General features: G+C 40.4%; 2 protein-coding genes and 1 pseudogene across 4 annotated transcripts; 2 read left to right on the forward strand and 1 right to left on the reverse strand.

Moving 5' to 3' along the window:
- Window positions 1-4212: 4212 nt before the first annotated feature.
- On the reverse strand, window positions 4213-37609 carry VWA5A (von Willebrand factor A domain containing 5A). Of its 3 annotated transcripts, XM_055415983.2 has the most exons (19): window positions 37564-37609; window positions 36525-36569; window positions 34260-34317; window positions 33954-34156; window positions 33140-33362; window positions 32842-33017; window positions 32450-32564; window positions 24217-24386; window positions 23874-23962; window positions 23064-23208; window positions 22324-22403; window positions 17508-17622; window positions 16378-16542; window positions 16000-16100; window positions 15485-15750; window positions 12636-12764; window positions 9437-9567; window positions 6050-6176; window positions 4213-5527 (listed from the first exon to the last, which is right to left on the reverse strand). In XM_055415983.2, the coding sequence occupies exons 3-19, from the start codon at window positions 34300-34302 to the stop codon at window positions 5448-5450; spliced, it is 2358 nt and encodes a 785-aa protein (XP_055271958.2). In that variant the 5' UTR covers window positions 34303-34317; window positions 36525-36569; window positions 37564-37609; the 3' UTR covers window positions 4213-5447. The 3 variants fall into 3 exon arrangements, with proteins under 3 accessions (XP_055271958.2, XP_055271960.2, XP_055271961.2); XM_055415985.2 differs by lacking the exon at window positions 36525-36569 and having other exon boundaries at window positions 37564-37606; XM_055415986.2 differs by lacking the exons at window positions 36525-36569; window positions 37564-37609 and adding an exon at window positions 35322-35341.
- Window positions 37610-48657: 11048 nt separating this feature from the next.
- On the forward strand, window positions 48658-49602 carry LOC129548535 (olfactory receptor 8B3-like). Its single transcript, XM_088832467.1, has one exon. The coding sequence runs from the start codon at window positions 48673-48675 to the stop codon at window positions 49600-49602; it is 930 nt and encodes a 309-aa protein (XP_088688593.1). The 5' UTR covers window positions 48658-48672.
- Window positions 49603-56474: 6872 nt separating this feature from the next.
- LOC129548536 (olfactory receptor 8B3-like) lies at window positions 56475-57406 on the forward strand (annotated as a pseudogene).
- Window positions 57407-68207: the final 10801 nt, after the last annotated feature.

Consider the following 68207-nt stretch of genomic DNA (forward strand, 5'->3'; position numbering starts at 1 on the left):
AGAAAGAACAAAACTTTTAGTAACAACAGCTATCCTGAAAGATACAGTGCAGCACCCTTACAAAAGAAAAAAAAAATGTATAGAGAGATGCATCTTTGTGTCACATATATTTATATATGTGTGTGTGTAACTATATATATTCAGGGTTCAATTGCTAAGCTTTTTATGTTTATATTCATTCCCATTTTGTTCTCATTCATTCTAACAATATTAAATCCTGTCTTCACTCACAAAATTATATTTCTAGCCCAGATTTCCGCCCCCCCCCCCTGAATTCTAGACTTGTTACTCAATATCTCCATATAGGGGTCTGGATGTTAGACATCTCAAACTCACTGTAACCAAAGAGGCACTCTTTTTCTTCCATTCCAAGCTTCTCCCACAGCTATCTCTAACTTAGTAAATAAAACGCTACAAAAAATAAAAACAGAAAATCTTGAAAAAAGTCAGAGTCAAGCAAAACACTTTATCCACTAAGGAAAAAGGATAAGAATTACAACACATTTCTTGCCAAAATTTATACAACCAAGGAAAAAGTGGAGTGAAATGTTTAAAGTGCTGAAATAGTCAAGCACAGCATATTGAATTCTATAGCCAATAAAATTATCCTGATTCATGTTGATGTATTGGAAAACCAATACAATATTGTAAAGTAAGTAAATAAATAAAACTGAAAAAAAAGTGAAGGAGAAATAAATACTCTCAGACAAACAAAATCTGAGGAAATCTATTTCCAGGAGAACTATTCTGCAAGAAATGTTGAAAGGAATTCTTCAGAAAGAAGGAAAATAATATAGGTCAGAAACTCAAATCTACATGAAGAGTGTCAGAGAAGGAATAAATAAAAGTGAACTAAATCGTTTATTTTTCTTAATCTAAAGGATAACTTTTTAAAGTAATACTAATACATTGGATAATTATAATATATGGATGAAAGAAATGAACAACAATGTCACAATGAATGGGATGAAGGAATTATGAAAACTCTCTAACTCATCAAAATATCTGAACTACATGTAAAGTAAGATAGTGTTATTTGACGGTGGACCTGATTCATTTTAAATATATATTGCAAATTCTAGGGAAACAACTAAAAAATACATATAAAGAAATATAATTGATATGTTGAGAGTGGAGATAAAATGAAATCACATATAATGCTTAATTAAAACCAAAAGAAGAGGGAAAATGTTTAAAAACAGATGTAAGAAATAGAAAGCAATCTTAGTAAATATTAAGCCAATTATATCACTGATTACAAAATGTGCTAACTAAAACTCAAAGATGGTCAGAATAGCTAAAAACACAAGTGAAGTGAAGTTACTCAGTCTTGTTGACTCTTTGCGACCCCATGGACTGTAGCCTACCAGGCTCCTCCGTCCATGGGATTTTCCAGGCAAGAATGCTGGAGTGGGTTACCAGTGGTTAAGACTCCATGCTCCTAATGCCGAGGGCACAGGTTCAATCCCTAGTTGGGATACTAAGATCCTGCATGCCATACAGTGTGGCCAAAAAAAAGTGTGCGTGTGTGTGTGTGTGTGTGTGTACCACTAGAAACCCAATTTAATTATAAAGACTTATGTTAAAAGTAAAGGAATAGAGAAAGTTATATATCAGGCTAACACTAGTCAAAAGAAAGCTGGACTAACTATATTCATTTTAGACAAAGCAGATTTCAGAAAAAGGAAAATAATCAGAGATAAAGGTGATATTACAACATAATCATTATGTATCATTATGTACATAATGTACATCATTACATAATGATAAAGGGTGCATATTACATCATGATAAAATCCAAAATGTGCCTGTGCCTAAGAAGAGAACATCAAAATGCATGAGGTAAAAACTGATAGAACTGAAAGGAAAAACAATATATGGGGCATTGCATGGAGCTTTTCTTCTTGTCAACCAGGTACTTCAAGCAGATGGACTGATTTTAAGGGAGCAATGGCTGAGTTGGGAGAGAAACAGCAGATGCTAAATAATCTCCAACATGTCTGTATTAGGCTTGAGGAAAACATGCCACATGCTAAGTCACTTCAGTCATGTCCAGCTCCTTGTGAACCCATGAACTGCAGCCCACCAGGCTCCTCTGTCCATGGGATTTTCCAGGGAAGAATACTGGAGTGGATTGCCATTTCCTTCTCCAAGAGGATCTTCCCAACTCAGGGATCCATCCCAGGTCTCCTGCATTGGCAGGAGGATTCTTTACCATCTGAGCCACCAGGGAAGCCCTTGGTGAAAATAGCAATGGGTTTACTAATAAGTCTCTGTAGAACAGCGTACCCTGCCCTGAAGGCACTGGGCTCAGTCTGAGTGGGAGAAACTTGAGGCCTTGTTATCTGCCTTCCTTCTGGCCAAGTCTGCTGCAGCCAGGAAGCAACCACAGGAACAGGGCAAGGAAAACCAATATGAGAGCAGCTTCCTTCCCGGGCTCCTTGCCCAGATCATCGGTTCCTGACAGCACAGATGGTGCTTGATATTTTTCTAAAACATGAAGCACCAGCCTTGAAAGTGGGCTTCAGTGCAGGTGATAAAAATATCTTTGTTGGTTCTGAAGACAGACACTTGTTTAGATCTGAGGAATTTATAGTTGGTACAACATTCTACAACACAAGAGCACAACTAGAAAAATAAAAGCGTGGGAGTTTATAGTTTATACTTTAAAATGGGAGTTGATTCTTCAATTTAAAGAAGACATAAGTAAGATTGTCCTTTGTTTTTTGTTTTTTGCTTAGCTGCTCAGTCCTGGCTGACTCTTTGCAACCCCATGGACTATAGTCCACCAGGCTCCTCTATCCATGGGATCTTTCAGACAAGAATACTGGAGTGGGTTGCTATTTCCATCTCCTGGTTTTTTTTGTTTGTTTGTTTTAGAAGTTCTTAAGTCTCAAATCTGGAAGCTGAGGTTGAGCAAAGGAGAGATGAACAATGAATGGAATAGCCAACGTCCTGCACGATAAATGTAAAGGACTGTCATTTTGTGGAAGAGGGTAATTGTGCAAGTGTCATGGTCCTTAAGAACCTGTCTTTTCTGTCATTACATTGATAGGGACTATCTAGATCCGGAGTCTCCAGCTTCTGGGATCTAATGCTTGATGATCTGAGGTAGAGCTGATATAATAATAATAGAAATAAAGTGCACAATAAATGTACTTGAATTATCCTGAAACCAACTATCCCTGTCCCCATCACCCCAGGTCCATGGAAATTCTTCCACAAAACTGGTCCCTGGTGCCCAAAAGTTGGGGGACCTCTGATCTAGATGACAAACTTGAATGCAAGCCTATTTTATGAAAGACTAAGCCCTCATTTCTCTAAGTTCAATGTGTGTACAAATCACCTGGTGAGCTTGTGAAAATGCAGATTTTGATACTGTAGTTTCTGGGGTTGCCTAAAATTCTGCATCCCTAGTAAGCTTCTCGGTGATGTCAGGGCCATATTGCATGGGTTGCACTCAGCTGTAGTAAACTGGGAAGAAAGTCCTGGGAGGTGAGTCACCACTGTGCAAGTCGGGCAAATCTTCCCAATGCCAGTTCATGCAAGAACCAAACAGGACTCAGCTCTGGGCCATTCTCCACCTAAGTGAACAGATATTGTGGTCTTGCTCAGAATGCCTGAATATTCAAGATGAAAGTAATAATAGAATTCTAGTTTAATCCCTTAGTTGTAGGATGGGAATTCTAAGATCCTGAAGGTAAAATCATTTATCTCTCCTCACATGAGTAATTAAATGTATGGTCAGGATTCCAACAGTGGTTTTCTGGCCAGTGCTCTTTACTGGCTTCATATAAGATAGGAAGCCAGGGACTTCCCTGGTGGTCCAGTGGTTAGGAATCCACTTGTGGTGCAGGGGATGCAGGTTCAGTCCCTGGTCAGAGAACTAAGATCCCATATGCCTCAAGGCAACTGAGCCCACATACAACTAGAAAGTCCATGTGCTGCAACAAAGATTACACATGACACAGTAAAGACCTGCATACCACAACTAAGACCCAATGCAACCAAAAACAAAAAAATAAATATATATATATACATATATCTCATTTAAAAAATGACAGGAAACCAGCCTACAACAGAAGATAGGAGGAAAGAACACACCATGAACAGTAGAGGCACCAGAAAAGCTGGCTGGAAAAAACAAGGGATAATAAAAACTGATGCAGGTTCAGTGAGTAACGATAAATAAAAACCAAATACAACAAAGTGCAGTGTAGAGATGGCCATTTTAATATTGGTATGATAGCATTTTAGGAGGCAGCACATCAAAAAGGGTCTTTTCCACCAGTATAGAATATATGGGAAATAAGTTTCAGAAACACGAGGAGCTTCTTTCTTCCTCATGGGGTGAGTGGTCTAGATTGAGGTTTCAGGGGAAATTGCCCTTCAACTTGTCTTTTCCTATATTATATGAGGTCAGATGTGGACTTAGAAGCCTCATGAGTTCAGACTAGGATAGTGCTTTCTTACTAAGATGTTTAAGGATTAAGGAAAAACAGGTCTCTATCAGACATAACTCAACCCAAGTCACCAAGGCAGTAGGAGGAAAGGCATGTAGCAGAGGCAAGCAAAGCCCAAGCAGGATCAATCAAGAAAGCCCCCAAGAAATAAAGGGTGGGATGAACTGGGATAGTGTTGAAACATACATATTACAATATGTGAAACCAATAGCTAGTGGGAAGTTGCTGTATAATGCACGCAGCTCACCCCAGTACTCTGGGATAAGCTAGAGGGGTGGATGGGGTGGAGGGTGGAAGGGAGGTTCAAGAAGGAGGGGCCATATGTATACTTATGGCTGATTCACGTTGTTGTATGGCAAAAACCAACACACCACTGTAAAGCAATTATCCTTCAAATAAAAAAAAAAATTTTAAAGAAAGAAGCTCCCCAACTGCAAGACCTCACAGTGGACCCCTGAGTCTCCCTCTTTGTGATCTTAAGCTTATATTCATCCCAGTGTTGGCTTTCTACCTCCCCTCCAACTCTTCTTCCTGTCTAAAAATAGAAAACTGCATAGTTCACCAATCTGGTCCTGATAAGTACCTAAGAACAAAAATAAACAGAAAAAATGTGCAGAGAATTCTCTAATTCAAGCATTCCCTGAACATCAATGCTACAATCTTTAGTCTGGAGTCCACATCACCTGTGTTCCATGTGGTCATTCTGGAAAATTGAGGAGGAAAATTATAGCCTGGGAAGCCTTTGAATTCCTCCAAGAAAGGGAACAGATTCTGGGACCCGTGACAGCGGAGAGTACGAGCTGGGGAAGGAAAAGCACATTCGAAGAGAACCTGGCACTGAGAGGCAAGAGGGTGTGGGCGCCCACTGCTCGTATGATAAGAAGCTGACAGGATAGGTGTAAACTCCAGAAACATCAGCGCAGAAGGGAGGGTGAAGGCAGGACTGTAGCATAGCAGAGGCACTTGTTCTTCTGGACGGTCTCTTCAGGGGCCAAAGATGGCAGGATCCACAGAAGATTTAATGAAAGCAATTGCAGCTTTCACAAGCTCATGCCTGACGGACCCTGGTAGAAGGAGGAAACAAAAATGAAGTCTGAGGGACAGCGATGAAAGGACAGGCTCTCCTCCCAGGCTCCCCTAAACTCTTCAGCATCTTCCCTGAGGCCTACTTAGCTGTCTTCAATACCCCTGACTTTTTTCTCCCTACTGCCCAGGCGCCCTTTAATCTTCTCCAGCCCCAGAAACATTCAGCAGCAGTGAAACGATACATACCCAAGGAATAAGGGCTCCACATCCAGTCCTACACTCAGAACAGCACATTTTCACTTCACGTCCTTCTCACAGCTCACACTCCCCACCCATGTCCCCTTCCCTCTACAGCCACCTCCTCCACGCCTCCAATTTCAGATCGCACCCTCATCCAACCAGCTGGGGCATCAGGAAAGGTCGGAACCAGGATGGGCAGGAAGGGAAATATGGGGACCCTATCTTGGTAACCCTCTATCAGGCTTGGAGGCTCAATGCCTGGGATGATGGCTAGCTTCCTAAACACGGGGGAAGATGGGGTCTTAGGACTGGGTTCCTACCTGCGTGGATGTGAATCCAGGCCACTGCCTTCCTTTCCAGAAGCTCCCACTCACAATCCATGTCCTTAGCATTGTCATGCAGCCAGAGCACTGCCAGGACTGTGGCCCAGCTTGAAGAATTCGCATCCTGTACCACAGAGAGAGATTTCCCTGAAGTCCCCAGGTTAAGTTCAGGGACTCCCCTCGTGGCCTAGTGGTTAAGCATCTGCCTGCCAATGCAGGGGTTTTGGGTTCGATTCCTGGTCAGGGAACTAACATCCCACGAGCTGTGGGCAACTAAGCCCGTGTGCACTGCAACTAGAGTCTGTGCACTACAACGAAAGATCCCTCACAATGCAACTAAGACCTGACACAGTCAAATATAAATATTTTTTTTTAAAATTCAGATTCCTTATTGAAGGACTCTTCATTCCCCTGATTTATTGATCCAGTTACCATGAGAAGGAAAGAAATGTTAGTCGGACATGTCTTGTTCTCAATAAAACCAAGTTAGAAATTCATGATTCTCATATCTTCTTCCATTTATTTGTAAATTATCCCTTTAATTATTTGTCTTAGAATAATTATTTCAAGAGAAATATAATGCTAGACACATATATAACTTTAAACGCCCTAGCAGCCACATGTAAAAATATAGAAGTACAATTATTTAATATATTGCATTTAACTTAATATATTCAAAATATTATTTTAACATGTAATCAATTTAAAAATAATTATCAAGAATGGTTTACATTTTTATGTCTTCTGTGAAATCAGTTTCTCTTTCACAACTGTAGCACATTTCAATTCAATGGAAAATTTCTCACTTGCATTTGTTATATTTCGAGCTCTTAGAGGTCACATGTGACTCAGTTCAGTTCAGTTCAGTTCAGTCACTCAGTCGTGTCCGACTCTCTGCGACCCCATGAATCACAGCACACCAAGTCTCCCTGTCCATCACCAACTCCCGGAGCTCACTCAAACTCATGTCCACAGAGTCAGTGATGCCATCCAGCCATCTCATTCTCTGTCGTCCCCTTCTCCTCCCGCCCCCAACCTTTCCTAGCATCAGAGTCTTTTCCAGTGAGTCAACTCGTCGCATGAGGTGGCCAAAGTATTGCAGTTTCAGCTTTAGCATCAGTCCATCCAATGAACACCCAGGATTGATCTCCCTTAGAATGGACTGGTTGGATCTCCTTGCAGTACAAGGGACTCTCAAGAGTCTTCTCCAACACCACAGTTCAAAAGCATCAATTCTTCAACGATCAGCTTTCTTCACAGTCCAACTCTCACATCCATACATGACCACGGGAAAAACCATAGCCTTGACTAGACGGACCTTTGTTGGCAAAGTAATGTCTCTGCTTTTTAATATACTGTCAAGTTTGGTCATAACTTTACTTCCAAGGAGTAAGCGTCTTTTAATTTCATGGCTGCAATAAGCATCTGCAGTGATTTTGGAGCCCCCCAAAAATAAAGTCTGACACTGTTTCCACTGTTTTTCCATCTATTTCCCATGAAGTGATGGGACCGGATGCCATGATCTTTGTTTTCTGAATGTTGAGCTTCATGCCAACCTTTTCACTCTCCTCTTTCACTTTCATCAAGAGGCTTTTGAGTTCCTCTTCACTTTCTGCCATAAGGGTAGTGTCATCTGCATATCTGAGGTTATTGATATTTCTCCCGGCAATCTTGATTCCAGCTTGTGCTTCTTCCAGCCCAGCGTTCCTTGTGATGTACTCTGCATATAAGTTAAATAAGCAAGGTGACAATATACAGCCTTGACGTACTCCTTTTCCTATTTGGAACCAGTCTGTTGTTCCACGTCCAGTTCTGACTGTTGCTTCCTGACCTGCATACAGGTTTCTCAAGAGGTAGGTCAGGTGGTCTGGTATTCCCATCTCTTTCAGAATCTTCCACAGTTTATTGTGATCCACACAGTCAAAGGCTTTGGCATAGTCAATGAAGCAGAAATAGATGTTTTTCTGGAACTCTCTTGCTTTCTCCATGATCCAGCGGATGTTGGCAATTTGATCTCTGGTGCCTCTGCCTTTTCTAAAACCTGCTTGACATCTGGGAGTTCACGGTTCACATATTGCTGAAGCCTGGCTTGGAGAATTTTGAGCATGACTTTACTAGCGTGTGAGATGAGTGCAATTGTGTGGTAGTTTGAGCATTCTTTGGCATTCCCTTTGTTTGGGACTGGAGTGAAGACTGACCTTTTCCAGTCCTGTGGCCACTGCTGAGTTTTCCAAATTTGCTGGCATATTGAGTGCAGCACTTTCACAGCATCATCTTTCAAGATTTGAAATAGCTCAACTGGAATTCCGTTACCTCCACTAGCTTTGTTTGTAGTGATGCTTTCTAAGGCCCACTTGACTTCATATTCCAAGATGTCTGGTTCTAGGTCAGTGATCACGTTATCGTGACTATCTTGGTCGTGAAGATCTTTTTTGTACAGATCTTCTGTGTATTCTTGCCACCTCTTCTTAATATCTTCTGCTTCTGTTAGGTCCATACCATTTCTGTCCTTCATCGAGCCCATCTTTGCATGAAATGTTCCCTTGGAATGTGACTAGTGAATACTATATTAGATGAGGTGATTATAGCATATTTAAAATTTATTTAATCACCTTCCACGTTTTGAAAATTCAGAATGATGGGTGTCCTTCAAGAACTGGCATTTGTCTCATATGTCTCATTCGGCGTATATCTCAATATTCAACAATTTCTCAATTAGAAGATTCAGTAAGTTACCTTGAAATTCTTGAACGGAATTTGTCCTCATCAGCATACGTGAACACATTTGAAATAAGTTGCCCCTATTGATACTTCACCTCTCCTAACTTTGGTGAAATTCTGTTAATTTCTGGACCACCCTGTTTAGGAGAAAGAACATGGATTCTGAAGACAGATAGTCCTAGATTGAATCCAGCTCTGCCACTGACTAGCTGAGTACACCCAAAGATATTATGATACTTCTTTGAACCCTGGTTTATTCATTTATTAAGTACAGCATGAGTAGGATTTACCATATTTAATTGATTGATGAATAAACAAGGTCATGAAGGGAAGTGCAATGCATAGTGGCTGGCATAGAGTAATTGCTCAAAAAATATAATTATAACTAAGATGACTGGCAGAAAATGTAGTTAAAGAGGATTTTTGCTTTCCCTCTGTCATCCATCAACTCTAAACCATCAACTTCTACTAGCAGACTAATTCCTCGTTCTTTCTGCTCCAACACAGCCAGAAAAGTATTCAACTTCTAATTATCAGAAGTTAATTTAGTCTATGACCTCTTGTATTCTCGTTTCTCAGGTGAGTCATGATTCACCCCAATTCTCATTACTCACCTCAACCTCACAAAAATATACACACTCTCTTTTCTTCTCTGAATCTCACCTTGTCAGGAAGTGCAGCCTGTATGTCTTCCAACTTCATACCCAGGACCAAGGCCAGACCTTCATTCAGATCCCAGGAACCATCTGCCTTTTGAAGGGAAATCAACTGTACAAGACGATTATCTTCAACGACTGTGGGGGAGAAGAAAAGAGAGGATGGGAAATTATGGTGCTAATGGCCCCTGAGCATCCTGAGAGACAGGTCTGAATTCAGAGACAGGATGCAGTGAGAGCCCAGCACTAAACAGATACCACAAGATCCTCATTTCAGTCTTGTCCCCTAGGACACATTCTCTCTCTCTCTGTGACAATGCGGGTCACTCAGGTGACATACTGAGTGCACTGATACATTCAGTAACAAGGGAAAGATACAGGCCACCGAAGAACCCGCATGATGGTGCCGTTTAGGTCTTACCCAGTCCTGCTTATTTTATTTTTATTTTTTAATTAATTTTTATTATCATGTAGTTGCTTTACAATGTCATGTTAGTTTCTACTCTACAGCAAAATAAACAGGACTGGGTAAGACTTAAACAGCACCATCATGTGGGGTCTTTAATGACCTGTATCTTTCCCTTGTTGAATTTTGAATTTCCTTCCCATTTAGGTCACTACAGAGCATTGAGTAGAGTTCCCTGGACTATACATTCGGTTCTCACTAGTTATCTGTTTATACACAGCATCAGACATGTTTAAATGGGTCTTAAAACTTTAGGTATATTAAAAAAACTCTAGACAAATATAGCTTGGGTTTCAATTATCAAAATTTCCAAAGAAAGAACATATAATGGAAGCTGTCAACAGTCTATCTCAAAAAAATAGTGTAGTATCCAATCCTGGTGGTATGAAAATTGCTTAAAGGCCACAAAATTTTCACAGAAAGTATCTCACACCTGGCTATCAATCCCATGAGATGATGTACTTACAGCAACTTAGAAAATTAGTAGGTAAGAAAAACTGTAACCAGAGAAACAGTTCCACTCCAATGGAAAAAGAAAAAATACCTAAGGCTCTGATTTCGAAAGTCTTAGTTTGAAACTCAGCACTCTTAAACACTCAAAATGTAACAGTTGTTTAACAGGAATCTCAGCCTTTCTGTAAATTCAAGACAATAGAGCCTAACACACGACAAAGAATGTAAAGTACTTGGAAGGCCACTAATTAGCTCTCTACAAATAGTAATTGCTAATTAATTCATAAAAACAAGCAGCTTATTCTCCTGGGTAATTTTTCTTTCTACTTTGGTAAAAGGATTCATAAATGAGAAAGCTCAGAGTGGGGATATTCTGAGTTACTGAAATAGTAGGACACTATGGACAACCAACACAAACTATTGGTTTGTCCAAAAAGTTTTCCATAATAGCTTATGGAAAAACCCGAATGAACTTTTTGGACAACCCACGAAGGTTCTTGTGACAACCCAAGGTGGTGAGGAGCTGTGCAGATGAGCAAGCTAAGGCGCTAATAAGTGAACTAATTTGCCTAAAATGCCACAACTGGGAGTACAGAGCTCTGAATCCACCTTAGACCCTGAAGCAGTGATAATCTAATGAGAATGAGTGCCAAATAAGATTTTAAACAATGAAATAATTGTACAGCACAAACTCTGGCTACAAAACTGGAGAGACTAGAAATAAATGTCCTGTAAACTGGAAGAAGCACAAGCTGGAATCAAGATTGCCGGGAGAAATATCAATAACCTCAGATATGCAGATGACACCACCCTTATGGCAGAAAGTGAAGAGGAACTCAAAAGCCTCTTGATGAAAGTGAAAGAGGAGAGTGAAAAGGTTGGCTTGAAGCTCAACATTCAGAAAACAAAGATCATGGCATCCGGTCCCATCACTTCATGGGAAATAGATGGGGAAAGAGTAGAAACAGTGTCAGACTTTATTTTTGGGGGGTTCCAAAATCACTGTGGATGCTGATTGCAGCCATGAAATTAAAAGACGCTTACTCCTTGGAAGGAAAGTTATGACCAACCTAGATAGTATATTAAAAAGCAGAGACATCACTAAGGTCCGTCTAGTCTATGGTTTTTCCCGTTGTCATGTATGGATGTGAGAGTTGGACTGTGAAGAAAGCTGATCGCCGAAGAATTGATGCTTTTGAACCGTGGTGCTGGAGAAGACTCTTGAGAGTCCCTTATACTGCAAGGAGATCCAACCAGTCCATTCTAAAGGAGATCAATCCTGGGTGTTCATTGGAAGGACTGATGCTAAAGCTGAAACTGCAATACTTTGGCCACCTCATGCGACGAGTTGACTCACTGGAAAAGACTCTGATGCTGGGAAGGACTGGGGGCGGGAGGAAAAGGGGACGACAGAGAATGAGATGGCTGAATGGCATCACCGACTCTGTGGACATGAGTTTGAGTGAACTCCGGGAGTTGGTGATGGACAGGGAGGCCTGGTGTGCTGTGATTCATGTGGTCGCGGAGAGTCGGACACGACTGAGCGACTGAACTGAACTGAACTGAAACCTATTTTAATAGAAAAGACATCCCTTCATGGTGAAATGTACTTAGATTCCATTTGTTATGTACATGAAAAGCCAGCTACTTGAAACAAAAGGCAGTGACCAGGGAACACTCTTTGGTGACAGACAATTATCAGACAGTATCAGGAAGACCCATTTGTAAAACCCAGCCTGTATAAGAATGGCAGTGCAGCAGGGGCCCACACATGGTGAGTTGTGCAGGAGGAGGGCCCCAGCCCATAGGCAAGGAGTGTGAGCTGAGATGGCACTGTAGTTTATTTATCTAGGGCTCAACTCAGACTCTACTGGGTAGGTTTCAGGGTCATAAGCTGTAGGGACTGACCCTGGCAAATATAGGGACTGGACAAATCTTACCCTCTGCCTGCTGCTTTTCAAATAGGTAACTTCCTGGGTAGGGAAGTCACAGGGCTCCCCTGGTGGCTCAGGTGTAAAGAATCCACCTGCCAATACAGGCAAGACAGATTCGATCCCTGGGTTGGGAAGATTCCCTGGAAAAGGAAACGGCAACCCGCTCTAGAATTCTTGTCTGAGAAATCCCATGGACAGAGGAGCCTGGCAGGGTATCATGCAAGGGATCACAAAGAGTCAGACACAACTAAGCGACTAAATAGCAAAACAAAGAAAGCCACAAGATAGCAGAGAATTGAAGATCTGTTCTTCAGTACCCATAGAGAAGAGGATAAGGCTGAGGCCCATCTCACCTGGACCGTGAGTTTCCACATTGGTCTTTTTGGCAGAAGCACGAGGCTTTGGCTTCTCAAGACAGGCCTCTGATAAGGATGTGCATTTCTTCTGTTGTCTGTGACCAAGACTCCGGCGTGCTCTTCGTCCTATACAGGTGGTAGACAAACACTGGTCAGAAAAAGTCCCTGGAAAGATGCTCACGTAGAGAGAACAGGCTCTGTTTAATCACAGGCTTAAAAGGATCAGGATCACGACTATTCTGCTGGTGGGACACCCCTCAGTAATGGCCGAGAAGGAGGATGGATAAGGCCTCTGAATGAGCTGAAAAGCACCAGTGTAGACATAGAGACCAAGGCGCCCTCTATGCTCGGGTGTAGCCAAAGGCCCTGGATAACTTGAGACCCTCCTATCCAGATCAGTTCAGCCACTGTCTCTATTGTCCATTTTTTTCTTCTATGATGAGCCCATTTCCTGCACACAACATCACCCTCTGAGCGCTTTGTACTTTGTCTTCTGGAACTCTTGACACAGGACAAAGACCTCTTCTGCATCTTGAGTTTCATCACAAGAGGCTTCTTCTATTTATCTTAACTTAAAGCTGTTAAAACCTGTTCTTGCCCTACCCCTTCAAATTGCTCGAGGTGCCATATCCCAAGTCCCCAGGTTTGGGAGGTGTGGGTGGAAACCACTTCAGTCCCAGTTGCTGCAGCCAGGTCCCCAGTCTGCCAATCTCACCTGGGTTACCCTCCTCATATCCTTGCTGCTGTCAACCTCCAACCTCTCTGTCACTTCCCATCAGCCACTGGAGTGTCTGAAAGATCACAGACTTGCACTTCATTGCAGGCTGCATCACCTTGAGAGATGGCAACACCTATGCAGATAACCTGTCCAACACCCTAATTTAAAATTTCTTGACTTCTTCAATCAAATGGGTTCAGCCTCCCCTCTACTTCACCACTCCCTCCCAAGTCAGAATCTTATTATCAAGCAAATTGTTCCACTTATACAGAATAAACTTTAAAAATATTCTACTTTTAAAATACAGGATCCACTTCTTCCCGTTTCTTTTCTTTTTTATTATGGGTTTTTTTTTGGTAATTAATTTATTTTTTATTGGAGGCAAATTATTTTACAATATTATATTGGTTGGTTTTGCCATACATTGACATGAATTCGCCCCAGGTTTACGTAAGTTCCCCCTCCTGAACCCCCTCCCACCTCCCTCCTCCCTTTATCCTCCCTCTGGGTCATCCCCGCATGCCAGCCCTGAGCATCCTATAACATGCATCGACCCTGAACTAATGATTCGTTTCACATACGACAACATACGTGTTTCAATGCCATTCTCCCAAATCATCCCATCCTCACCCTCTCCTACAGAGTCCCAAAGACTGTTCTATACATCTGTGTCTCTTTTGCTGTCTCGTATACAGGGTTATCATTTGCATCTTTCTAAATTCCATATATAATTGGGGAATAATTGCTTTAGAATGTTGTATTGGTTCCTGCTGTACAACAATTCAATTCAGTTGTAACAGTGTGTGTCTATGTGTATATCTCCTACATCTGGAGCCTCCTTCACCCACTGTCGCACCCCTCTGGGTCATCACAGAGCACCAGGCTGGGTTCCCTGTGCTATGCCGCAGCTAGCTATTTTACACACAGTAGTGTATATGTGGCAATGCTACTCTCTCAATTCGATCCACACTCTCCTTCCCTTCCTGTGGCCACATGTCCGTTCTCTAGGTCTGCATCTCTATTCCTGCCCTGCAAATAGGTCCATCAGTATCATTTTTCTAGATTCTACATATATGCACTAACATAGTGATATTTGTTTTTTTCTTTCTGACTTATTCCACTCTGTATAACAGGCTCTATGTCTTTGACCTCATCTGGATTCTAAGTCTGTTTCCTCTATTTTTTTTTCCTATGTAACAACTTCCTTCTATCTTTACTTTCTTCCCTATTTAGCCTAAATCTCAGGTCCAACACTATACTACTCTCTTATCAATATCAACTCTATGTCCCTAATTTCTTTTTCATCACACCCATCTGACAAAACCCCAACCTCAGTATTAAGCCAACACTCTACCTGCTTCATTCTTATACCAAAGCTCCTGATTCCTTTTAGTAGTTCGGTGCCACTAAAAAAGTCAAGGAATCAAAACTAAGCTGGACTTTCAACACCATGTTGGGTCTTCAGTGCTGTGTGTAGGTTTTCTCAAGTTGCAGCAAGCAGGCTTCTCATTGTGGATTCCAGGATGAACAGGCTTAAGTAGCTGCAGCACATGGGCTCAGGAGTTGTGGCTCCTGAGTTCTAGAGCACAGGTTCAGTGGTTGCGGCTCATAGGCTTGGTTGCTTCACAGCATGTGTGATCTTCCTGGACCAGGGATCAAACCTGGGTCTCCTACACTGGCAGGTAGATTCCTAACCACTGAGTCATCAGAGGAGCTTCACTTATACCCTCTGTCATCCTGTAATATGGACTGTTTCCTGTCCAAGCCAATAAAACTGTTCTTCATTAGATTGGCAAGGGCTTCTCTGATATTTATCCAGTAGCTCTTTTTCAGCTTTCACCTTGACTTTTCTGCAGTATCTAACATTTTGATGCCATCTGAATATTCTTTGTTTTGAATACACATTCATTTAATCATCTTCCCACTTCATTTCTTCTTAATTTCATTTGGAAAATCCTCTGCCATCTATCCCTAGATACTTGGGATACCTAGTCCATGGGATCGCAAAGAATTGGGCATGTCTCAGAGACTGAACAACAAGGACCTTTCACAAACTTTTTCTTTAAATGCTGTGTTCAGATGTCCAGAGGCCCTCCTTTTGCATGAGTTTGAATGGGGTAAAACTTACCAGTTGCACACTTCTGTGGTGACACGGATGGCATCAGTGGGGCAGTACCCGGCAGCATTGGCCTTGGAACATCCCGAGGAGTCAGTGGCCCCTGAATTGGCATGTTGAGATCCTTGTTGACAGCAATGAAAGCTGTGTGGGAGCTTATGACTCCACACTCCATGCTGACTTTCAACACATCTTTTTTATCACCTGCTGGAGTCTCCCTGAGGCCCATGTCCTTGGTCTGGAGGAAGGATTTGGCTGCAAGTCGGTGAATGGTGAGGCTAAAAGGAAAAAAATCCTGTGATTTAGGGACAAGCACACAAAAGTCAGTTACATAGGACCCTCAAAAGTTAAGGATGAAAAGGAGGGGAAAACCAGATTAGGGGAAGAAAAAGAGATAAATGGGTTAGGAAGGAGAAGTGATGGAGGGCTACTACTGAACCCAAAATAAGAGAAGGAAATCAACCCTGAAGGATGGCAGAGACCAAACAAGAAAGAAAGAAAATAGCAAAGGGACACTGAATTCTCACTTGGCATCGAGCTTGGGTTGCAGGGAAAATGACACTTTATTCTCCAGACTCTCTCCTTGGAGTGTGTACTTGAGGCAAACTTCTCCTGTTGCCTCTGCTGGCTACAAATTAGACAAGGGTAAAAATGACAGAGGAAGAGATTACCAAAAGAAAGGATAGAAATGGGGCAGCTCCCCAATCCAACCCATTAAATTTCTGATGGGGAACCAGGCAACTCAAGAAATCAGAGACTTGAAATAATAGAGAAGGGCCAGGCTGACTCTACCTGGCAAGGGAAATCTCTTGATGAGACTCTACCAGCTTTCATGGAATTGCCCAGAGCAGAGGTTAGGACAATAGCTACTCTGACTAGAGGAACAGACAAGAATGAGAACTCACCGGCATTGTCCCAGTCAACTGGGCATAGAGGATTAATCTCTGACCCCTAAAGAGGACAGTCTGTTCTGGGGAAAGCATTTTAGCAGACAGACCATCAGGCAAATTCCAGCTCAGAGAAATATCATCTACCATGGGCTGCAGAGAACGTTTCAGGGCTCTAAGTGCCTGGAGAAGGAAAAAGACCAGAATAAGCACAAAACATAGCAACAGCAACAATACTACTACTAACGGAATATCGCATACCAAGTGTTCCATTCCGTTCCATCGCTCAGTCGTGTCCGACTCTTTGCGACCCCATGGACTGTAGCCTACCAGGCTTCTCCGTCCATGGGATTCTCCAGGCAAGAATACTGGAGTGGGTTACCGTTTCCTTCTCCAGGGGATCTTCCCGACCCAGGGATCGAACCCGGGTCTCCCGCATTGGAGGCAGACGCTTTAACCTCTGAGCCACCAGGGAAGCCCAATGCAATGCAATACATGATACACCTATTCCTTAATACTATCTACACCAGGACATGGGCATTGTTACTCTTACTTTACAAATGAGGAAACTAACATGGAGAGACTGAATAGCATAATTATGAAGGAAGGAAGGAAATGTCTGGGAAAGGAGACCCAGGAAAGGTAGGGATTAGATAAGAGATCTGGGAAAGAGGAATTTAGAAATATAACCAGAGGTGGAAGATGCTTCCCTCGTGTATATGGAGCAAATGGACTATCAATCCACCACCTCTTCCAATTTACCAGATCTATTACTGCTGTTCCTTCATCTTTACTTAGCAGTATTTGCACAGAGGATGGGGTACAATACCAAAAGAGGCCCTAAAGCAAACACCTAGAATCGCAATCATGACATTCAAAATTCAGTTTCTCTGTTTCGGGTCTTAAACCCAAAGCCCTAACCTATTCCAGCATATTGGCTCTGGGCTTCCAACTACTAGAACCAGACGCCATTTCTCCCCAAACTATATACTGGGCTCCTTCTGCGTAAGGCTGAAAGCAGTCACATTAAGCATATAGCCCAAGTCCTTAGGGATATAAGAAAACGAATGCTGGCAGTGAGTTGTTGCCCCGCTGTGCTCCACAATCTCCTTATATTGACACCTCTAGACACAAGGCCTATCCCTCACCTTGGCCTGCATTCTCTCCTTGCCTGTGATAAATTCTGAAGTGCCCCGTGACACCCGGGCAATGCCTTTTACTAGGCTGGTGGAGACTCCTTCACCAATACCAAATGAAAAACATCTGGAATTATAAAAGAAGATGTTAGAGACAGGCACTAAAAAGTGAATTTATAAAATTAACACAAAATGATGAAAAATACATAAAAAGATAGTTTTCTTCCTTGACCAAAAGTATAAGCTACCATTTATTGACCATATTTCAGGGGACCAGATGCCTTAAATTAATGATGCACTTTAACACAAGGTTCCGAAGAGATAGGTGAACATTTCATTTTCACAGGTAAGGAGCTAAGGCCCAAAGAACTTAAAAAATATGTCCAAGATCACATATCTATGAAAAAGCAGAAATTGCATTGAGCACTAGTCTGATCATAAGATGCCCCTGGCAAACCATTATATATTACACTGATTCTAGAAGCAGAAAAAAACAAATAGAACTGCATCTTCATCAATTATTTTAATAATCAACCCAAAGAATTAATCAGAAATCAGAAGTTAGGAAAAACAGACACTGCCATCAGTGTTTGACTAACACTGTACCGAAATCACATCTGCCCTCAAAAGGCTAGTCTTACAAAAAGTGAAAGTGTCAGTTGTTTAGTCATGTCCGACTCTTGGCAACCCCATGGACCATAGCCTGCCAGGCTCCTCTGTCCATAGAATTGTCTGGCAAGAATACTGGAGTGGGTTGCCATTCCCTTCTCCAGGAGAACCTCCTGATTCAGGGATCAAATCCTGGTCTCCAACATTGCAGGCAGATTCTTTACCATCTGAGCCACCAGAAAAAAAGTGTCTCCTGCTCTTCTAACTGGAGGGTCCTCTCCCCACCCTTGTCAATGTGTGCCAAATAGCTTTTAAACCACAGATTCCCAAATAAGACTGTCTATAAACAGAGATACTACAAAAACAAGCATTTTTTAAAGGCATGACAAAAACAGTTTTAATTATCTGAAATTAATATACTGTAATTTTGGCCTATATATCCATCTCTTTTTTATTGGGTTAATGTGAGTCGTCATCCCCATATCTAGTGATATCAGCCTCAGGATTAATGCTCTAGACATGGAGAGCTAAGAACCCGACATCCAACTGCAGGAACCTAACTGTGATCAAGCCCTCCGGAGACCACAGCCTGCCAGCATACTGGTATTATCTTCTTCAAATTCACAACATGATCTCTAATTTTTTTTTTCTGTAAGAAAGAACATATTCATAAACCAGAGACGTGAGAAAAGACACAGGAGCAATTTAAAAGGGTTTCCACTGACCAAACCTAGAAATTCTGAGACTTTAAATAGATAATGAGAGCAATGAATCTGTGGGAGAGGGTGAGGGTGGGATGATTTGGAGAATGGCATTGAAACATGTAAGTTGTCATATGTGAAACGAATCACCAGTTCAGGGTCGATGCATGTTACAGGATGCTCGGGGCTGGTGTGCGGGGAAGACCCAGAGGGAGGATAAGGGGAGGAGGGAGGTGGGAGGGGGATTCAGGAGGGGGAATTCATGTACACCCTGGGAGGATTCATGTCAATTTATGACAAAACCAACCAATATAATATTGTAAAATAATTAGCTTCCAGTAAAAAAAATAATAAATTTTAAAAAAAGAAAAAGAAAAAAAAATGAAAAATAATAGAAGAATCGAAAAGTACACATTGATACAACAACAACAAAAAAAGGTGGGGGAGGAGGCACGGAGGTAGTCAGGAAGAGAAAATTCCTCTTTACAGTAGGATGCCAAGTAACAAACAAGGAAAAGTTGAAAGAATTGAAAAAATCACCATTTTGTAACCACTAACAGCAATCTGGGCAATAATCATCAGTGAATGCCAAAACTTCTGGGTAAACATTGGCTGAAAACAAGAAGTTTACAAAAATGTCAAAGTTATATGTCAGATACCACCTTTAACTAAGTGACAAAATCCACAGCCAGGCCCAAATTCACTTTGGAATATTTTTTACAAAAATATTTAATATTAATCTAAACATAAACTTAAATAGTCAAACAAACATAATTGAAATTTTACAAAAATAACTAGCTAGTACTCTTTTAAAATGTCAGTGTCATTAAAGATAACCAAAAACCAAGAAACTACTCTAGAGGAAGAGAGATTAAAGAGGCATAATAACTAAATAAAATACTTATTATTGGATTTCCTCCTGAACAAAAATTTAAAAAAAAAATTCTTTATGACATTATTAAAATATTGGCAAAATGACCTATATTTTAAAAATGTATTATGTAAAAATTAAATATCCTGAATTGAGTAGTTGATTTTTTTATTTACTTATTTATTTTTGGCTGTGCTAAGTCTTGTTGCTGTGTGTACTTTCCTCCAGTTGCAGTGAGACGGGGCTACTCTCCAGCTGGCTTCTCTTGCTGCGGAGCGTAGGCTCTAGGGCCCACGGGCTTCAGGAGTTGCGGCACGTGGGCTCAGGAGTTGTAGCTCCCAGGCTCTAGAGCACAGGCTCAGTAGCTGTGGGTCATGGGCTTAGTTGCTCTGTGGCATGTGGGATCTTCCTGGATCAGGGATTGAACCCATGTCTCCTGCATTGGCAGGTGTATTCTTCACCTCTGAGCCACCAAGGAAGCCCAAGTAGTTTTATTCTGGCTATTTGTCAGATACTCTTAGTTATACATATGAAAGGTCATGGCATCTGTGGCTTGCTTTCAACTATTTCAGACCAAAAAAATTAAGTGAAATCAATATGTTAAAACACCGATAACTGGTGGACATGGGTGAATGGTTCATGAACATCTATCGCTTTATTCTTGCAACTATTTGCTAGGTTTGGTAAATCTTTCAAAACAATATATAGGAAACACACATTTAGAAAAAATGAAGAAAGACCCAAATGAAAGGAAGGACATATCATGTAGATAGATTGAAATGTTTGATACAGCAAATACTAAAGTTCTCCCAAAACTGACATAAAGAGAATACAATTCTAGTCAATATCCAAACATGTTTCCTCTTTTGGTAAAAACTGATAAGCTAATTATAAAATACTAAAAGTCCAAGAATGACTAAGTCTTGAAAAAAGAACAAAGCTGAGGATTTACTCTACTGGAAATGAAAATTTATCAGAAAGTAACATTAATTTATACAGTGTATTGCTGGCACATGTCCAGAAAAACAGACCAACAGAATGCAACAGAGGATCCAGAAATAAGCCACACATGTATAGATGCTTATTTGTGACCAAATGGCTCTGTACATCACTGAGGAAAGGATGAACTTTTAAATAAAAGATGATCAACATGATATCAACATGATATCCACCTGAAAAAAAGAGAGAGAGAGAGAGAGAAAAGAAACCTGACCCCTAACTCATACAATTCACAAAAATAAATTTCAGATCAATTGTGATTCTAACTGTGAAAGAAAATACAATAAAATCTTCTAGAAAATGACAAAGGCAAATAGCTTCAAGACTTTGGATAACGGAAGACTTTTTAACAGAATACAAAAAAATACTAACCATAAAGCAAATGACTAAAAGAGAAAACTGTATCAAATTAAGAACAATTATTAATCAAAAGATACCATCTTGAGGGTGAAAAGGAAAGCCATAGAACAGAAAATTATATTTCTAGAACATATCAAAAAGTGTTTATACCTAGACCATAGAATGAACTACAGATCAGTTTAAAAAAAAGAAAATCTAATAGAAAAAAATTGGAAGGAGACTTGAAGATCACAAAAGGACATCCAAGTGGTCAATAAATATGAAAATGTGCTCAACTTCATTAATTAGGAAAATGTAAATTAAAACCATGATGAGATAGTACTACGCACACCCACAAAATTAGTTACAGTTTTTACAGACAAATAATGCCAAATTTTGGATAAGGAAAGCGGCAACTGGAACCCTGATACAATGCTGGTATTAGCACAATAACTTGGAAAACTATTTGTTATACCCCCAAAATGTCACAACTATGTCAGTGTGTTTGAATTCTATATTATATGAGCATAGATATGTATGTATGTATTCATATATATGTATACACATGTTCATGTCCAAAAAATGCTTGTACAAGAATGCAAGAATGTTCACAGAAGTATAATTTTTAGCAACTAAACCAAAGACTATCAGCAGTAGAATCAATAAATAAATTATGGTATAATCACCCTGTGGAATACTATATACCAATGAAAATTATGGCTCCATGCAAAATATGCATGAATCTCAACATACAGCTGAGGGAACAAAGCCAGATACGCAGAAACAAAAACATACTGCATAACTCATTTATTTTCATTCAAAAACATGCAAAAATAATCCACAGTGTTATTTTATTTCCTCTTTGGAAAAAAATGAGTAGAGATTAAAATTGGGATGTGACAGAAATGGATAGAGATGAAGAAGTCGGAATCATTCTGGTTCTAGACTTGTGTGGTGGTTACACGTGTGTCACTCTGATAATTCATCCAGCTGTATATTTAAAGTTGTGTAGTTTTCTGTATTATTTTGATTGCAATGTTTATAGTAAAGAAAAAATCTTATTGTTCAGTTTTTGTTTCCATTGTGGTTTAGAGACACCACAGGATAATGATTTCATTGTGTTGTTAATATTATTTAGAAAATTACTTTTTTCTTTTAGTAGGAAGTAGAGATTATATAGTAAAATATTTTCAGTATTAAAACTAAAATACTTGAATCATTCTGTTGTCTGAAAGGAATATGAATACTGTTATCAGGTGGCACTAGATTGCATGTGACATTATGTGGGTCCAGGCACATTAACTCATACCTGTGCCTTAGACGGTGGCTCTTAACTTCTCGAAGGACAGTAAATGTATCAGTAACTTCTCCGTCTGTGAAGACAAAAACCTGTAGAAAGAAAACAACCATCAAGTCTCTGAAGTATATATAAAGACACCAGAACTTGCCCTTGAAACACCCCAACTATTTCATTCCAGAGACTCATGTCGCTTCAGACAGGCATGAGCTTTCTAATGTTCACATCTCTCACATGGTCTGATCAGAACCCTGAGAATATTCAGCATCTCCTCTGCTAGTTTCATGCAAAGCTTTGGTCGCACTTCCCAAAAGAGCTTCCTTCATCCCTTGTCCATAGGATGGAACTAAGGGAGAGGTTCCATCAAATGCCTCTTGTCTTAGGCTCTTTATTATAGGACATAAAGCTAAATTTGTTGTTGTTGTTTAGTCTTTTAAGTCGTGTCCAACTCTTTTGCGACCCCAAGGATTATAGCCAGCCAGACTCCTCTGTCTACAGGATTTCTCAAGCAAGGATACCAGAGTGGGTTGCTAATTCCATCTCCAGGGCATCTTCCTGACCCAGAGATTGAACCCGAGTCTCCTGCATTAGCAGGTGGATTCTATACTGCTGAGGCTATACCACTTAACCTGGGAAGCCCACAGCTAAATTACTACCACATTTCAACAATCCTGTGATGAAGCCCAGAGCTATGGATTCTTGAACAGGGAATCCATTCCGTCCCTTTTTTGAGCTCTTTTCCAATTTCTTACCTGCAGAGGGTGGCCTGGGACAGAAGGCTGCTTATAAATGTGTTGGAGTGGTGTCAAGATTTCCGTACCCCTGAGGTTAGCCCTCATAAGCTTAACTCTCCGCAGTGCCTCCTCCACGGTACTCTGAGCATACTTCACACTATTCCTGAGAAAAACAAACACTCCCCAGTGAAATGAAAGCTGCTGGATATAGCCCAGTATTAAGTCCCTGAGTTGTAAAAACTTTAACTTGAAATCTCCAATGCCAAAGTCAGTTCTGCAGCAACCCCTTTAACAATCTAGTCCTTTCTTTAAAGTAGCCTTTTAATAGTTTTTATTTTATTTTTTAATTGATGGAAAATTGCGTTACAATGTTGTGTTGGTTTCTGTTGTTTTATAAATAAAATAGTCATAGTTTTATATATATATATATATATCCCCTCCCTCTTAACCCTCCCTTCCCTGTCTCCATACCACCCATCAGAGAGTGCCAGGCTGGGCTCCCTGTGTTACACAGAAACTTCCCACTATTTGTTTTACACAGGATGCTGTATATACTGTCAATGCTACTTTCTCAATTCATCCCACCCTCACCTTCCCTCACTGTGTCCACAAGTCTGTTCCCTACTAGGTTCATCAATATCATTTTTCTAGATTCCATATGTGTCAATATGTGATACTTGTTTATCTGACTTACTTTACTCTGTATAAGGGGAGAGAGGAGAGAGGAGTCGCTGCAACTGACTCAAATCTGTCCCTTTTCATGACTGAGTAATATTTCATTGTATAAAGTAGCTTTTCGAATTCTCTATGGACTTTCTGGAAACTTACGGAAAGAATGCCTCATAAGTAGATCCAAATTCATAGATGTTGAAATAACAGCCTAGAGGCAAACTCTTCAGAAGCAAAATCAGTGTTTCCTGAGGGAAGAACATGTGAGAAGACAGTGAGAAAGGATGCTCTCAATCACATGACCCTGCTAATCTAACTCAGGAATGGGTCTTCACCCCTTCATTCCCCGAGGCCCCTCTATTCCAAGGCTAACCTCAGAGTAGTCATGTTAACTGTAACTCAGATGGGGAACAGACCTACAGCTCCAATGGACCCTAATTGAATCCCCAAGATTCATTCCCACTTGAACAAGTGACCAGGAAAAGAAAGAAACTACTTTTACCTTGGCCACATCTATGCGCAGCTGAGATTTACTCTGTTTCCTCATGGGGCTCTGCATGCTTCCTGAGCAGTCCATGAGGAAGATAAATTCTCCGCAGGCAATCGATGGCTGAGCTTCTGGGATATTTGGGTAGAAAGTCACCATTGCAGCTGGATCTCCCAACACACCATCTACTCAGAAAGAATAAAGACATGGTAAGTAAAAGGGAACTCAAGAATCAATTGTAGTGAGTTACCCAAGGAGCAAAGAAAACACAAAACAGCTTAATCTATATATCTACTGGCAAAGAGTTTGAGGTGAGTTACAAACATATAAAAGATACAGATGTATTACAGATATGAAAGAGAAGAAAGAGGGTAGAATTTACTATATACAAGCAATATTAAAATACTATAATTGGGTGTTAATCTCCTAGTAGTTGGGAGTGAAATACATCGTTAAAATGTCCCAGTATTTGCCAGAGGAATCAAGCTAATTTATTTGATATCTTCACATCAAATCAAAGGGAAATTTATCTACATGGGGTCCTTAATTCTATTTTTTCTAAATAACTTTTTATTTATTTTTGGCTGTGATGGCCTTGGCTGTTGCACGTGGGCTTTCTCTAGTTGTGGTGAGCAGGGGCTACTCTCTAGTTGTTGTGAATGGCCTTACTGCGGGGGCTTCTCTTGTTGCACAGCATGGGCTCTAGGGTCTGCAGGCCCAGTAGCTGCAGCTACCGGGCTCTAAAGTACAAGGTCAATAGCTGTGGCACATGGGCTTAATTGCTTTGTGGCTTGTGGGATCTTCCTGGACCAGGGATCAAACTGGTATCTTCTGCATTGGCAGGTCGATTCTTTCACTGAGCCACGAGGGAAAAGAAACTGTTAGTCACTGAGTTGTGTCCGCCTCTTTGCAACCCCATGAACTGTAACCTGCCAGGCTTCTCTGTCCATGGAATTCTCCGGGCAAAAATACTGGAGTGGGTTGTCATTTCTTTCTCCAGGGGATCTTCCCAACCAGGGATCGAACCCAGGTCTCCTGGCACTGCAGACAGAGTCTTTACCATCTGAGCCCCCAGGAAAGCCTGTCCTTAATTCTTAATTACAGCTTTGAAAAAAAAACAATGATGACTGTGTGGATAATTTTTATGCTGGCAATTTACAAGAGCTGAGAGTGTAATGAGTGCCATACAGGACAAGGAAATCCATCTGTGCTTCATTTGGGTGCAAAGCCCTTATGATACTCTCCAGAATGAAGAAAGAGAAATTAAATGTGTGCTGCACTCTAATACCAGCATCATCCAAATAACGGTATGGAAGAAATCAAGGGTGCCTAGCCTATGTTACCAACTTGCAAAAGCCAGAGCTGTGATTCTATTTTGAGGAACAAGTGAAAACAGATATAGGAGATGAAATAAGAATGGCTGGGTTATATCAACTCTAGCTTTACTGTTCAGAGAATATAAAAAGACACAGAATTAAATTCCAGTATCCCATTTTTATAAGTGATTCTAGGATTACAGTTTTGAATTATCAGTACCCCAGGGATTCAGAATGATAACAAGATCTGGTTCAGTTGAACCTCTTACCTCTGAGATATCTCAATAACCAAAATGGCTTCCAAATAAAATGGGTGTGGCTCAGCAAATATTTGATAGAACACTGATTCAAAAATAACTTTTTTTTTCAAGATTTTCCATCTATTTTTTTTTTCAAAAACAATTTTAGGAATCTTTACTTAAAAACAACCTTATCTTAAAATGGAATAACTTTGGTTTTACAAGCAGCAAGCAAAGTACAGAGCAAAAATGCGTTACAGGAGCATTAAGTTCTACATTAGGTCACAGCGTCTAATCTGAAATCATACCCGTAATATCATTTTTCAGGATATCTGGGAAATAGTTATTTCCCAGGATGTCTGAACCATAGCTACTCTATTTTGACTTTTAATTGTAAAAAAAAAAATTTTTTTTTAATAGCCAAAGCAGATTTCACCATTAATGACGTCAGTGTTTTTAGAGGTATGAGAAGATGCAAGAATTGGAACTCATAAAACCTTTTTCTGAAAAGATCTAACTATCTGAAGGCCTGTTCTGCCAGTTTTGTTTTGTTTTTTTTCTTTTCTTTAGCGCACAGAGTGCCTCATTCCTGATTTTCACCCTGAACTTCTTTCAGGGGGTGCTGAAGGTCAGCAGCTTGCAATGGTCATGATGTAATCTTTGTAGAGGCAGCTGGCAAGTACCAACTTCCAGTCAGCAGGGTCCCTTCATAGCCACATATCTGACCATGTGACACCATTTCATGGCTATTGTGTCCCGCAGTGCTGGGAAGGCTCATTCCCAGGTCTAGGGAAGTGATGGACCACTCACTGTGCTAAAATTGGACCAGGCCTTGCAAGTAGCAAAAGTCTCTGGACCACTGTTTTACTAGCCTGGACCTCCTGGTCCAGGAAAATATTTATACAATCCAGGATCTCTGGATATAAAGGAGTAGCTTTTTTTTTTTTTTTTAATGAGCAAGGTAGATTACCTTCCATTCTGAGAGACAAGTCATTACAGTGGGACTGGCTCTATACTAAGAGGTCAGAGAGGTTGCCACAACAATGAAATGAGTTAATATATAACTTTAGAACAATGCCAGACACATAGGAAATACTATATATGTGTCATTTACCATTATTCTTTTGTCATGGCTCAAATTATTTTCATCTCCAGAGTCTCAACTTCCTCTTTTTTAAATGAGGCATTTCAAACCCTAGCTCCTCTGCTTGCTAGCCTGTTTCCTATGAAATCAAAGTAGTAATATCTGCCTCAAGATTATTTTAAGAAACAGAAGTAGAGTCATGGATGTAGAAAACAAACTTATGTCTACCAGAGGATAAGGTGGGGGAGATGGATAAACTGGGAGACTGGGATTGACACATACACACTACCATATATAAAATAGACAGCTAATAAGAACTTGCTGACATTCTAGGAATCAGTGAATTAAAATGGACTGGAATGGGTGAATTTAACTCGGATGACCATTATATCTACTACTGTGGACAGGAATCCCTTAGAAGAAATGGAGTAGTCATCATGGTCAACAAAAGAGTCCGAAATGCAGTACTTGGATGCAATCTTAAAAATGACAGGATGATTTCTGTTCGTTTACAAGGCAAACCATTCATTATTACAGTAATCCAGGCCTATGCCCCAACCAGTAATGCTGAAAAAGCCGAAGTTAATCGGTTCTATGAAGACCTACAAGACCTTTTAGAACTAACATCCAAAAAAGATGTCCTTTTCATTCTAGGGGACTGGAATGCAAAAGTAGGAAGTCAAGAAACACCTGGAGTAACTGGCAAATTTGGCCATGGAGCACGGAATGAAGCAGGGCAAAGGCTAATAGAGTTTTGTCAAGAGAATGCACTGGTCATAGCAAACACCCTCTTCCAACAACACAAGAGAAGACTCTACACATGGACATCACCAGATGGTCAACACCGAAATCAGATTGATTATATTCTTTGAAACCAAAGATGGAGAAGCTGTATACAGTTAGCGAAAACAAGACCAGGAGCTGACTGTGGCTCAGATCATGAACTCCTTATTGCGAAGTTCAGACTTAAATTGAAGAAACTAGGGAAAACCACTAGACCATTCAGATATGACCTAAATCAAATCCCTTATGATTATACAGTGGAAGCTAGAAATAGATTTAAGGGACTAGATCTGATTGATAGAGTGCCTGATGAACTCTGGACGGAGGTTCGTGACATTGTACAGGAGACAGGGACCAAGACCATCCCCATGGAAAAGAAATGCAAAAAAGCAAAATGGCTATCTGGGGAGGCCTTACAAATAGCTGTGAAAAGAGGAGAAGCGAAAAGCAAAGAAGAAAAGGAAAGATATAAGCATCTGAATGCAGAGTTCCAAAGAAGAGCAAGGAGAGATAAGAAAGCCTTCCTCAGTGATCAATGCAAAGAAATAGAGGAAAACAACAGAATAGGAAAAACAAGAGACCTCTTCAAGAAACTTAGAGATTCTAAGGGAACATTTCATGCAAAGATGGGCTCGATAAAGGACAGGAATGGTATGGACCTAACAGAAGCAGAAGGTATTAAGAAGAGGTGGCAGGAATACACAGAAGAACTGTACAAAAAAGATCTTCAAGACCAAGATAGTCACGATAACGTGATCACTGACCTAGAGCCAGACATCTTGGAATGTGAAGTCAAGTGGGCCTTAGAAAGCATCACTACGAACAAAGCTAGTGGAGGTGATGGAATTCCAGTTGAGCTATTTCAAGTCTTGAAAGATGATGCTGTGAAAGTGCTGCACTCAATATGCCAGCAGATTTGGAAAACTCAGCAGTGGCCACAGGACTGGAAGAGGTCAGTCTTCATTCCAGTCCCAAAGAAAGGCAATGCCAAAGAATGCTCAAACTACCGGACAATTGCACTCATCTCACACGCTAGTAAAGTCATGCTCAAAATTCTCCAAGCCAGGCTTCAGCAGTATGTAAACCGTGAACTCCCAGATGTTCAAGCAGGTTTTAGAAAAGGCAGAGGAACCAGAGATCAAATTGCCAACATCCGCTGGATCATGGAGAAAGCAAGAGAGTTTCAGAAAAACATCTATTTCTGCTTCATTGACTATCCCAAAGCCTTTGACTGTGTCGATCACAATAAACTGTGGAACATTCTGAAAGAGATGGGAATCCCAGACCACCTGACCTGCCTCTTGAGAAACCTGTATGCAGGTCAGGAAGCAACTGTTAGAACTGGACATGGAACAACAGACTGGTTCCAAATAGGAAAAGGTGTACGTCAAGGTTGTATATTGTCACCTTGCTTATTTAACTTATATGCAGAGTACATCATGAGGAACGCTGGGCTGGAAGAAGCACAAGCTGGAATCAAGATTGCTGGGAGAAATATCAATAACCTCAGATATGCAGATGACACCACCCTTATGGCAGAAAGTGAAGAGGAACTCAAAAGCCTCTTGATGAAAGTGAAAGAGGAGAGTGAAAAGGTTGGCTTGAAGCTCAACATTCAGAAAACAAAGATCATGGCATCTGGTCCCATCACTTCATGGGAAATAGATGGAAAAACAGTAGAAACAGTGTCAGACTTTGTTTTTTTGGGCTCCAAAATCACTGCAGATGCTGATTGCAGCCATGAAATTAAAAGACGCTTACTCCTTGGAAGGAAAGTTATGACCAACCTTGATAGTATATTAAAAAGCAGAGACGTTACTTTGCCAACCAAGGTCCGTCTAGTCAAGGCAATGGTTTTTCCCGTGGTCATGTATGGATGTGAGAGTTGGACTGTGAAGAAGGCTGATCGCCGAAGAATCGATGCTTTTGTGGTGTTGGAGAAGACTCTTGAGAGTCCCTTATACTGCAAGGAGATCCAACCAGTCCATTCTGAAGGAGATCAATCCTGGATGTTCATTGGAGGGACTGATGCTAAAGCTGAAACTGCAATACTTTGGCCACCTCATGCGACGAGTTGACTCACTGGAAAAGACTCTGATGCTGGGAAAGGTTGGGGGAGGGAGGAGAAGGGGATGACGGAGAATGAGATGGCTGGATGGCATCACTGACTCTGTGGACATGAGTTTGAGTGTACTCCGGGAGTTGGTGATGGACAGGGAGGCCTGGCGTGCTGTGATTCTTGGGGTCGCGGAGAGTCGGACACGACTGAGTGACTGAACTGAACTGAACTGACTGAAGAACCTGCTGTATAGCACAGGGAAATGTACTCAATACTCTGTAATGGCCTATATGGGAAAAGACTCCAAAAAAAGAGTGGATATATGTGTATGTGTAACTGACTCACTTTACTATATACCTGAAACACAACATTGCAAATCAATTATACTCCAATAAAAATTTTTTTTAATATTATTTTAAGAGTTAAGTGAGGGAAGTCTGATATAATACCCTTAAGGAACTCAGTCTATGGCTCAACTTAGATTAAGAATAGTTTTATAAAATTATTTATAAATTGTTTTATGTGATTATTTTTATTAAATTATACATACTAATTTTTAAAAATACCATGTTCTTAATATGGAAAGTACAGTCTAATTTTTGAAAAACAGACTATGCATTTCTGTCATGTAGTGGTATGCTTCATTTGGTTGAACTACAAACTGTTTTAGTGAGTCAAGCAGTCAGTTGTCGTTTGCTTCTTTGTATGGATGGAAATAGCAAGTCATCTTGATGAAATACATGATCTAGAAAGCAAGATGTGAATGGCCCTGCTGGAAGGGATTCTCTAGACTTCTGAAGGGTCCCCTGAAGTCCTTCTATGGCTAATAGAACTTGCAAGAAGAGGACTTGACATCTCAATCCTTACCACTTGAGATTTAACATCATAGAACTTTTTCCAGGGGATTAAAATAACTGAGTAAAGACCAGGTCCAGCTTCCCAGGTGGCTCATTGGTAAAGAATCCCTCTGCCAACGCAGGAGTCACAGGTGGGTTCAATTCCTGGGTCAGGAAGATAGCCTGGAAATGAATTTCCCAGGGTTCTTGCCTGGGAAATTCCATGCACAGAGGAGCCTGGCAGGCTACAGTCTCTGGGTTTGAAAAGAGTCAGACACAGCTGAGCATATGAGCACACATACTCACACAAAGACCAGGTCACTGTTGCAGAATTTCAGGGGCACTCGAGGGGGGCTCCCCAAAAGGAAAGGACAAAGTCAGGCAACTAATGTACAAAGACAGAGCATGGGGCTTCCTGGAAGAGGAGCTGTTGTGGACTTCTTTGAGGTCCCTGCAATCCAGTGGCCTGGCAGCCCAAGAAGGCCCCACAGAACAAGAGATGGACATGGGTTATACCAGTTATAATTTAAGGAAAAGTACACATATATTAAGAAACATTTAGAAAATAAGATAAATTGCTATTAATATTTCTAAAAAACTTTTTTATGTGGACCATTTTAAAGACTTTACTGAATTTGTTACAACATAGATTTTATTTCAAATCTTTGTTTTCTGGGCACAAGGCAGGTAGGATCTTAGCTCCCTGACTAGGGGTCAAACCCACACCCCCTACATTGGAAGGCAAAGTCTTAATCACTAGACCACCAAGGAAGTCCTCCAAAAAAGACATATTAAAGAAATTACAATAACTTGTATATATTATTATAATATATTATAATATAATAATAATAAGCTAAGCAGTAAGAATCATAGTCTCAGAAATTAAGTGACTAGGACAAGATGAAAAATATCTGCAGATGGATGGTGGTGATGGTTGAACAGTAAGGTGAAATGTATGCAAGGCAATGGGATTTTATACTTAAAAATAGTTACAAAGGTAAAGTTGATGTATATAAATTTACCACAAAAAAAAAGAATTCCAGGTGAGATTACGTGACGGTATATGAATCAAAACCACAGAAATTGTTAGATCTAAAAAGTAAACTTACTTTTAAACTAATCACAATTACTTCCTGCATACTTTGTCTGTTTTAAAATGGTTTTTCCCCATGCATAGATTATTTCCTAGTGGTAATCTACTTCTACAACTCATTTTTACTTTAACAATCTTTGGAAGTCTTTTACCCATATTATTTCAATCTGTTAATGTATATTATTTTAGTAGTTATATGGTAACTTATCAAATATACCTAGCATAGTGAATTTAACCACTGTAAGACATTTTGATTGCTTACCAGTCTTTAATATGATTAAATTAAAAGAGAAGAGAACTTTTCAATCCATAGTTTACTTATATTTAGATTTATTTTCATATGTAAGATTCCAAAACCTAGAATTACCAAAATAAACATTTATTTTGACACATATGGCCACATTTTCCCTCAAAAGCTTGATACCAAATTATTTTGGTTCAGGCAATGTCTGAGTACCAAATTCACCACACCTTTTAAAGCATGATTTGGAAATCTCTGATAACTTGAAAAGTGAAAATGTCGCATTATTAGTTTTATTTTTATTTGCCTTTGTAGAGACTGATCATTGTCACATGTTTGTAAACTAGTGTTTCCTCTTGTGAATTATTTGTTCATGTCCTTGGTTCAATTATCTAGTGATGCACTTAGATTTGCCTAAAAGATATAACCACAAGATATTCATTGAACTTAACCATTTCTTTTACATCACAGTGTAAGTTCTTTCAAAGTTTCACCCACTATTGGATAGAAGGAAATAAAAGTGAGGATGATTTGAAGATAATTCCAAATCAGAAAGTTATTCCTCAGGAGGTAACCTCAGAGGGAGAAAGACAATACCTGACTTTGTGGTAGGTTCTCCCATCTCCACGACTACACTAGGGGTGTGCACTGCACTGTAGTAAATCAGGAATTCCACATCCCGATCAAACTTGTGTCCATCGGCCAAGGAAACCTGAGTTGGGAACAGACAAAGAAGCCACGTAAGAACTATCGCTGCCTCTGCCCAGGGCTGAGGTCAGAGCTGAGGGCTTTCCACAAGGGAGAACAGCCAAGAGCAGGAGCAAAAACAGAGAGAAGGCTGGGGAGATTAAAGGGTGGGTGAGGAGGGAGTGCAGTGTGATCCCCTCTGGGTTAATAAGAAAAAATAAGGAGGAAGAATTGAGTGAGGACCAAGGTCAGGATCTAAAGGAAAAGGGTATCAGCAACGATAATGCTCTCTTGTGAATTACCTGAGCAGAAGTCTTGTTATCTCCAGCATACTCAATAGGACTCAAGGAGCAGTTGGATTGAATCCTGTCAATGCCATGCTGGGAACTGATGGTCGCCACCATGCTGATTGTGTAGGGCAGATCCTCCAAAGGGACTACAGGAGTCTTCATATTAAGACAACTGTCCTCAGAACATCCTACAAAAAGTTATTTTAGTTCTGTGTTCCCTGCCCACGCTTTCTAGCACCCTACAGCCTTGAAGGGGCTTCCCCAATTACATCAACTCCCCCAGCAGTATTTGGAGGGAGAGGAGACTGACCAGAGAGTTGGTACCGAGGATTCAGGACAGCAGGGAGCACGTAGCGCAGAGCCCCATCTGCTTCCAGGGACAGCTCCTGCACGTACTTTAGGGTGAGCTCCGCCTGCGACCCGGGGAGGAGGTTCCCCACGTTACAGCAGAACACATCCCTGGAGCACATGTCCTCCTCTAACAGAAAGGCTTGGTGGCCACGGATGATGGCATTCTCATAGCTGCTGTGTGCCTGAGAACAAAGAAAGAAAGCCGACACAGATGCTGGAGGTACACACGGTACAGAAAACGAAGACTAGTGGGGAGAAACAGTGACTGGTATTGCCAAGTTCACACCTGTACTTTGTTTTTAAATTTTATTATTTGCTTTTATTTTTGCTTTCAGTGGGTCTTTGTTGCCTGCTCGGGCTTTCTCTAATTTTGGTGAGTAGGGACTACTGTTCACTGTGGTGCTTGGGCTTCTTAGTGTGGTGGCTTCTCTTGTTGTGGAGTACAGGCTCGCATGTGGGCTTCAGTCCTTGCAGCTTGTGGGCTTAGTTGCCCCGTGGTGTGTGGAATCTTCCCAGACCAGGGATTGAACCCATGACCGTGCATTGGCAAGCAGATTGTTATCCGCTGTGCCACCAGGGAAGTCCCCACAGCTGTACTTTAAGTGACTCTGATTGACTTTCCCTCCAAATGATTTTAGGAAAATAGCAGTGAGAGGGAAATAGAAGAAAGAGCATTTAACATCAGCATTTTTTGTGAAGTTGCCTTTGCGAGAGATCCTGAAGAGTATGGATTAGGGAAAGGAGGAAGGAGGTAATGTACTTATCCGCAGTACCGTCATCTTTTCCTGTAATTCTGCCTTAATTTTCTTTCCATCTACCATGGCCTCGAAGCTGTAGACAGCGGAGTCTTCATCCATGGGGAATATAAAGAAAGCCTCCAAAGGAACTTCCTCCTCATTCTTGTAGTTTAAGGTTGCAGACACACCAGCCACAAACTCAGAGATGGACAAGGTCACAGAGATGCTCTTCAGTGGCACTGGAGACAGACCAGAGTTCAAGAGTGCAACAAAATGTAATTGAATGCCTCCTATAGGCCAGGTTAGGTACAAAGGCAAGTAAGAGTTATGAGTCAGACTTACCTGGCTTCTCCTTGGGGGTTACGAGGCCTCCGAGGTGCACCATGGTGACACAGGGTTACTGTAGAAAAAACACACGATGAACAGAGTAACATGCTGGGAACTACTCACTCAGAAAATGAAAGTTGCTCAGTCGTTTTTGACTCTCTGTGACCCCATGGACTATATAATCCATGGAATTCTCCAGGCCAGAATACTGGAGTTGTTCTCTTTTCCAGGGGATCTTCCCAATCCAGGGATCAAACCAAGGTATCCTGCATTGCAGGCTGATTCTTTACCAGATGAGCTACCAGAGAAGCCCAGTCACTCAAGTACCATCATTTTATTTGCTTCTCTCTGACATAATGGTGGAGGAGGGAAGGTAGAAAAAAGACTGGATAGGTGAAAAAGTTGCTAAATAGTAAGAAAAAAGTCAGCTGCTCATTGTGTCCGACTCTTTGCAACCCCATGGACTGTAGTCCACCAGGCTGTTCTATCTATGGAACCCTTCAGGCAACCACTTCTGGAGTGGGTTGCCATTCCCTTCTCCAGGGGATCTTCCTGACCCAGGGATGGAACCCAAGCCTTCTGCATTGCAGGCTGATTATCTACCATCTAAACCACTGGAGAAAACCCGGTAGTAATGCTCTTTCTAAATGCCAGACCAAGGTGGGGAACCTGTAAGATTCAGTAAATATATACTAAATAGGAAAAAAACCCTGAGGCTTGTTCAAAACTGACTCCAGTTTTTTCAAAAGCATATTTAATACACTACTTGTTAGATATATTGAGTCAGTGTAATTAGCTTAACCCCTCTGAATATCAGTATTCTCTTGCTAAAATGAAAACCATAATACCTGTATATCACATATGCACATATGAATTAATATATGTGAAGTTCCTAGAACAGTGCCTGACTTACATGAAACAGTTAATCAATGTTAATAGACATGAGTATTGTTCCTATTATTCCTTTTACTATTATTAAATAGACTGCTGCTCTTACTTTGATCATGCTATTCAGACATCTGCAAGTAGGAATCTGCCAAATTCAAAATGGATCCCCTTACAATTTGGAGCAATTACCTGTAGCTTTTCTTTCGTGGCTCATAGTTGAAATTGCTGATGGATTCTCCTGTTGAAGATATATTTATATATGTGTGTGTGGTGTGTACACATGTATGTACCCAGTTGTGTCCAGCGCTTTGGACTATAGCCTGGCAGGCTCCTCTGTCCATGGAATTTTCCAAGCAAGAATACTGGAGTGGGTTGTTATTTCCTTCTCCAGGGGATCTTCCCCACCCAAGGATCAAACCCTTGTCTTCTGCATCTCCTGCATTGATAGTGGTGATCCTTTACAACTGAGCCACCTGGGAATCACCTATTTGTAGTGTGTGTGTGTGCATATATATATAGATATAGATATATACATATGTATGTATGTTACATGCTACATGTAGCTGCTGCTGCTGCTGTTGCTAAGTCTCTTCAGTCGTGTCCAATTCTGTGTGACCCCATAGACGGCAGCCCACCAGGCTCACCCGTCCTTGTCCTTGGGATTCTCCAGGCAAGAACACTGGAGTGGGTTGCCATTTCATGTCCTCTATTTTAAATCAGGACATTCTAAACATATCTTCCAAGTTTTACTATAACCTTAGACAACCATTGCATGTGACATGTTAACAAAGAAATCGATGTATGTACATACATTGTGATTTACATTATGATTCCTTTATGCAGAGAAGTAACAGGTGGAGCTGGTCCTACCCATTGAAGATGCCCTGGGACTTTTCTGAACCCAAGCGTTTGTGAGATTGCCTCTAAGTATTCTAGGCCATCTATGCTCATCCCAATCACCATTTAAAGTATATCACACACTATCCACAGTCCAGAGCAAAGTCCAGGTTGCTCCTCCAGATGACAGCAATCCTGTTTCTTATCACGGTGCCCCACCTCACAAATCAAAGCCAATAAAACAGGCTCCTCCTTCAGTGTCTGTTTTTTATTTTGAGCAACTGAGTAAAAATTGACTGTGGTAAAATGGCACACTATCTGACAGGGAAACACAGAGGGCAGTAGCAGCTGTTGGGCAGGAGAGGTTTCCATGCAGACTCCTGACTGGGCTAAATCCCCTGGTAGTACAGGCTGGAGCTGGGGACAGGAAGAATTTCTAACCACACCAGCAGGGAGCTTAAAGCAGGAGAAGGACACCAACAATGCCGGTACAGCAGCTGAAGAAACTGCGTCAGATGTCAGGCAACCCGTGCTCCAAAATTAGGTAATACTCACCCAGGGTGGTTTTCAGATGGGGTGAGAGAAGCAGAGGGACGTCTCCTATAAAGAAACAACCCTATTTCCTGATTATGACCCCAGAACAAATCCCTCTTTGCTGGACATATGATTTCCTGCACCCTCTCCCCTTCCCTTCCCCAAACAAATGATGCTGCGGCAGAATTAGTTCTGCCTTCAAGAAGGCACTTCAGAAATGCACCCAGCAACAGGTAGGCAGACTGGCCACAGCGGCTGGCCAAGGTCAAAGCCTTGAATCCCAGGCAGCAGGGAGAGCAGAGGACGGCTCACTGAGCAGGAGCGGGTCGGGGGCGCCTCAGTCAGTGCTAGGCGGACCCTCAGGAATGCAGGAGCCCTGGCACAGCGGGGGCGGGAAGGAGCAGCTGGCTGTGGCGCAGTGGGTCACACCCCTGCAGCCTGCTGCAGGGGAGAAGTGGAGAACCCGGAATCTGGAGGAGTGGGTGAAAGCGGGACTCCTCTAGAAACGGAGACTGACTGAGTCCTTATTCAGTCCTAAAATTTCAGCATCCAAATACTAACGGAAGGGATCCGAGTCAGTCCTGAATTTCTATATAGAAAGCTTTAGGGGCTGCAATCCGACTGGGGCGGGGGTTGGGGGTGGTTGGGGGGCGTGGACTTGGAGGGAGAGGGCTTGAAGCTCCATTTCCCCAGCATAAAATCACATAAAATTGAGAAAGCATCAAGTGTCCACAGGAAAGAAAGGAAGGAAGAAAGAACAAGAGAAGTTGATCAAAAGTAAAATGAAGTAAAAGAGAAGTGAAGTAGAAAGAGGGGTCCTGGGATTATCCGGAGATGGCTACATCCCCCTTCCACATTCAGCAAGATTGCCCTGAACCACCAAACCCGCAGATACCCTCAGGGCATCGCACTCCAGGACTAAGTTCCCTACGCTGGGCTTACAGTTAAAACCAGCCCCGAAAGATTTAAAGATGGGGAAAGGGAGTTGGAAGAGGCAGGTCTCAACCCTCAGGAGCAAGGGGTGCCATTCAAGGCCAGCGCTGGAAGCCTTGTCACTTACCTCCAGCTGTTCCCAGCACTCTGCGTCGCTGCAGGCAGAAAACAGCTGCAGATAGAATTTCCAGGAAGCCACGCCCCCTCCTAGGGACCGGATGTAAGGTAGTGACTACGTGACTAAGGGATCGACGGAAAATTGTTACACAGAATATTGAAACTTTCACTTCTCTCTGGTTCAATTCCTCAACCCTGGAACGTTTGTTTTGTTTTGTTTTGTTTTTTCCTTTGTCTGGTCTGAGTTAAGGAACAATAAGAGGAGAGGCAAAGGGAAGGGATTTTTTTTTTTTTTTTAATGAAAACACTGTAAGAAACTACATTAACATCAAAAATTACATGCTTTTTTAATAGACTGAATTACCATTTCTTCATTCTTACTGTGCTAGGCTCCGAACTCTATTGGCTTTATATCATTGATTCATTTTTCATTTGAGTCGTTTGTTCCAAGATTGTATCCCCTCCTACAATATGTGAGGAAAATGAGGAGCCAAGGAAAGGCACCCACAAACCAAGTCTTCCAGTCATGAGTCATTTTTGGGTTTTCCATTCTGAATATAAAATCAAATGTTGGGGGCTAGCAGTGCAAATAACTGAGAATATTTGTGCTCATTCAGGCCTTAGGTGCATTTTGGAATTTAAAAGCAATTTAGCAATTTAAGCTACGTTTTTAAACATTTCCGTGTACTACATACTACTATTAAAACTATGAGAATTGGAAGTATTTTTTCAAAAGTGAAGTCTAGATAAGTATTGCTTAATAGAAAGATAATGCAGGGTCTTTCCTGGTGGTCTAGTGGTTAAGACACCACCCTTCTACTGTAAGATTTGCAGGTGTGAACCCTGGTCGGGGAACTAAGATCCCACATACCACATGGCCAAAAACTAAAAATAAAAAAAAAATTTTTAGAAAAGGAAAGATAATACAGTCACAAGAGTGATTATAACGTACTAGAAGCCCATTTTTTTTAAAAGCAAAGAAAAAAAAGTAGCTGAAATCAATTTAATACTGTATTTAATTTGGTATATACAAAGACATATTTTAACATATAATGATGTAAAACTCCTTATGAAGCATTTTGCATATTTTGTACAAATTTTTGAAATTAATAATGTATTTATATTTATACTACACCTAAAATCATACTACACTGCAAATGCTCAGTGACCACACATGATTAGTGGCTATAATATCCGATAGCACGAGTCTAGAATATAATTTTTTAAAAATCAAAGTTGACTGTCAAATAATTGCCCCCTTTTAAAGAAGGGAACCATTAACACAAAAGTGGCAGAAACAGCACTGAATCATGAGTCAAATACATTTTGTTTCAGTGCCAGCTCTAACACAGGGTACCATCCGATCCATCAGAGAGGCTCTCTGAGCTCATGTTTTAACCTGTAAAAAAAAAAAAATTATAAATGCTTCTAAGAATTGCCATACAAATTAAACAAGACATTTTGTGCATTGTCCATTGTGTATAAAAATATTTCTAGTATTAAAATTTCTATTTAGAAGCTGATAATGTCACAGACTAATTCACACATTAGACACTATGTGACTTAACTAAGCATTAAATGGACACTACAAATCTGAGTCTAAGACAGGTGTCCACAGGCTCTTCTCTCCACTCCTGTGGCTTGGTGGCCTGCAAATATCAGAACCTCTAGCTTATGGGAAAATCAGGAGTTAATTTAGAACCTGTTTGTTTTAATTCCTATACAACATGAACATTGTGACTATGAAACTCACCTTCCTCCTCTGAAACTGAGTATCTTTTCTTTCCCTAATCACATCACTTTAAGAGGAAAGATGTCAGTTATTCCTTTTCATCTTTACATTAAGAAGAAGCAGATTTAAATGAATGTGGCTTCTGTTCTCAGTTCAAGTATTTTATGTCGAGAAATATAAAAACAAGTGTCCCTCAAGGAATTCTGATCTCTGGGATTTAGTGGCCTGAATATTTGTAAGAATATATCCTATAATTTTTTTTTTACACATGGAAACCTGTGTAATATCTTATTTCCGGAACAATGCAATTAATATAACCTAATACTAGATACGTTGCCAACCAAGGTCCGTCTAGTCAAGGCTATGGTTTTTCCCGTGGTCATGTATGGATGTGAGAGTTGGACTGTGAAGAAAGCTGATCACCGAAGAATTGATGCTTTTGAACTGTGGTGTTGGAGAAGACTCTTGAGAGTCCCTTGGACTGCAAGGAGATCCAACCAGTCCATTCTAAGGGAGATCAACCCTGGGTGTTCATTGGAAGGACTGATGCTAAAGCTGAAACTGCAATACTTTGGCCACCTCATGCGATGAGTTGACTCACTGGAAAAGACTCTGATGCTGGGAGGGATTGGGGGCAGGAGGAGAAGGGGACGACAGAGAATGAGATGGCTGGATGGCATCACTGACTCTGTGGACATGAGTATGAGTGAGCTCCGGGAGTTGGTGATGGACAGAGAGGCCTGGCGTGCTGTGATTCATGGGGTCGCGGAGAGACGGACACGACTGAGCAACTGAACTGAACTGAATACTAGATACATATTTAGAACACAATGATGAAGAAATAGAATGTGTAAAAGAAAGAATGTAATATTCTCTTAAGTGTTTTAAGCTATAGTGGTAGATTTCCAGTCATATTTTTAAGTAAGATATGGATAAAGTTTTAATTTTAAAAATATAAGAATAATTCAAATATTACATAAATTTATTCCTACCCCAAAATTATATAACTACTCTTTCTCCCTTAAAAATTTTTATTGACATGTAGTTGATTTGCAATGTTGTATCAGTTTCAAGTATACAGTAAATTTATTCAGTTATATATATGTCTGTATATATGTATTTTTTCAGATTGTTTTCCTTTATAAATTATTACAAGATATTAAATATTGAATATAGTTCCCTGTGTTATATGGTAGGTCCTTGTTGTTTATCTATTTTTATATGTAGTAGTGGGTAGCTATTAATCCCAAACTCCTAATTTATCCCTCCCTCCCTTTTCAAACCTTTGGTAACCATAAGTTTGTTTTCTATGCCTATTTCTGTTCTGTAAATAAGTTCATTTGTGTAGCTGTTTTCGATTTCACATATAACTGATTTCATATTTGTATTTTTCCATCAGACTTACTTCACTTAGTGTAATAATCTCTAAGACCACCCATGTTGCTGCAAATGGCATTTTTCATTCTTTTTTCATGTATGAGCAATATTCCATTGTATATATTATATATACCACATCTTCTTCATATATTCATCTGACAATGAGCATTTAGGTTGCTTCCATGTCTTTTTGTTGTTGTTTAGTCACTAAATCATGTCCGACCCTTTTGTGACCCCATGGACTGTAGCCCGCCAGGCTCTTCTACTCATGGGATTTTCCCAGGCAAGAATTCTAGAGTGGGTTGTCGTTTCCTCCTCCAGAGGATCCTCCTGACCCAGGAATCGAACCCACATCTCCTACTTGGCAGTCGAAATCTTTACCACTGAACCACGTATTGGCTATTGTTAATTGTGCTACTATGAGCATGAGGGTGCATGTATCTTTTCAAATTAGTTTTTGTCTTTTCTGAATAAATGTCCAGGAGTGGAAAAAATTCAGTCATATAATTGTAAGTGACAAATGATGGAATCTTTTAAATTTATTTATTAAGTATTTTGGGGAGTTCTCTCACAGTCCAGTGATTAGGACGGTGCTTTTACTGCTTCTGCTCGTTGCACTCCTACTGTATCACCACATGCTAATTCAAGGTGAATCCGTGTATTACTCGAGTTACAAGTTCAGATCAGCTGGATCATTTTCACTGCGTACTTAAACGTTTTATTGTTATTCGCCTCTGGTGAGTGTCTTCAGGGCCCTTGATGGGAGCTGAGAACCAATCCATCTCTGATAGGCGGGAGAGAGAGAAGATGGGAAAGAGGATGGAGGGAAAGTCAATAACCTTTGCATTTTAAAGGGCTAGTGGGGAGTTAGACTCACCCTGAGGATGGTTCCTGCAAGGATGTGGGCTGAGTGAGATGTTTGATACGCTTGCCTCCAAGGGAACCCTTCCTTTCCACCTTTTCTTTCATCAGTTCAGTTCAGTTCAGTTCAGTCTCTCAGTCGTGTCCGACTCTCTGCGACCATGAATCACAGCACGCCAGGCCTCCCTGTCCATCACCAACTCCCGGAGTTCACTCAAACTCATGTCCACAGAGTCGGTGATGCCATTCAGCCATCTCATTCTCTGTTGTCCCCTTCTCCTTCCACCCTCAACCTTTCCCAGCATCAGAGTCTTTTCCAGTGAGTCAACTCGTCGCATGAGGTGGCCAAAGTATTGGAGTTTCAGCTTTAGCATCAGTCCTTCCAACGAACACCCAGGATTGATCTCCTTTAGAATGGACTGGTTGGATCTCCTTGCAGTCCAAAGATAACCACCAACTTCAAGACTAAAAAGAATGGCTGGTAGGGAATGTTCACTCATGTGGAGGCAGTGACCCTGGGGGCATAGTGTCCTGCCAGGATAGCCTGAGGTCAGAGAGAATCAGTGTCTGATGCACAGTGACCACCTACAAACACCAGAGACTCTTCTAAGAAGCCTTTAAAATTTCCCTTGGAATTAAACTTCCTAACTCAGAACAAAGGTCCATCTAGTCAAGGCTATGGTTTTTCCCGTGGTCATGTATGGATGTGAGAGTTGGACTGTGAAGAAAGCTGATCGCCGAAGAATTGATACTTTTGAACTGAGGTGTTGGAGAAGACTCTTGAGAGTCCCTTGGACTGCAAGGAGATCCAACCAGTCCATTCTAAAGGAGATCAACCCTGGGTGTTCATTGGAAGGACTGATGCTAAAGCTGAAACTCCAATACTTTGGCCACCTCATGCGATGAGCTGACTCACTGGAAAAGACTCTGATGCTGGGAAAGGTTGGGGGCGGGAGCTGAAACTCCAATACTTTGGCCACCTCATGCGACGAGCTGACTCACTGGAAAAGACTCTGATGCTGGGAAAGGTTGGGGGTGGGAGGAGAAGGGGACGACAGAGAATGAGATGGCTAGATGGCATCACCAATCTGTGGACATGAGTTTGAGTGAACTCCGGGAGTTGGTGATGGACAGGGAGGCCTGGCATGCTGTGATTCATGGGGTCGCGGAGAGATGGACATGACTGAGCAACTGAACTGAACTGAACTGAACTCAGAAGCATGTCCTCTGTCAGAAAGAATTCTCAATTGTGTTGACTTGAGCACTGCCTGTGTGTGTGCTCAGTCACTTAGTCATGTCCAACTCTTCTGAGACAATATGGACTGCTAGGTTCCTCTGGCCATGAGATTTTCAGGCAAGAATACTGGAGTGGGTTGCCATTTCCTCCACCAGGGGATCTTTCCAACCTAGGTACTGAACCCAAGTCTCCTGCATCTCCTGCATTGCAGGTAGATTCTTTACCTCCTGAGCCCTCAGGGAAGCCCCAAATCTTGTGCATGTGTGCTTAGTTGAGTCCGGCTCTTTGTGACCCCAGGGACTGTAGTTGGGCTGTATTTAAGCTATTCTGCACCCACTTTTAAAATGAAAGAAAGAAAGTGAAGTTGCTCAGTCGTATTTGTCTCTTTGCGACCCCATGGACTGTAGCCTACCATGCTCCTCTGTCCCTGGGATTTTTCAGGCAAGAATACTGGAGTGGGTTGTCATTTCCTTCTCCAGGGGATCTACCTGATGAAGACATCGAAGCCTGGTATCCCACATTGTAGGCAGATGCTATTACTGTCTGAGCCACCAGCACTCCTGCTAAAGTATCCCACTCCTGAATGGCTTGGGACAGTTCAAAGGGAACCATTAGGCTTTAGATCTGGGCCTCGTGGCCCATAAGGGGGGAAGTGTTTCTCTGACTTTTCTATTGTTCTTTCATCACCCTCCCCTGGCTTCTCTTTTTCCCAGGATTCTCCTCTCTGTCTTATAGTCCATCAATTGTTTTGGCAGCTTGATCACCAACCCCAAATCTGCAAGAGAAAGTCAGGTTATGGAGCAACATGGGGTTTCTATCAAAGTCGTCTCATTACCAGCAGGTACTGCAATGCCTCATAGTGTTGTTGGGATACACTCTGCCCACGTGAAAGAAGATTCTCCAAAAAGACCACACATCCAAGCACATCATGTAACCTGGGCTCTATGACTTGACAATTTATCTTTCAGTATATGTTCACCTTAATGGCAACAGCTTGTGCATATGTGGCATGTGAAGGTCCAGCTGTATGGTCTGATTTGGAATTTTGTAAATGACTATAACTGGATTGGGGTCTATAAGAAGATCCAGAAGCCTTTAAAAAAATTGTTTTACCCTGACCAGATTTTATTTGTTCTCACCATTTAATAGCATCTGTTATTAATATAATAAATATCATCATATAACTGATACTTGCTATATTATTAGCTTTATATATCACAATATTTGGAATAATGTATATTACCTTTAGTCTCATTGATTTTATTGTAAAATATTTCAACCCTTCAGAAAAAATACAAAACAACATGATAAACAGCTGTGTATACATCACTCAACTTTCACATTATAGATATAACCGATATTCCCCAATTGTTTTTCTAATCTTAATTTCCTCACATGTTTCACTGTGAAACACCTTTAATGATGCATTGTTGATAACTTTACATTCATGTCATCTTTCCTACAACTTTATGCATCTATAAAAATTGTAGAGAGTAGCTATCCAAGCATTTAAAAATCATTAAATATTGTACTGTACAGATCATTTTTAGCAACTCACTTTTTTCACTTGACTTTATGGTTTTGTAATTCATTGATAAGTTTTGTTCTACTTCATTCATTCAGACTATAGTTAAGTCTTCCCCTTTAGGGACACCATGTGAAATACTCATTTTCCAGTTGATGAAAAGCTAGCAGTTTTCTTTTGTTGTTGTTTTGTCGCTAAGTCATATGTGACTCTTTTGTGACCCCATGGATGGTAGCCCACCAGTCTCCTCTGGCCATGGGATTCGCCAGGCAAGAATACTGGAGAAGGTTGCCATTCCCTTTTCTAGGGGATCTTCCTGACCCAGGAATTGAACCCATGTTTCCTGCATTAGCAGGCAGATTCTTTACCACTGAGCCCCCAGGGCAGCCTCGCTTTCTTTATTCTGTTAAAAATAGTGCTGCTATGAATATTCTTATACACAGTTCTCTCTGACCATGAGCTGGAGTTTCTCTTGGGTGTTTAGGACTAAACCAGCTGTATCAGAGAGTGTTTTCAATGTGATAACTACCTGTGTTGTTGTTCATTTGTTGTCGTGTCTGACTCTTTGCAGCCCCATGGACTGCAGCACACCAGGATAACCTGTCCTTCACTATCTCCCACAGTTTGCTCCAACTCACGTCCATTGAGTCAATGATGCTATCTAACCATCTCATCTTCTGCCGCTCCCTTATTCTTTTGTCTTCAATCTTTCCCAGCCTCATGGTCTTTTCCAATGAGTTGGTTCTTCACATCAGGTAGCCAAAGTATTGAGCTTCAGCTCCAGCATCAGTTCTTCCAATGAATATTCAGGGTTGAATCCCTTTAGGATTGACTCGTTTGATCTTCTTGCAGTCCAACAGACTCTCAAGAGTCTCTCCATCACCACATCTCGAAAGCATCAATTCTTCCACACTCAGTCTTCTTAATTGTAACAAATACTAAAGTGTTTCTTTTTCTATGTGTACTTCTCTTAAACCATAAGTTCCTAGTAAGGCATAGGATTCAGTTCAGTTCAGTTCAGTCACTCAGTCGTGTCTGACTCTCCACGACCCCATGAATCACAGCACGTCAGGCCTCCCTGTCCATCACCAACTCCCGGAGTTCACTCAAACTCATGTCCACAGAGTCGGTGATGCCATCCAGCCATCTCATTCTCTGTCGTCCCCTTCTCCTCCTGCCCCCAACCTTTCCTAGCATCAGAGTCTTTTCCAGTGAGTCAACTCATCGCATGAGGTGGCCAAAGTATTGCAGTTTCAGCTTTAGCATCAGTCCTTCCAACGAACACCCAGGAATGATCTCCCTTAGAATGGACTGGTTGGATCTCCTTGTGGTACAAGGGACTCTCAAGAGTGTTCTCCAACGCCACAGTTCAAAAGTATCAATTCTTCGGCGATCAGCTTTCTTCACAGTCCAACTCTCACATCCATACATGACCACGGGAAAAACCATAGCCTTGACTAGACGGACCTTGGTTGGCAAAGTAATGTCTCTGCTTTTGAATATATTATCAAGGTTGGTCATAACTTTCCTTCCAAGGAGCAAGTGTCTTTTAATTTCATGGCTGCAATCACCATCTGCAGTGATTTTGGAGCCCAAAACAATAAAGTCTGACACTGTTTCCACTGTTTTTCCATCTATTTCCCATGAAGTGATGGGACCAGATGCCATGATCTTTGTTTTCTGAATGTTGAGCTTCAAGCCAACCTTTTCACTCTCCTCTTTCACTTTCATCAAGAGGCTTTTGAGTTCCTCTTCACTTTCTGCCATAAGGGTAGTGTCATCTGCATATCTGAGATTACTGATATTTCTCCCAGCAATCTTGATTCCAGCTTGTGCTTCTTCCAGCCCAGCATTCCTCATGATGTACTCTGCATATAAGTTAAATAAGCAAGGTGACAATATACAGCCTTGATGTACTCCTTTTCCTATCTTGAACTAGTCTGTTGTTCCATGTACAGTTCTATTCCCATTTCTTTCAGAATGTTCCACAGTTTATTGTGATCCACACAGTCAAAGGCTTTGGCATAGTCAATGAAGCAGAAATAGATGTTTTTCTGGAACTCTCTTGCTTTTTCCATGATCCAGCAGATGTTGGCAATTTGATCTCTGGTGCCTCTGCCTTTTCTAAAACCTGCTTGAACATCTGGGAGTTCATGGTTCACATATTGCTGAAGCCTGGCTTGGAGAATTTTGAGCATGACTTTACTAGCGTGTGAGATGAGTGCAATCGTGCGGTAGTTTGAGCATTCTTTGGCATTGCCTTTCTTTGGGATTGGAATGAAGACTGACGTTTTCCAGTCCTGTGGCCACTGCTGAGTTTTCCAAATTTGCTGGCATATTGAGTGCAGCACTTTCACAGCATCATCTTTCAAGATTTGAAATAGCTCAACTGGAATTCCATCACCACCACTAGCTTTGTTCGTAGTGATGCCTTCTAAGGCCCACTTGACTTCACATTCCAAGGTGTCTGGCTCTAGGTCAGTGACCATGTTATCCTGACTATCTTGGTCATGAAGATCTTTTTTGTAGAGTTCTTCTGTGTATTCTTGCCACCTCTTCTTAATATCTTCTGCTTCTGTTAGGTCCATACCATTTCTGTCCTTTATCGAGCCCATCTTTGCATGAAATGTTCCCTTGGAATCTCTAATTTTCTTGAAGAGATCTCTTGTTTTTCCTTTTCTGTGGTTTTCCTCTATTTCTTTGCACTGATCACTGAGGAAGGCTTTCTTATCTCTCCTAGCTATTCTTTGGAACTCTGCATTCAGATGCTTATATCTTTCCTTTTCTCCTTTGCTTTTCGCTTCTTTTCTTTTCACAGCTATTTGTAAGGCCTCCTCAGACAGCCATTTTGCTATTTTGCATTTCTTTTCCATGGGGATGGTCTTGGTCCCTGTCTCCTGTACAATGTCACTAACCTCCGTCCAGAGTTCATCAGGCACTCTATCAGATCTAGTACCTTAAGGCATAGGATTGTCCCCTAATAATTCCTCAGCGTCTGAGACAGTACATATCAGAAACTCACAAAAGTGTAGGGCCTAAGACCTGAGGCCACCAAGCATAACTTATTGATGTTTTTCCTGCCCTACACTCAGTTCTACAAAGAAAAACATTGACAACGCTATATAAAGTTTTGCCTGTGGGGTAATAATTCTATTGTGTCATCTAAAATTGGTCCCAATAAACATGGGAAAAGGGGATTTTCATTCATTCAGTGTTTATTAAGCAAATATTTATTCAACACATACTGTATATGCCTGGTGTTACTAAGTTGCTACAAAAACAGCACTGAACAAAATAGACAAAATCTCTGCCCTTATGAAACTTAGATTCAAATGCACCTGAGCATATCAATGTGTGTATGTGTTGTGAGAAAACAAACTAAGTAAACAAATAAGTGACTAGTATTTCATAGAGGGGTAGGTGCTGTGTATTCAGGAAAGGTCACCTGCTTTTCTATTTGAGGATGTGCCCCATTTGGCAACAAACAAAAATGTATGCAAAATGGGTTACTTCCAATACATCACTGTTATAGTGAACTCAGCTTAAATGCAGAGTAGGTAATTTCTCTTCGTTACAAATCATGATCTCTGGGGAAAACACAATGAAAACCTAAAACTTCTAAGTTTTAATCAGGTCCCTAGGATTTCCCAATTCACATTAACCCCTGGGTCATATTAACAGGTGTCTCCCTGGGCACCAGCAGATGCTATATCCACCCCATAGACTGGAGAGGACACTCTGGCAGAGCCACCATCAGAAATCATGTCCTGTAACTCGTGGCACCTCAGAGCCTGATGTACTGAGGTCTGTGCTCTGACTCTTAGTCCAAAACACACTCAAAACAAAAACAACAGCAAAGAAGAAGAAGAATCTCTGTTCTGGGCTGTTCATCTCTAAACTTCATCAGAGCTACTTGCTCTTCCTTGAGAACAAGGAAGCAGAGGTAGCAAGTCCCAACACTGAAGTCTCCATACAGAAGGGTGAGTGTTGAATTTTATCTACCCTGTTACTCATCTTCCAAACCTCATCTGTGGAAGCCAAGGATTCCCTGAAATGACAGCTTTCTCTCTGCTGAGATGACCACTGATCATTGGGTGGGCCTGGTAAACTGTCAGAGCAGAAGTGGAGCAGAGATGCTGTTGTCATGAGTCCATGGGTTACTGAATTTTATCCCTGTAGAACTTGCCTGTTAGTGTTTTTGATACACGTCTTTAAATATTTCCTCAGCCTTTATACAGAGGAGAAAACAAAGGCACACAGAAGGGTGGGTGGGGGTTTCTTCTCGAATTCTGGGTCTCTGTCATTAAAGTGGGGTTGGGTGGAGAGAGCAGGGTACTCATTTTAATGTTACCCTCTGTCCTGTTCCCCAGGTATGTCCTAGGGAAGAATGGCCCCAAGGAACAAATCTTCAGTGACTGAGTTTATCCTGCTGGGTTTAACACAGCAGCCAGAACTCCAGCTGCCTCTCTTTTTCGTTTGCTTAGCTATTTATGTGGTCACTGTGGTGGGGAATATTGGCTTGATTATTCTTATTGGTCTCAACCCTCACCTGCACACTCCCATGTACTACTTTCTCTTCAACCTTTCCTTCATTGATCTCTGCCACTCCTCTGTCATTACCCCTAAAATGCTAATGAGTTTTGTAAGCCAGAACATCATCTCTTATGCAGAGTGCATGACTCAGCTCTGTTTCTTCTCCTTCTTTGTTATTGATGAGTGCTATGTTTTGACATCAATGGCCTATGACCGATACGTGGCCATCTGTAAGCCCCTGCTCTACAAGGTCTCCATGTCCCATCAGGTCTGCCTCATGCTGACGGTGGGTGTATACGTGATGGGGCTTGTGGGTTCCATGGCCAATACTGGGTGCATGCTGCGACTCTCCTTCTGTGATGGAAACATCATCAATCACTACATGTGTGACGTTCCTCCTCTCCTCCAGCTCTCCTGCACCAGCACCTCCATCAGTGAGCTGGAGATTTTCATTGTGGTGGGTGTCAATGTCGTAGTGCCCAGTGTCACCATCTCCATTTCTTACATCTTGATCCTCTTGAACATCCTTCGCATCCGTTCTGCAGAGGGCAGGTCCAAAGCCTTCAGTACCTGCAGCTCCCACATAATTGTGGTTTCTCTTTTCTTCGGATCGTCTGCATTCATGTATCTTAAGCCTTTTCCTGCTCGATCTCTGGATGAAGATAAAGTGTCCACAATTTTTTACACCATTGTGGGGCCAATGGTGAATCCTTTCATCTATAGTTTGAGGAACAAAGATGTCCAAATTGCATTGAGAAAGACCTTGAAGAAAAGATTATTCTGAACTAAAATTTTGTTAGTTATTGATGCCACATCTTAGTATGGACACACAATGTATAAAGACATAGAGAACATAGAAATTAAAGTAGAAACGCAAGTGATTTAAATCATAGCATAAATTAAGTTCATTATATAAATCACTTCATAAGAAAAAACACTGTATGGAAAAGGAGGATAAACCCTTCATCCTTTCATAGAAAATATGGTAAGTAGTCATTGTATCATTGTTCAACTTATTTTCAGAGACTATAAGGTTTTAAATTGAGAAAGTTGAATGGTGATGTATCAAGGAATGGTGAGATTGTCAGATTTTTCATGGGGAGTAGGGAAGGAGAGGGTAGGGAGAATTGAGAGAGTAGCATTGACATATATACACTACCGTGTGTAAAATAGATAGCTACTGGAAGCTGCTGTATAGCACAGGAAGCTCAGCTGGATGTTCTGTGATGACCTAAAGGGGTGGGGCACAGGGTGGGAGGGAGGGGATATATGTATACACATAGCTGATTCATGTTATTGTACAGCAGAAACTAACACAACATTGTAAAGCATTTATACTCCAATTTTAAAAAATAAAATGAAATAAAATTTTAAATAAAGATTTCAAAAGTTTCTCTTTAGCTATCCCAGGGACATCAGGTACAAATGATAGTGTTTATTTAATCAACAAATTGAAACTGAGCACCTATTCTGCATCAGTTTGTGTTTTTAAACAGCAGAGATACCATGGTGAACAAGGCAATGTTTGTGCTCTCACAAGGCTAATTGTGGGAAGGTGGAGGTGGGGTGCAAGTGGGCAGCAGGAGGAGTCAGATTATGAGCAAATAAACAGATACACGTGTATAGATGGGAAATGCTATGCACAGTCTTGAATTAAGGAGATGGCACGAGAAGAAACTATGGTTACTTCAGACTGGGTGTTCAGGAAGGATTTTTCTGAGGAGACATTTTAACTGAGAAGAGGGAAATTGGACACACAGAGAGATAAGAATATTCTTCACAGGGGAAAATCCATATGGGGACACTGGAACAGAGTGGCCATCTGCAAGCCAAGGAGAAAACAAACCTGTCAACACCTTGATCTTGAACTTAAAGCTTCTAGAACTGTGACAAATAAATTCCTATTTTTTAAGCCACCTAGTATGGCATTTCTTTATAATAGCCCTAACAAACTAATTCATGTACTATTTACTGAAAACTATGAAATATTTTAAAAGAGTTGGGACTCTTTTTAATGCTAAATATAGTCACATGAAATTTGATGGTCAAAAAGCCATACCTAACAAACTTACTTTTACTGAAAGACTAGTCTCTCTTTCTGTTCTGTTCTGTTCTGTTCAGTCGCTCAGTCGTGTCCGACTCTTTGCGACCCCGTGGACTGTAGCCTACCAGGCTTCTCCATCCATGGGATTCTCCAGGCAAGAATACTGGAATGGGTTACCATTTGAGTCTTTTCCTTAATTCACTGAATTTCAAGACTGTACTAAAAATAACATTCATCAAGATGTCAGGAAGTGAATAGTTTTATGCTTGTGCAGAGTTAGTGCTTTTGGAGCAAATTTCCCTGGAATTCAGGTCATAGGACAAGTCTTAGAAAGGTCAGGATGGAGGAGGCAGGCTCCTCTCTGCCCCCGATTTCCTGGGGCGAAGGCACAGGAAGGCCAGTCTCAGAGTCAGCAGGCTGCAGCAACTGCTTTCCTCTTTCTGCTGTTCTTAGCCACCACAGCCATCCAGGCTGTGGGTGAAAGAGAAACCCGTTCGTTTTCCCATGTGAGCTTGAGAGAAATGTACATACTGCTGTTTTCAGATGCTATTCCATCTCCCAATTTCAATTGGATCCTTACAGTGTTTCTGCCTGCTTAATTGTTATCATTCTGTAATGCCTCTTCTTTATTAAAGATTAAATGTCCCTGGTAAGCTTCCTATGTCCTTAATGTATGTTTTCTGAAATTAATATAGTGACCTCAGCTTTCTTTTGAGTGTTACCATGGTATATATTTCTCCATCCTTTTACTCTTAACTTAAATCTTTACATTTAAAATGAGTTTCTTCTAGACAGTGAATACTTGGTATTTTTTTCATTATCCTTAACTCACAATTGGGTTCTGGGACCATGTCATGGCTTAGCCTAGCCTTCCTTCAATGTGTTCAGCATACTTACATTAGCCTACAGTTGGGCAAAATCATCTAACATAAAGCTAGAATGTTGTTTTGATTAAAATATACAAAGAATAAAAGCTATTTATAATAAAGTGTTACATACCTCACGTAATTTGTTGAATACTGTGCTGAAAGTGAAAGGCTTTGCAATTGAAGGAATATGGGCTGTTTACCCTCATGGTCGAATGATTGATGGGGAACTGCAGCTTGTTGCTTTTGACCCGTATTTATTTTAGACCCATGGTGAAGTTGAAAACTCATAAATCAAACCGTCCTAAGTCAGGGACCAGCTGTATTAATAAACCTGAGTTAATATCATGTTTATAAGTGCTTTCTACTTGTGTGTTGTGTTCTTTGTTTCTTTATCTTCCCCTTTGTTTTCTTATCCTCCAGATTTAATTGAGCATTTTCTATTATTCCATTTATCTCCTATCTTAATATATCAATTATCCTTCTTTTAAAATATTTACAGTGGTTATACTAAAGTTTACAATACACGTTTTAATTTAATCGAATCTACTTTCAAATAACTCTATATGACATCATCTATAGTACAGGGAACTTGGACGGTTTCTACTTATTTCCTTCTGTGCTCCTATGACACTGATGTTATTCATTTCACAGAACCATGTTGTAATTACTAATGCATTGTTGTTACTATTATTTTAAACACACAGTTATCTATTAGATAAATTAAGAAGAATAAGACAAACTTTTTATGACTATTTTTTCCCTCTGATGCTCTTTTTTAAATGTCAGTTCAAACTTTTGACCTATATTCTTTTCCTTTTGCCTAAAGAACTCCTTTTAGTATTTCCTGCAAGGCAGTTCTGTTGACAACAGACTCTCTTAGATTTTGTTTGTCTGAGAATGTCACCATTTCAGTTTCAAGTTGAAGGATAATATTATTGGATTTAAAATTACAGGTTGGTGGTTTTTTTGTTTCAACACTTTAAATATTTCACTCCATTCTTTTTGATTGCATGGTTTCCAATGAGAGTCCCTCTGTAATTCTTATCTTTGTTCCTTACAGGTAAAACACTTCTCGCCCTTGGCTTCTTTAAGATTTTTGTTGTTGTTGCTGTTTTGTTTTGTTGAAATATACTTGATGTACATATTATGTTATTTTCAGGTGTACAACATAGTGATTCAATATTTAAACAAATTATGAAATGATCACCATGATAAGTCTGGTAACCATCTGTCCTCATACAAAATTATTATAGTTTTATTGACCATTTTTCTTATGCTATGTGTTCCTGTGTCATTTATTTTATAACTGGATGTTTGTACCTCTTAATTCCCTTCACCTATTTCTCTCATCCCTCACACCACCTCCTCTGGCAACTGCTCATCTGCTCTCTGTATGTGTGAGTCTAATTTTAGAGTTCACATATGAGATCATACATTATTGTCTTTCTCTGACTTATTTCATTTAGATCATCCATAACATAAATGGCAAGATTTCATTCTTTTTTATGACTGAGCGACATTGCCTTACTCCATACCAATCTTCATCCATTTGTCTGTCAGTGGACACTGTCACCATCTTGTCCTTTTTTCTATTTTAAACTACTTAATTTTACATGAGTACCTATCATTCATTTGGTGACAATTTTGTTAATGTTGTGAGGTACACATTGAGTCTCTTTGTAAATTTGTTTGCTTTTTGTGTATCTAATTATTCCTGCCTCACTGTGTAAAAAGCCTGCCATCTCTTCTTTAGATTGCCTTTGTCTTTTTTCACAATTATTGTTTCTGATGTATGTGGATCTATTTCTGGACTCTGTATTTCATTCCATGGAACTGTGGATTCTTTGCATTTTTTTATTATTGAGTGAAAGAGTGGTTTATTCATTTTGGATGCTTAAAACGTTTGCATGCCTGCTCAGTTGTGTCCCAGTCTTTGCAACCCCATAGACTATAGCCCACCAGGCTCCTCTGTCCATGGGATTCTCCAGGCAAGGATACTTGAAGAGGACGCCATTTTCTCCTCCAGGGGATCTTCCTGACCCAGGGATTGAACCTGTGTCTCCTTTAAAAAAAATGTGCTTCCCAGGTGACATTAGAGGTAAAGAATTTGCCTGCCAAAGTACTTTGGATACCATAATAAGTCGTGTAGTAACTAAGTCGTGTCCAACTCTTGTGACCCCATGGACTGTAGCCCACTAGGCTCCTCTGTCAATAGGACTTACCAAGCAATAATACTGGAGTGAGTTGCCATTCCCTTCTCCAGGGGATCTTCCTGACCCAGGGATTGAACCCAGGTCTCCTGCACTGCAGGCAGATTCTTTAGCAACTAAACTACCAAGGAAGCCCATTTGGATACTAGGTCCTTATCAAACATATTTCTCTCATTCTATATGCTGTTGTTTTTGTTTTTTTAACCATCTTGATAATGTATTTTGGAGGCATTCGTATTTTGAGCAGTGTGAAGAGTTAAAGTGCCTGGCACTTTCAGACTAAGAAGGAAAACTTCTCTATTAAGTATAGTATCTCACTTGACTTTTTCTTTACTTTTATCCAAAACTTAACCATAGTTTTGATAGTTATGTTTTTATTGCAGTGTTCCAGTGTGCCTTTATTACAATATTTCAATTGCCCATTGGGTAGCTTAAGATCATGAAACATTTTAAACTAGCAAGGAACAGATCTGTGCTTTCAGAACTTATTCTAACAGCTGTGTACATAGCCAAATGAGGGGGAGTATGTGGGAAAATCTGGAATAACAGCTGGAGTCACCATATTTCTACATGTAGTTCAATAGTTCAATAAAAAGCTAAAGTCAGTGTGGCTGTAGACCCTAATGCTGAGCATGTGAGAAACGTGAGAAACACTCAGAAGGCTTTCAGAAAAGAACAATGTAACTTATAGTTATTTATGCAGTGCCTACTGTGTACTCTGCACTATACACAACACTGTGAGAAAAGTAATAAGACAGAAGACATGTTTGTCCTTATAGAACTTATAGTGTCTAGGGGGACACAGGAATTAAAGGGGAAAATGAATGCCTGGTGAGTGTTATGATGGAGGACCTATTGGAAGTTTTGACAACATATATGATGATAGCTGATATTGTTTGACTATATACCACTTGACTGGTACTATTATAACCAATTTTTGTACAGTTTTTAATTTCATCATCAATACAATGCAATGAAAAAGATGCTATCATTATCACCACTATTTTAGAAATTTTGAACCTGTGGCATGGAATTTAAGCACTGTGCCCAAGTTAGTAAGCATGGCGGTAGGACTTAAAGCCATACCCTAACTCTGTATCCCCCAGTTGTTTCTATGATGAGAAGGACTTGATGACCTCAGTTAATGAAATAACTTAATACATTTAAGGACTCAGCTAGATCCTCAATTAGAAATTTCCAGTAGGGGTTTAAACATAAAAACTTTAGAAAGGAGAAAGTCACTCAAAAATATTTGAGATAACTCATGAAAGACAGTAACTGAAATTAGTTACTAGGGTCTTTGCATAATTTATAGTAAAGATATGAAGAAACCTATAAGCACTCTCTGGAAATTTTCCATTTAGGATGTGGAAAGACAGAGTAAGAATCTGTAAATAGATTTTTCTAAAGTGATGAAGATGATAGAAAGATGGGAGTCTACTTTTGCCTCTGCCTTGGGGGATGTACAGTCCCTGGAGTGACGTGTAAACTGGATTCAAATTCTGAGTCCCTAAAGAACTAAACAGAGAATATGGTCCAGAGTGTAAACCCAACTCTCTTATTTCTTTGCACACACATGGACTTTATTCCCTGAGGAGAGACTGAGTAAGCTTCCACCCTGTTTATAATCAAGAGCACTACATCATTAAACCACATTCAATCTTCTGTGTCTTATCAAGTGGCAAACCTGATAACAATGACCCTGCTTCTTGAGAAGACTTGAAGTCATAATCTGAAATTAATATCTGTAGGTCAGAAAGATTTCCAGGGGGCATGTCTGAAATTCAGTCTGGGCTGCATCCTTTTAGAATTTAAGGAACCTCAAACCTGAAACTGCCTTTCCAGGACCACAGGGGTAAATACCAAGGGAGAGCACCAAAGAGGGTGAGTTTCTGAATTCTGTTGATTTAATGTCTGTCCTGTTTTGAGACGGAAGGCCAGGGGTATCAGATCTGCCACTTTCATTCCCGTTGTGCGCACTCCTGAGATTCAAGTGAAACTGTCAGGAGAGTATGTTCACGGGAGATCAAAGAGTGTTCAGAGATTAACAGGCTCAGAAAATGCAGTATCTCAGTCAATAAGTTCCTTCTGCCTGAATGAACTCTCACTTTTCTACATTTATGGATTTTATTCTGTGAAATGGAGCAGTAACTTAACCTCCTCTGGCCTTTTGCCCCTTAATTTTTGTTTAGAGACAACGTGGTTCCCACTCCACCATGTCTATAATGTATTAGAGGTCAGCACCAGGGAGCTAGGGTCTCTGCCTTCTAATTTTACTGGTGAGGGGAGGGAGGGCTTAAGTGAATGAAGAAACGGTGAGATGTAAGAAGGAAGATTTTGTCCTGGCACATCCCTCTCTCTTGTCACTCATTGTTATGATAATGGTAAAGGCAGATTCTGTGGGTCCAGGTTGGCTAGTCTCAGACATGCTCAGTATATACACTTTCATGTAGGATGAGATATTGTCAGAAGGGCTGAGTTGTTCTCTAATATTACCCTTTTCTCCTGTGTCCACAGATTCCCTTAGCGAAGAATGGCTCCTAGAAATGATTCTTTTGTGACTGAATTCATTCTGGTGGGGTTAACAGACCAACCAGATCTTCAACTTCCCTTGTTCTTCCTGTTTCTAGTAATGTATATGGTCACTGTGTTGGGAAATTTTGGCTTGTTAACACTAATTGTGCTGAATTCACACCTACACACCGCCATGTACTTTTTCCTCTTTAACTTGTCCTTCATAGACCTTGTTATTCTTCTGTATTTACACCCAAAATGCTGGCAGACCTTTTATCAAAGAAGAATATGATCTCTTATATGGGGTGCATGACCCAGCTCTACTTTTTCTGTTTTTTTGTCATTTCTGAATGCTATGTGTTGACATCAATGGCCTATGATCGGTATGTGGCCATCTGTAACCCACTCTTGTATAACATTGCCATGTCCCCTAAAGTGTGTTCCAGCCTTATGCTTGGTTCCTACTTGATGGCATTTTCTGGTGCCATGGCTCACACTGGATGCATGCTGAGACTGACCTTCTGCAATGCAAATACCATCAACCATTATTTGTGTGACATCCTCCCTGTGCTCCAGCTCTCCTGCACAAGTACTTACGTGAATGAGCTGGTAGTTTTCATTGTGGTGGGCATCAATATTATTGTGCCCAGTCTCACGATCTTTGTCTCTTATGGTCTCATCCTCTCCAACATCATCCAAATATGCTCCACAGAGGGCAGGTCCAAAGCCTTCAGCACCTGCAGTTCCCACATAATTGCTGTTTCTCTCTTCTTTGGTTCAGGGGCAATCATGTATCTTAAACCGTCATCTGCTGGGTCCATGCATGTGGGGAAAATCTCTTCTGTCTTTTACACTAATGTGGTTCCCATGATGAACCCCTTAACCTACAGCTTGAGGAACAAAGATGTTAAATTTGCTCTGAGAAAAACCCTGGGGAGGAGAAAATTTTGATTAGAATCAATTTCTCTGTGCAGATTGTCATAGGCCGGGAGATTGATTCCATGTGCTTGTTTTAATAATTTTAGTGGCAGCTTTCTCCCTATTTCTCACCATGGGAAAGGAAATCTGAGTCTTCTCTCAAATTGTTCAATTTTTAGGTCTTTTCATCTCCATTTTCACAATTTTCTTATGTTTCCCTGATGTTTCTCATTTAAGAAAAGCATTAAGAAACAAGTTATTCTCTTTTATTTTAAAATTATCATTATGGATTTTTTTTCACTTGGAAGATGAACAGTACTGCTAACAATCAACAAAGTAGCACCACTCCAGTGTTCTTGCCTGGAGAATCCCAGGGACGGTGGAGCCTGGTAGGCTGCCGTCTATGGGGTCCCACAGAGTCAGACACGACTGAAGTGACTTAGCAGCAGCAGTAGCAGCAGTGTGAGCTTAAAGTTTTTTTAAAGTCTGATTTTGAATGATCAATAAAGTAACACCTTGCACATTGGGGGTTTCTTAAATGCCACTAGTGCCACTGGAAGCATGAATCAAATAATCTGTCCTAACTCTTTTCTTTCTCCTACTGTGGTCAAGACTATGACTCAAATGCCAGTTTCATAATTATAGCAGATTCCATAAAATCTATGTAATATACCCCATTTTGTAGCTGTGAACATCGTTCATTAAGCTGGTTTCACCTCAGAGATTTCATATTTACCTTCTACAGTCAAAGAAGCACAATAGATTTTCAATATATATTTAACATATGGATAGAATACTGAAAGAAATATTATTCATTTAGTTAAAATCACACAGCTGCTTTATTAAAAAAGAAAGTCTATAATAGACTATAAGCCTCGTATTTCAAGTCTACCACTCTTTCTATTATACTATTTGCATAACACATATGAGAAAACATTTGCTTTGAAAGTTGACTTTTTATATAAAAAATGAAATATTTTCAGGATCTTGTAATTTAGAGAACAGAGCATGGGAGGAAAATTTTTCATGAACGTGTCATTTATCCATGGTCCAAAGAGACAGAGTCAGTAAGTAAGAAGTCCCTTGAGGGAATGGACAATGAGGTTTAGAAACTGTATTTCATTCTGAATCTTTACTTTGAGCTGTAGAATACTGTAATTATCCTCCACTGTCCATAAAGCTTCCATTAAAACTTATAAAACACAGTGACCACACATTAACAGTGGTTTTAGAATGAAGACCAATTTGTGGGGAACAAGGAAGAGAAAGGATGACCTCTTGAAAAGATAACATAGTTACTGTTAATCAAAACTTAAATTAGGAAGAATGAATAGAAAGTAAATGGTAAGGAAAAACAAACTTTTTCTATGACTCTCTTCTTTCTGGAAGATTCTCAAAATATTATGAGGGTCATAGGATTTCTCTAGATAGGATAAAATCTCAAGTTATTTGGTATTAAAAAATTAAACTGAAAGGACTTGTGGGGCCCAGGAAAAACAAAACCATTCCTTGTTTTGTTGGCTTCTTTATTTCTTCCACAAATGGCACCTGGAAGAGCAATGGCAATTGGAAAGAAGTATTTAATGAATAAGCTAATTTTTACCATATCTTTTTTAGAATTAGATGTTGGGTTTTTTTTTTTAAGAAAACAGACAAAAAGATGATCACTCAAAAATCCTTATTATGATGCCAAGAAAGAATTTAAACATGTAGGAAATCAACACTGAATATTCATTGGAAGGGTGGATGTAAAACTGAAGCTCCAATACTTTGGCCACCTGATGTGAAGAGCCAGCTCATTGGAAAAGACCCTAATGCTGGGGAAGAATGAGGGCAGGAGGAGAAGGGATAATAGAGAATGAGATGGTTGGATGGCATCACCAACCCAATGAACGTGAGTTTGCGCAAACTCCAGGTCTTCCCTGGTAGTTCAGATGGTAAAAGTCTGCCTGCAGTGCGAGAGACCCAGGTTCAATCCCTGGGTCTGGAAGATCCCCTGGAGAAGCAAATGGCAACCCACTCCAGTATTCTTGCCTGGAAAATCCCATGAACAGAGGAGCCTGGCAAGCTACAGTCCATGGGGTTGCAAAGAGTCAGACATGACTGAACACCTTCACTTGAGCAAATTCTGGGAGATGGTGAAGAACAGGGAAGTATGACCTGCTGCAATCCTGTCAAAGTTGGCACAGCTGAGAATCAGTTATGCCATAGGATCCCCCTGTGCCTATGTACCAGCCTGGTCAATTTGAAAGCTCTGGTTTTCAAGACATAACAAAGTTTTCCTCCTCATTAAGGACCAGAAAATTCCTTGAGGATATTCTGAATGTGTTTAATGTTCAGTAGCTCTAAGTGAGCTACTGTTGTTATCAGGATCATCTTTAGAATGAGTATGACCAGAGTGCACTGTGGCTAGGCGCTGAAAACCGCAAAGAAGAAAACTGCTGAAGAAAACTGCAAGTAAAACATATTCTGAGTTCCATGTCCCTTTAGTTCCTGAACCCCAACTTTATTGAACCTCATTACACACTCCTCCTTATTCTGCCTTCCTACATACACACATATACACACTTAAAGTGTCTTCAAGTCTTCTATTTTATTAGATCACTTCGTAACATCAATTGCATGACACACAACCCACTTTTTTCCCTTTTATTAAAATTTATATTTTAATTGGAGGAAAATTGCTTTACAATTTTGTGTTGGTTTCTGCCATACGACGATACACATCAGTCATATATACATCCACTCCCTCTTGAGCTTCCCTCCCCCTCCTCTTCCCACCACTGTAGGTCATCACAGAGCTCCTGGTTGGGCTCCCTGTGTAATATGGCAACTTCTCACCAGCTATCTATTTTACACATGATAGTATATATATGTCTATATTACTTTCTCCATTCGTCCCACTCTCTCCTACCAACACTGTGTCCACAAGTCTGTTCTCTATGTCTGCATCTCCATTGCTGCCCTGAAAATAGGTTCATCAGTACCATTTTTCTAGATTCCATATATATGCGTTAATATACAATATTTGTTTTTCTCTTTCTGACTTACTTCACTCTGTATAACAGGCTCTAGGTTCAATCCACCTCACTAGAACTGACTCAAATTTGTTCTTTTTTGTGGCTGAGTACTAGTCCATTGTATATATGGACCACATCTTCTTTATCCATTCATCTGTTGATGGACATCTAGGTTGCCTCCATATCCTGGCTATTGTAAATAGTGCTGGTATGGACACTGGGGCATGTGTCTTTTTCAATTTTGGTTTCCTCAGTATATATACCCAGTAATGCAATTGCTGAGTCGTGTGGTAGCTTTATTCCTGGTTTTTTAAGGAACCTCCATACTATTCTCCATAGTGGCTGTATTAACTTACATTCCCACCAACAGTGCAAGAGTGTTCCCTTCTCTCCACATCCTCTCCAGCATTTATTTTTTGTAGATGTTTTCATGATGGTCATTCTGACTGGTGTGAGGTGATACCTCATTGTACTTTTGATTTACATATCTCTAATAATTAGTGAAGCTAAGCCTCTTTTCATATATTTACTAGCTATCTCTATGTCTTCTTTGGAGAAATGTCTGCTTAGGTCTTCTGCCCATTTTTTTATTGTTTTTTTTCTTTCCTGGTATTGAGCTGTATGAGCTATTCTTCTATTTTGGAGATTAATCCTTTATCAGCTGTTTCATCTGCAATTATTTTCTCCCATTTGAAGGGTTATCTTTTATCTTATTTATTGTTTCTTCTGCTATGCAAAAACTTTCAGTTTCAAGGTCCCATTTGTTTTTTTTGTTGTTGTTGTTGTTTTGTTTTTATTTTCATTACTCTAGGAAGTGGGCCAAAGAGGATCTTGCTGTGATTTATGTCAAAGAGGACACACAACCCACTTTTAATCTTTGTAAGCACATTCAAGTACATGGTTCTTGGCTTCTGCACCTGAGGGGCAGGACCAAGCAGGTGATATTCATTGAATCCAACAATAAGAAATGGCTATTGATTCAATCATCCATTTAATTGTGTAGTAGTGACAACAAATGAAACACCAATTTTGTATGCATTTTTGGTGATTTGTGCACTGGACTGAATGTCACAGCTGAGAGAAAGCCATCAAGGTATTTTCTTCTCATTACAGCATAGTGGAGTTGCATGCAACCCATAAATAGAATCTAAAGTCAGTCATATTTACTCAAAATTATTACTATATTCTGAAAATTTTTACCAAAATTTGACTCTGATGAATTGATATCTGTGTTGAAAACAGACACAGTGTTTCCCCAAATCTGGCACAACCGACTTTTTTCTCAAGCAGTGAGACATTTACCTGTATCACCAGCCTGGCACCAGATGAAGTTGCTGCTTTATATGCTGGGTTTGGTACACAAAATCAGTTCAGTTCAATTCGTCACTCAGTCGTGTCCAACTCTCTGTGACCCCACAGATCGCAGCACACCGAGCTTCCCTGTCCATCACCAGCACCCGGAGCTTGCTCAAACTCACATCCATCAAAATAGGCTCCTTTAAATATTAGAAGCTCACTCAGTGGAGAAGGTTTACATTTTAAGGCAGAGACTCCCTCTTCCTCAATAAGTGGAAGACTGGTGGAATCACCTGGGCTGTTTGAAGTCCTCCTGTGGCATGAAGTTCAGTAGACCCACTGCCACCAAAAAAAGAAAACTACAGACCAATATCACTGATGAACGCAGATGTAAAAATCCTCAACAAAATTCTAGCAAACAGAATCCAACAACATGTTAAAAAGATCATACATCATGACCAAGTGGGCTTTATCCCAGGGATGCAAGGATTCTTCAATATTCACAAGTCAATCAGTGTGATACACCACATTAACAAATTGAAAGATAAAACCCATATGATTATCTCAATAGATGCAGAGAAAGCCTTTGACAAAATTCAACATCCATTTATGATAAAAACCCTGAAGAAAGCAGAAATAGAAGAAACATATCTCAACATAATAAAAGCTATATATGATAAACCCATAGCAAACATTATCCTCAATGGTGAAAAATTGAAAGTATTTCCCCTAAAGTCAGGAACAAGACAAGGGTGCCCACTCTCACCACTATTATTCAACATAGTTTTGGAAGTTTTAGCCACAGCAATCAGAGAAGAAAAAGACATAAAAGGAATCCAGATTGGAAAAGAAGAAGTAAAACTCTCACTGCTTGCAGATGACACGATCCTCTACATAGAAAACCCTAAAGACACCACCAGAAAATTACTAGAACTACTCAATGAATATAGTAAAGTTGCAGGATATAAAATTAACACACAGAAATCCCTTGCATTCCTATACACTAACAATGACAAAACAGAAAGAGAAATTAAGGAAACAATTCCACTCACCATTGCAATGAAAAGAATAAAATACTTAGGAATACATCTACCTAAAGAAACAAAAGACCTATATATAGAAAACTATAAAACACTGGTGAAAGAAATCAAAGAGGACACTAATAGATGGAGAAATATACCGTGTTCATGGATCGGAAGAATCAATATAGTGAAAATGAGTATACTACTCAAAGCAATCTATAGGTTCAATGAAATCCCTATCAAGCTACCAACGGTATTTTTCAGAGAACTAGAACAAATAATTTCACAATTTGTATGGAAATACAAAATCCTCAAATAGCCAAAGCAATCTTGTGAAAGAAGAAATTAACTGGGGGAATCAACCTGCCAGACTTCAGGCTCTGCTACAAAGCCACAGTCATCAAGACAGTATGGTACTGGCACAAACACAGAAATATAGATCAATGGAACAAAATAGAAAGCCCAGAGATAAATCCACACACCTATGGACACCTTATCTTTGACAAGGAAGGCAAGACTATACAATGGAGAAAAGACAATTTCTTTAACAAGTGGTGCTGGGAAAACTGGTCAGCCACTTGTAAAAGAATGAAACTAGAACATCTAACACCATACACAAAAATAAACTCAAATGGATTAAAGATCTAAATGTAAGACCAGAAATTATAAAACTCCTAGAGGAAAACATAGGCAAAACACTCTCTGACATAAATCACAGCAGGATCCTCTATGACCCACCTCCCAGAGTAATGGAAATAAAAGCAAAAATAAACAAATGGGACCTCATTAAACTCAAAAGCTTTTGCACAACGAAGGAAACTATAAGCAAGGTGAAAAGACAGCCTTCAGAATGGGAGAAAATAATAGCAAATGAAGCAACTGATAAAGAATTCATCTCAAAAATGTACAAGCAACTCCTGCAGCTCAATTCCAGAAAAATAAACAACCCGATCAAAAAATGTACCAAAGAACTAAATAGATATTTCCCCAAAGAAGACATACAGATGGTTAACAAACACATGAAAAGATACTCAATGTCACTCTTTATCAGAGAAATGAAAATCAAAACCACAATGATGCACCATCTCTAGCCTGTCAGAATGGGTGCTGTCAAAAAGTCTACAAACAATTAATGCTAAAGAGGGTGCAGAGAAAAGAGAACCCTCTTACACTGTTGGTAGGAATGCAAATTAGTACAGGCACTATGGAGAACACCCGGGGCGGATTCATGTCAATGTATGGCAAAACCAACAAATATAATATTGTAAAATAATTAGCCTCCAATAAAAAATTTAAAAAAACTGGAAATAGGCCATACGACCCAGCAATCCCACTCCTGGGCATACACACCAAGGAAACCAGAATTGAAAGAGACACATGTACTCCAATGTTCATCGCAGCCCTGTTTACAATAGCCAGGACATGCAAGCAACCTAGATGGCCATCAGCAGATGAATGGATAAGAAAGCTGTGGTACATATTACACAATGGAATATTACTCAGCTATTAAGAAGAATGCATTTGAATCCGTTCTAATGAGGTGGATGAAACCGGAGCCTATTATAGAGAGTGAAGTAAGCAAGAAAGGAAAACACCAATACAGTATATTAACGCATATGTATGGAATTTAGAAAGATAGTAACGATGACCCTATATGCAAGACAGCAAAAAAGACACAGATGTAAAGAACAGACTTTTGGACTCTGTGGGAGGAGGCATGGGTGGGATGATTTGAGAGAATGGCATTGAAACATGTATATTATCATATGTGAAATAGATCGCCAGTCCAGGTTTGATGCATGAGACAAGACACTCAGGGCTGGTGCACTGGGAGGACCCTGAGGGATGGGGTGGGGAGGGAGGTGGGAGCGGGGTTCAGGGTGGGGGACACATGTACACCCATGGCTGATTTATGTGAATGCATGGCAAAAACCACTACAATATTGTAAAGGAATTAGCCTCCAATTAAAATAAATAAATTAATTTACAAAACAATAAATAAAATAGAATTTTTTATAAAGAGTAAGGTAATACTCAAAATTTGTTTTTTACTGATGGATAGCCTGCTCTTTTTGCTTTATTTGTTGAAAACACTATACTATCCCCTTTGAAATGCTCTGGCATTTTGATTAAACACTATCTGAGTGACATGTGTGGGTGTGGATCCACATTCTGCTCCATTAACCTACTAGTCAGTACTTCATGCCAGTTGTGCAAACTCTTGATTACTGATTTACAGTACTTATCACAGTTTTTAAACGTGTAGATTTTATGTTTCCATACCTACTATATACACCTTCACCTCCAAATCCTCCAGCTGCCCCTTTGTTATTCAAATGAGTGCTTTCAACTCCTCATTTCCTTTTAATTGCCTACAAATATTCCATGGATGATGTTATATGTCTTCTCTGCAGTGGAATAGTTCAATGGCATGAAGAAACTAGAAGAGCAACAAGCTTTGGTCCTTGAAGCCTTTGCTCGCAGGACCCTGTCACTGAGAAGTAGCCACTTTCATTAGCGCCTTCCCTGTGACTCTCTAAATTTAAAGTCTCCGTATAGGTCTTTTCATGTTATTGTGAGAAATGATTCTGTAAGGTTCAATAGCAGATTTGTGTAAATTTTCTTGGACTTACCTTGGAAACATAGGAAGGATGGTGGTTTCCCTTTACTGATCTGGCCCCTTTATTCTGCTCAATAGAAGGTTTCTTCTCCATGTTTAGGAAATGTATGTTTAAAAAGCCAGCAGAAACCAAAGAATGTTGTGGCTAGTCTCCTTGCTTACCAAGTCTGTAGCTTTTCCTGCCTTGTTTCCTAGGCTACACTATCAACCAGGTGATTTTACCTGAAACTTTCACAGGTATTTCATCCAAGTAATTCTGGAGTTAGATGTTTTATTCTATCCTAAGAACTTTGGCCACCTCATGCGACGAGTTGACTCACTGGAAAAGACTCTGATGCTGGGAAAGGTTGGGGGCGGGAGGAGAAGGGGACAACGGAGGATGAGATGGCTGGATGGCATCACCGACTCTGTGGACATGAGTTTGAGTGAACTCCGGGAGTTGGTGATGGACAGGGAGGCCTGGCGTGCTGTGATTCATGGGGTCACGGAGAGTCGGACACGACTGAGCGACTGAACTGAATGACTGACTGACTGACTGATGAACTTAACCTTATTACATTTTCTGTGTGTTGAGTTTTATCACAACTACCAAAGCATATTAACCTTCTCTAGCAGTTTTACCTTCTCATGAAGTTGGCCCTTCACCATCCATTGCACCATCTTGATTCTTACTACTACTGCCTGAAGGTAAAGAATCTACCTGCAATGCAGGAGATGTGGGTTCAATCCCTGGATTGGGAAGATCCCCAGGAGAAGAGAAAGGCTACCCACTCCAGTATTCTGGCCTGGAGAATTCCGTGGACTATATAGTCCATGGGATCGCAAAGAGTTAGACAAGACTGAATGACTTTCACTTTCACTTTCACTGGATTTTCACGTTTGTTTGTTTGTTTTTACTTTTCTTAATATGCAGTTGAAAAATCTCTTTAGTTGCTCTTTCTGCCCTAAGGCTTACCTTTCTCCCATCTGTCTTCACACACTAATTACATCTCTAAATATAAATGTGGTCATATGACAGTTACATGGGCTGTATTTCAATTACTCTCCCAATTTTGAGAGATAAGAATCCTTCATCCTAGTATTGTATATATGTTCCTTCATAATTAGTCTGATTTTTATGACCGTTTCTTAAACACCCTATTCTTCTTATATAGTTATAAAGACTGCAAGCTCCTTGAGGTCTATGTCTGTTTAGTCTTTGTACTCACAGTTCATACCACATCAGTTCAGTTCAGTTCAGTTCAGTTCAGTCGCTCAGTCGTGTCAGACTCTCCGCGACCCCATGAATCACAGCACGCCAGGTCTCTCTGTCCATCACCAACTCCCGGAGTTCACTCAAACTCATGTCCACAGAGTTGGTGATGCCATCCAGCCATCTCATTCTCCGTCGTCCCCTTTTCCTCCCGCCCCCAACCTTTCCCAGCATCAGAGTCTTTTCCAGTGAGTCAACTCGTCGCATGAGGTGGCCAAAGTATTGCATAGTAGCCACTAAATACATATTTATGTATGAAATATTGATTCACTCAGAAAAGCAAAAAAAAAAAAAGAACACAAAGAAACTGTAAACAAAAAACCCCTCAAAGTTGTTTTATATAATTCTTTAACAAAATAATAATATTTGATAGCTTTATTCAGTGGTCAATATTCACATCAGCTAAAACATCGTCATATAAGAGATCCTTATGGTCTTGGAACTGTTCAATATATTGACTGTGATGGTGGGTACACAGACCTACAGGAGTTAAAACTGTGTACAACTTAACATACAAACACATAAATAAATCTGGGAAAATCTGAATTATCTGTGGCTTATATCAATGTCCGAATCCTAGTTGCGATATTATGGTGCAGTCTGCTAATCATTATCATTGAGGGAATCTGGGCAAAGTTCTCTCTGTATACAAGGGATCTCTCTCTGTATTATTTCTTACAACTTTTTATGACAGTTATACCAATAAAATTTTCAATTAAAAAATACACTGACTTTTATTTTGTGTCTTCATTAAAAATCTAAGTAACTTTCAACATGGTTTTGTTTCATACATATTATTACAGTATTTTGAGTCTTCCAGTGAATTTCCAAGTTAAAACATTAATGAGTCTCTTCCTGGGCACCCATGACACCTATCTCAATGTACCTTGCTTGATGCTGCATTTGTTTTTCTCCCTTACCCAACGATGACCTTTCTGAATGCAGAGATTTTGGTCTTTCTGTGTTTCTATTGTTTATAATGTGTTTTGTGCTATATATGTGTGCTCTGTGCTAAGTTGCTTCAGTTGGGTCGAACTCTTTGCGACCATATGAACTGCAGCCTCTCCATGGGATTTTCCAGGCAAGAATACTGGAGTGGGTTGCCATTTCCTTCTCCAGGGATCTTCCCTTAAATTATTGTCATTAAAAGCCTGCTTAATCTGGAACTCTGCACAGGGAGAAACAGTAAAAAATTATTGTTTTCATTAAAGAATTAATTGAAATGTCCCTTAAAAATATAAATTTTTCTTTTTTTTTAGTATAAATTCTTATTGGTGTTTAACTTCAGTTCAGTTCAGTTCAGTCACTCAGTCGTGTCTGACTCTTTGCGACCCCATGAATCACAGCACACCAGGCCTCCCTGTCCATCACCAACTCCCGGAGTTCACTCAAACTCATGTCCATCGAGTCGGTGATGCCATCCAGCCATCTCATTCTCTGTCGTCCCCTTCTCCTCCTGCTCCCAATCCCTCCCAGCATCAGAGTCTTTTCCAGTGAGTCAACTCGTCGCATGAGGTGGCCAAAGTATTGGAGTTTCAGCTTTAGCATCAGTCCTTCCAATGAACACCCAGGACTGTTCTCCTTTAGAATGGACTGGTTGGATCTCCTTGAAGTCCAAGGGACT

The sequence above is a fragment of the Moschus berezovskii genome, chromosome 25, assembly GCF_049115385.1.
Source record: "Moschus berezovskii isolate FMDL1 chromosome 25, NW_MosBer_1.0, whole genome shotgun sequence".
Taxonomy (NCBI): Eukaryota; Metazoa; Chordata; class Mammalia; order Artiodactyla; family Moschidae; genus Moschus; species Moschus berezovskii.

Excerpts from the sequence above, each read along its gene's own strand:
- LOC129548535 (XM_088832467.1), top strand. The coding sequence starts at position 48,673 with ATGGCCCCAAGGAACAAATCTTCAGTGACTGAGTTTATCCTGCTGGGT.
- VWA5A (XM_055415983.2), bottom strand. The coding sequence starts at position 34,302 with ATGGTGCACCTCGGAGGCCTCGTAACCCCCAAGGAGAAGCCAG. Across the intron at positions 34,157-34,259 it reads AACCCCCAAGGAGAAGCCAG|TGCCACTGAAGAGCATCTCT; the intron begins GTAAGTCTGACT and ends GTCTGTCTCCAG. Across the intron at positions 9,568-12,635 it reads TGTGGAAACTCACGGTCCAG|TCGTTGAAGATAATCGTCTT; the intron begins GTGAGATGGGCC and ends TCTCCCCCACAG.